The 72,089-nt window shown below is 42.4% G+C and overlaps 1 protein-coding gene across 2 annotated transcripts; it reads right to left on the bottom strand.

Moving 5' to 3' along the window:
• Positions 1-30,387: 30,387 nt before the first annotated feature.
• On the bottom strand, positions 30,388-57,731 carry Bmp2 (bone morphogenetic protein 2). 2 transcript variants are annotated; one of them, XM_051144695.1, is made up of 3 exons: positions 57,580-57,731; positions 37,179-37,531; positions 30,388-31,248 (listed from the first exon to the last, which is right to left on the bottom strand). In XM_051144695.1, exons 2-3 carry the CDS (start codon positions 37,522-37,524, stop codon positions 30,407-30,409), a joined length of 1,188 nt encoding a protein of 395 aa, XP_051000652.1. In that variant the 5' UTR covers positions 37,525-37,531; positions 57,580-57,731; the 3' UTR covers positions 30,388-30,406. The 2 variants fall into 2 exon arrangements, with proteins under 2 accessions (XP_051000652.1, XP_051000651.1); XM_051144694.1 differs by lacking the exon at positions 57,580-57,731 and adding an exon at positions 38,605-39,680.
• Between the last annotated feature and the right edge of the window lie 14,358 nt (positions 57,732-72,089).

The following is a 72,089-nucleotide window of genomic DNA, read 5'->3' as shown; positions in this document are numbered from 1 at the left end:
TATATATATATATATATATATATATATATATATATATATGGAATTGATGTTACGTGTATACATATTGACAAGTATAATATCTTCATGATAATGGGCTGTTTTACATAATAAAATACCCTTCCTTCTCTGTCTCTCCCTTTGTTTTACCTCTTTTGTTTCTTTGTTCTCCTTAACTATTTCCTTTTATTGTCATGGTACTCTGGTATATTATGTTAAATTCTTTAAATATATATATATATTTTTTTTTAAATGGCCAATTCCAGACTTCCAATATAAATCTTAATTTATACTCTATCTCACATTAGTATTAGATCTTATAAAATGCAGGCACTAATTCTAATACAGTTCATTTGTTTCTTTTTAACTCTCATTTTCATATGCATGAAGTTTTTACAGGTGATAAGAATACTCATGCAATTATATGTGCTGGCCACATATAATTGTTGTGACAAACATATAAGAAGAACACTTAAAACGAGGACATATTTGGGCTGGAGAGATGGCTCAGTGGTTAAGAGCACTAGCTCCCCCTCCAGAAGTCCTGAGTTGAATTCCCGGCAACCATGGTGGCTTATAAACATTTGTGATTCTGTCTTCTGGTGTGCATGAAAACAGAGCATGCCTATAGATAAAACAAATAAATTTTTTTTAAAAAAAAATGAAGACTGACTTATTTTGGCTCATTGTCTCAGAAGCCTCAGTCTGGCTGGGTCCATTGCCAGAGTGATGGCAGCAACAAGTGAGAGAGGAAGCTGTTAACTCATCCTAACCTAGAACAGAGAGAAGGCAGTGAGAGGCCAGAGATAATGTACAGCCTTCTTGTTTTGGTTAGACTACGTAAATCTTCCCTACAAGCCTATGATTTGAGTATTTGGTTCACAGATGGTGATGCTATTTGGGGAGACTCTAAAATAAATGATAACTGGAAGAGAGGAGAGAGGTCCTTGGGCTGCATTATCTCTGGGCTGCTTTCTATCCCATGCTCTACTCAGCTTTTAGGTGAACAGTTTCCCTCTACCACTTAAGTGCATGAGACCAAGTGATTATTTAAAACAAACCTGATGCCCCTTAAGTTGTTTCCGCCATGTACTTTGTCATAGTGATAAGAAAAGACAGTGGGCACTTCAAGGACATAAGCCCAATAGCCTGGGTCAGTAAGAATTCAATGGGTTAGATCATAGAGGAATGTAGCACTTTCGTGATACAACCACCACCTTGGAGGATCACCAGTAGACCAACATGTGGACCAAATTTTGGGATGATTTTCTATCTAAACTACGTAATTAGTTATAAATCTTTGTGAGCATACATTTTAAAGAAAAGGAAAAATATTCACTCAGTTTTATGTCTTTGTCTGCATATTGATCTTCTTCCAGGTTGTCGGTTTCTTTCTGCAACTTCTAGTTACTATTTTGTATAATTACTTGTATAATTATTTGTATTTTCTTTAAGACAGTTTGGATAGCAACAAATACACCTATTCTTTGATTATTTGGTAATGCCTTTCCTTTACCTTCAGGTTTCATTGGTGGTTGTAATAGATTTTACATTCTGATGCACAGTCGTTTTATCAAAGTGCAACATGCCATCCCAGTGCTTTCTTTTTCTTCTTAATTTACTCAGATTACATCTCAATTGTTATCCCATCCCTTGTATCTTCCCATTTCTCCCTCCTTCCCACTTTCACCCTATTCCCCTCCCCTATGTCTAAATACCGAGGGGGACCTCCTACCCCACTATATGGCCATAGGCTATCAAGTCTCATCTTGGTAGCCTGCTTATTCTTTCTTTGAGTGCCACCAGGCCTCCCCACCAAGGGGAAGTGCTCAAATATGGGGCACCAGAGTTCATGTCAGAGTCAGTCCCTGTTCTCCACATAACTGTGGAAAATGTCCGGTCCATTGGCTAGATCAGAGGAGGGGTTCGATGTTTACTATTTGTTTTGTCCTTGGTTAGTGCAGCAGTTTGAGCAGACCCTCTGATATGCTTTGTTTTCAATGAGTACCATATTTTTCAGACTATAAGACACACCTAGTTTTTAGAGTACTAAAACAAGAAAAACAGTAAAAACAGCAATCGGACCATAAGGCACATCCTAATTTCCCCCTGACCTTTGGGGAGGAAATGCGTCTTATGGTCAAAAAAATACGGTAGTCAGCTGTTAATCCTGGTCTTGTTCCTTGGGCATGATGAGTCAATGTTTGTTGTTCTTTTCATGATATTCTTTGTCTTTGGTTTCAGTAGTATGACAATAGCATGGCTAGCTTTGGTTGTATGTGCGTCTATGCTAAGTGCAATTGTTGGCTTTGTAGAATCTGTGGGTTCATTTCTTGGTGAAATTTTGGTTTGGCCATTGCTTCTTTTTTTTCCCCCTTAATGTTTTATCACACTTCTCTCCTTCTGATAATTCAATATGCTTTTGTGTATGATTAATGGTAACTAAGTGACATAATTGATAACCTGTGATCGGCAGACCATATCTTGAGAGTTCTAAAGAGGGTCTTTGAGATCTTTTATCATTTAAAGATAGCTTTCAGTTTTAATAATTTCAATTGCAATAGTTGCAGTGTTTTGATGCTTTCTTTTATGCACTCACATCTGCTATAGTAATTCTTCATCTTAGGTAGTTTATTTTCAAGTGTCAAATTTTTACTTGGTTGTTTTATATAAATTATAACCCCTGAGTAAGATTATTTGATTAGTTTTTAATTCCTTAAAAGCTGCATTGTTTTTTATTTTCAACAGCTACTAGGAAAACCAGGAGTCTATCAAGCTGCTCTTACAAATAGTAGGGCTAAGCTTCCTTTAAATGTTGGTAACATTTTCTCTTTGTTTATCTTGCCCTTTATTGTTGAGAATTAGAAATGTTAGATAACATGTTATAGCAACTCTGAAGTTTCTATTTTATTTAGGGGTTGTTGTCAACACACTATTGTTCCTTTCTTTGTCTGGTAATATCCCTGACCTAATTTTGTGGAGTCTGTTTTCCCCTAAGTAGATGGTTTACTGCTATCTGTGCTAGATCTCTGTTGTTACTGTTTTTGAACCCTATTTGTTGACTGACCTCCTGGGGGTAGTTGTGAGTCAGCACAGCTCCTTGGAAACTCTGTGATTGGCAGAGGTCAGTCTAAACCCTTTAAGCTAGTAATGCTTCTGTCATTTGATAATGCTGGTGTGGGGATTGGGAAGTGCATTTTGAATTCAAGTGGTTTACTGAGATTGCTCTAGTTTTTGCCACCTTTGTATGCAAAACCTTGCGGGGAGACCCAGTGAGCATCTAGCTGAGCACTTTTTCAGTCTCTCCAGATGACCACAGGTACCTTAATGTTTAGCAAGGCTCACCACATTCACTGGAACCCTTGTTTTCCCTGTTGAATTTCTTTTTTCTAGCCACAGTTCAAAGTCACTTGTGGTGCTGCTCCCCCCTGCACCCCAACCCTGTTTGTTTGCCTGAGATGATATTGTCTTAAGGGACAATGAGGATGGGTTGTTTTCCTAAACTCTGCTCTAAAACAAATCCTCGGGTCTGGAGTACACCCCTTGCTCCTTGTCTCTGCTTACCACACCCTAGGGGGGACAATGCCCACCCTATCACTGCAATGGCTTTCTGGATGGGGTGAATGGGCACACCAGGTCAAGAGCCATCGATTTTTCACAGTGTTAGGCAAAGCTCACTACAAGGCTCTGTTTTGTTTAAACAGCATCTCTTTTAAGGATTGCCATTGCTTTGTGTGGGGCTGTGAGACAGACATCCTACCTCTAAATTAAGACTGTATGTCTTGTGAGTACTAGCAAAGGGTCTCTTCAGGGGCAAGAAATCTAGATAATATCACCTAACTCTAAAGTAAAAATCAACAAATAATTTGGAATTTGGAAAGTCTGACCAAATAGCAGGTGCGAGCTGTAGTCACATGCCCTGCGTGCACACTTCTCTTCATATATAATATTTTAGTGTGGGACTAGGGTAACCCGGTTCTGACTTTGATGTTTTGACCCCACAAACTTCCAGTCCTAACATTCTGCTTTTCCTGGCTGAACCTTGCCTTCCTCGACTGTCAGAAAACAGATATAACTTAAATTTCCAAAATATCTGTACAGTAATATTTATACTTTGGGCTAAAATGGCAGAATAGCACTGAGCCATGCTCCAAGTGTCCCGACAACAGGAAAAGCATAAACAAGTCTGCTTGGAGCTAATGTTTGATTATAAAACTTGCTGGTAAACACGGCCTTGGCTTAGTCCACACTCAGTGAGGGGACACAAATATGCCCTGTACCCAACCGAGGACCCATAGCGTTGCGGTGTACTCTTACATGCATCCTTAGCAACATGACTTGCTTGTTTTGATGGCTAGATAACTGAGACCATGACACATCAGATGAATACTAGGACGTAGTATTTCCTCATCTAAGGACAAAGGGGCAGACTTTTCCTCCCTACTCAGTAAGAATGGCAAATAGCCTTAGCCATTCTAGACCTGAAGTTTCTCATTGGAAAAATGGATAGGGAATGGTTTAGTCCATGGATAGCTAGGAGGATGAAGATGATGTGATGTTTCAGGTCACTGGGAGGGAGCCAGTGCTTGTTATCAGACTTATCATCAATATGGTGTTCCGTGGTGACAGTGAAGATAGTTCCTGCATAAAGGTGGGAAGCCACACCAGACTTTTATCTCTTTTCTTTTGTCATGTAAGATGTTTTTTTGGGGTGTGGTGGCTCGCGCCTGTGATCCCAGCACTCAGGGAGGCAGAGGCAGGAGGAGATCACTGTGAGTTTGAGACTAGCTTGGCCTACAAAGAATGTCTAGGACAGCCAAGACTACACACAGAAACCCTATCTGGGGGGCTGGGGTATGGTTAAGAGCTAAGGACCTGCCTCACATGTGTAAGAGCTCAGTCTTTATCACCCCTCTCCCCAAAGAGAAATAACACTTCCTACAACCCTATTATATTATGTAGAATTGTGACAATTCTACGTAACTGAAGAACTGGGAGGGGAGGGGAAATAGGATCGATGAAGAAAGCCAAAGCACTGATCCGAAGGCCACTGCACCGCTTCGCCTGGCGCCCATAGAATAAGCAAGGCTAGAGCAAAAGAGAAGCGCAGGTCTGCAGCAAAGCAGACTGGCGTGGCCTGGAATGCCATGCACAGGTTCCGTGGCAAGGATCCAAGGGCTTCCCTTGCCTTACCAGCATCAGTACAGCAGATCTATACCACCCCTTTCTCTTCTTCCCCAGTGAAACACACTGTTAAACTCCTCCATCTTGCATCTTACGTTAGTTAGTCCAGAGCCCAGAGTGTTCTAGAACTGTAGTCGGCCTATCCTGCTTGGCAGACAGAACCAAGAGTTGTTCCCAGGATGACCTCTTGCTTCAACTGGCCACAGGTACCTGCTCTGATCCACTCTTCCTCTCGATGGGAGACATGGAGACAGACCATTCAAATGCATCAGCACGGGCTAGAATGTTAGAGCACATGTTGCCCCCGTATCGGGCAAGGCTTGGCCGTAGAGTAGCATCAAATGTGGCTCTGTCAGGCTTGTCCGATGTGTTCCTGTGAGCGCTAGCCCTTGCTCGCCATCAGAATCAGCCCAGAGCTGCATCCAGAACTGCTTACTTCCCGTCTTTAGAGATGAGAGAATCTCCTTGCCAAAGTTTCCTTGAAAAACAAACCTATTTCTGAGCCACTGTGCTCAGGGGATGCCAGGCACTGGTTAGCTAGAGCCTGGGTCCTGAAACTCACCTATGACAAACTCCTATTTTCATAGCTGGATGAAAAAAAGAAAAGAAAAGAAATGAAAAGGAAAGGTAAGGACATGACTGCTCCTAGGTATGGTAGAAGAGAGTTTATTATAGCAACGTGGGCGAACATAGGCAGAAGTGGACACATCTGGTATCCTTCTCTTTCTTATGATACAGCAGTACTCCTGAGTTCTACAGAGGCAGGACTTCCGCCTCTAAGTCCACATATTCATCTAGAAAGAGGCATCTAGGGAGAAAAGGACAATATAAAAAAGACACACAGTCTTGTGAGCCCTGGAATTTGCCCACCCGGATACCCCAGTGAAGTAGTCCTCCTGGAGCATGGGAGGATTGTGCTCACCGATCAGCAGCTGATGCTAAGATGAACATTTGCAGACTCCCTCCCTGCATCTCGCCTGCTGGGGATCAGGACCCTCTGCCAGTAAGAGGGCCCTTCAATGCCTGAGAGAAAAGTATTGCCAGGTTCCTACATCTCTCGGCACGTTCTCACCAAGAGGAAATGCATTTATAACTTCTACCTACTTCTTGGAGGTGTAATTAGCTTCCTGGCAGGGACAGTATACTAGACTGTAGATTTATAAGTACTTTCTTAAGGCTGTCCTGCCAAGCTCCAAGGGCTGAAGATTCTGCACTGGCCAGATAGATAGCTTATGTATGACTGGCTTTTTCACGGTGGAAGACTAGTTAGAGAAGAGGAAAGAAAGCTGAAATGAGAGCTTTCCCATCCTACCCAGAAGATGCCGGAGACAGAAGAAACACAGTCGAGCAAGGCTTTCATGGTCCCTGGTCCATGTAGGTCCCAGAGAACTGGGGCTTCACACAAGACAGCAGCGAGGAACCAGATCAGCAGCTGGGAGCGGGCCGCTCCCCACACCCCTCTGCAGTGCAGTGCCATGGGGCCTCAGCTGTTATTCCTGAGTGGGAAGACCCAGGTCAGCCTTAAAGACAGGGTGGCTCTAGAGTAGAGCCTCACCAGCGGGTAGCTGGGGTGGAACTTCAAATCCCTAGGTGAGTCCTGCCTGGCTGGAACTCTGACTCATCCTGAAAACAAAGCTCTTCTTTCATTCTGCTTCTACCAACTACCCTCTGCCATTCTCTGTGTTCTTTAAAAGAACTCCTGCTACTTTGCCCATCCTCCCTGCCTGCAGCTCATACCAGACTAGAATTCACTTAAGCGGGATGGAGCACAAATGGCACAGAAGGAAGCAACTAAGGGGCCAGTGCACTCATCCCTTAGAGGTCTTTGTCTCCCTGCACCATCTCTAGGTGTAGACAAGTGGCTTTGAAGAGTGATGCTAAACATTGAAAGTAAAACAGAGCAACAGGGCCTGGGGGCTTACCCACAAGTATTAATACAAATTTGCTTTTGGAATTTAATTCCCTGTGCTCTCGCTCATTGCATTTGAAACACAAAAGCCCTTAAGAACTTCCTATAAAGAGCTCTGAGGGAGTGTCTTCCTGTCCTTTTTGAAATGAAAGCCACTGAGACAGTGCCCTGGAGTGAATGTTTTCTGCTAGAGAAGACAGGCTGATGGTAACTTGTGACCTCATCCACATTTCCGTGAAAGTCCTTGTCAAAAGACTGACAGTGGTCACTATAAGTGAACCTTGCAACTTGGATTCGGCACACAATGTAAGTGATGCAGTCATTTATAAGATACTCTATAATTAAGAAATCATATAATTAATTTTTCTAAATTAACATTTCAATGTCCAGAGAACTCTTTAGTATTTGTTGACACTCCTTCCAAGTAACAAAGTGGTTATTTTAGCCTCCTCTGACTGTAACTACTCTTACCCTCCCCCACCACTCAGGTTTATTTTTTAAAAGAAAAGTAGAGGCGGGGAAATAGAAAGGAAAGGAGCGCCTACAATTTCCAAGGTTTTACTGGAGACCAAGGTTGCATTTCTAAGAAACTTTGATCAAGTAAATTGCCCCTAAGTGTGGCAAATTTTCCCTCTAGAAAACTGAAGTAATGAATTACTTTGATGTGAAGATTTGTCAGGGTGTTTAGAGACTGAATAAAACCCATCAGCTAGGAGTCTGGTTCCTAGGAAGAGGCAGTTGCTATATTTGCCCTTTTCAAGTACAACTAAAATCCCCGGCTAATAGGTAAATGACAAATTAGATAGATTAGATAGATAGATGAGAGGTAGGTAGATAGATAGATAGATAGATAGATAGATAGATAGATAGATAGATAGAGATAGATGATTGATAGAAAGATAGATAGATACATAGATGATAGATAGATAGATAGATAGATAGATAGATAGATAGATAGATATAGACAGACAGACAGACATAGAGATGATAAAGATGGGTAATAGAATTACTGAAAGGTGAACAGAAAGAGGAAAATTGTATAAGAACATTATGGTTATAGGTGACAGTTTTTTGTGCTGTTGTTTTTGTAGTTTCTCTTTGCTTCATATGTTCGTATAAGACGATGAAGAAGTGGTCACACAAATACACACTCAAATACACACACACACACACACACACACACAACTTTATCTAAACATTACCTATTATACAGGAATGAGCTCAAATTGGATCATAGATTTATTCTTATTTTCTTTTCTTTTTGTATTTTTTAACTAAATTATAGTATTTCTCCCTTCCCTTTACCACTCTAGCCCCACCTACATCCCCTCTTTTCAACTGCCCCTACACCCCTGCCCTGCATTCTCTCATTAATAGTCTTTCCATTGATTAATATTATTACATACATATGTGTATATATATGCATAAAAGTATAAATACAACCTGTTCCCATGTCCCCACACTGTCTCACTAATAGCCCTTTTCATTGATTAATAGTTATACATGCATATGTATGCATAAACGTATAAGCACAACTGTACAGCATAACTCCCTTTAAGCTACAAATGCGTTCCTAGACAGTGTGTATAGGCTGCCAACCAACAGTGAATGAGGGTTCCTCCTTTTCCATAACCTCACCAACATTGCTGTCAGTTGACTTGTTGATTAAGGTCATTCTGAGTGGGATTCAATCTCTGAGTTCCAATTTGCACTCCTCTAATTGCTAAGCATGATGCAGAGTTTTTGAGGCATTTCTTAGCCATTTCTAGTTCTTCCGGTTAAGAACTGAGTAGAGATTCCCTAGCCTATTTTTCACATGTTTCCTTGACTGTTTTTGTTGTTGTTGTTGTTTGTTTGTTTGTTTGTTTGTTTTGTTTTTGAGTTCTTTGTATGTTCTGGTTATTAGTTTTCTGTCAGATGTATAGCAGGCAAAAGTTCCTCTCCCATTCTGTCGGTTTCTTCGTCACTCAGCTGATTGTTTCCATAGCTCTACAGAAGCTTTTTAATTTTATAAAGTCCCACTTGCCGATTGTTGACCCAATTCCTGGACAAGTGGAGTCTTATTCACAAAATGTCTTTTCTACACCTAAATCTGCCAGGATATTGTCTATCTTCTAGTAATTTTAACATCTAGTTTTCCTAGCACTTGTCTTTTTTCCAGTGTAGGGTGTTTGCCTCTTCTCAAATATCAGATTGCTGTAGTTACAAGCACTCATGTTTAGATTTGGTTTTTACTCCGTTGGTCTGCATATCTGTTTGGTGCTAGTTACCACTCAGACACAATAAACTAAACTGAAGACTGAAACAGAAATTCCACCCAGCATTCTTCCTTTTGTTCAGGATTGCTTTGGCTATCAGGGGTCTTTTCTGCTTTCATATTAATTTTATGTCGTTTTTTTTCTGTTTCTGTGAAGAATATTTTGGTATTTGGATTCCATTTACTCTACAATCTGCTTACAGTAGGATGGTCATTTTTACAAAACTAGTTCTACCAATCCATGAACATGAGCTGTATTTCCATTATCTAGCGTCTTTCTCAATCAATTTCTTCACAGGTTTGAAGTTTTTATGTAAAGGTCTTTTACATTATTGGTTAGGTTTAATCCAAGATATTTTTATTGTCATTTATGCTATTGTAAATAGGAATGTGTCCATGATCTCTTTCTTGGTGTGCTTGTTTTTATTGTAGAGAAAGGCTACTTATTTTTCCCTGCCACTCTCATGAAATTGTTGGTCTTTCTAGAAATGCTCTGGTGGAATTTTGGGGCATCTCTTACCTACAATATTATGTCATCTGCAATTAGGAATAACTTCACTTCTTCTTAAATTATTTGTATCCTTTTATAATTTCCTTTTTAGCCCTATTGCTCTAGCACAGTGGTTCTCAACCTTCCTAGCACTACAACTCTTTAACACAGTTCCTTATGTTCCGGTGACTCCCAACCATAAAACTATCTTCTTGTCATTTCCTGACTGTCATTTTACTGCTCTTATGAATTTTAATGTAATTATCTGATATGCAACCCCCAAAGGGGTCATAAGCACAGGTTGAGAACTGCCGCTCTAGCTAGTGCTTCCAGAACCATGCAGAGAAAGAACAGGAATAATTGACAGCCCTGTCATGTTTCTGGTTTTAATGGGAATTCTTCAAGTTCTCCAGTTAGGATAATGTTGATTATAGGTCTGTCACAGACAGCTTCACTGTATGGAGGTATGCTCCCTCCAGCGCTACTTATTCTAGGACTCTTATCAGGAAAGTATGTTGGATTATTACCAAAGGCATTTATGTATATCTATTGGGACGGTTGTTATTTTTGTCTTTAAGCCTATTTATATGATTGATTGTATTTATTGATTTACATATGTTGAACCCTGCATTTCCGAGATAAAGTCAACTGAATTGTGCTGGATGATCTTCTTAATATGTTCTTTTATTTGATTTGCTAGTGTTTTAATGAGGATTTTTGCATCTTCAAGGATGTTGGCCTAAAGTTTTGTTTTTGGTATTTTTCGTTTTGGTTTGGTTTGGTTTGGTTTTTCAAGACAAAGGTTTCTCTGTGTAGCTGTGGCTATCTAAGAATTGCTTTGTAGAGCAGGCTGGCCTTGAACTCACAGAGATCCACCTGAAAGGCATGTGACACCACCACTTGGCTAACATTTTATGTTTTTATTGTTGTAGTATATCTACCTATCTTGGTTATGAGCGTCATGCTGGCTTCACATAATGAATTTGGAGTGATCTTTCTATTTATCTTTTTTTCTTTGAATAATTTGAAATATTGATTGTAGTTCTTTGAGAGTCTGATCAAATTCTGCTGTGAATCCGTCTGCCTCTGGATTATTTTCTTAGTTGGAAGGTTTGTTTGTTTGTTTTGTTTTGTTTTGTTCTACTGTTTTAATTTCTTCTCTCATGGGTCTGTTTAGGGTGTTGATATCCTAATTTAACTTTGGTAGTTTGGATAAATCAAGAAATTAATTTATTTGAATGAATAAATTAATGGATGGATGGATGGATGGATGGATGGATGGATGGATGGATGAAAACCTAGCCATGCAGTAGAGGTTAGCAACTGACCCTTCACTTATACCAGCTGAAAGAATTAAAATCCTCACTTCAGGACATGCCTCACGTTCAATAGTTGACCAATGTATAGCTGGACTCCACATTTTTTTTTCCCCTCTGTGCTTTTATGTGGTTACACTTTGGCTTTTTGTTTCTTTGTTTGTTTTTCTCTCCTCCTTCTCCTCCTCCTCTTCCCCCTTGGAACAGTTTTATCTTATTTTATGCCTTCTAAAAAATTTTGTTGTTGTATTAGGGTTTTCTTTCTTTTTTGGAAAAGAACTTAAAGTTGCAGGGGTGGACGGGGGGGAGACGATTTGAAGGGATTTGGAGGAGAGGAAGAATATGACCAAAATATATTTGAATTTGAAAATTATTTTAAATAATGAAAATATAATTTAAAAATTTGTTTCTTTTCGATTTTCCATCGTAATGGGGTATAGGTTTTTTAAGTATTACCTTATAATATTCTATATTTCTTTTGTGTCTGCAATAATGGTTTTTTCCTGTAATCTTCATTTCTGATTCTGTTAAATTGTGTCATCCCTTTCTTCTTTTGCTCGGTTGTGCCATGCTCTATTAATATTGTTTATCTTCACAAAAAGGATCAAACAAAGACATCCTCTCAGATGTATTGATTCTTTGTATTGTTTTATTTGTTAATTTCTGTTTTGATATTTATTGTTTCTTGCTTCTACTGGGTTCAGTTTTTTGCTTTTACAAATTCCTGAGTTGCATCATAAAGTCATTTATTTATATTCTTTCTGATGTTTTAGCATGGGCATGTTGGGCTATAAATTTCCCTCCTACAACTGCTTTTAATGTGTCCCAGAGGCTTTGTTGTTGTGTTTTTATTTTTAATTACGTCAAGAAATATTTTGATTTATTTTTTGAATCATTCATCGTTCAGTAATGGGTTGTTCAATCTCTATGAGCTTATATGTTTTCTAGAGTTTCATTTGCTGTCGACCTTAAATTTGATTGGCCAGTGGTCAGGTAGGGTACCTGGGATTATTTCAAGTTTCATTATTTGCTAAGTTTGTACTGTAGTTTTCCATGCGCTCTGTTTCAGAGAGACTTCCATGTACCAATGAGGAAAATGTGCGATCTTCGGCATTTGGGTGGAACCTTCTCTAAGTGTCTGCTAGATCTATGTGATATAAGATGCCATTTAATTCTGTGGTGTCTGTTTATGTTTTTGTCTAGATGACCTTCTATTAGAGAAAGTGGAGTGTTGAAAGAGCCTACTGCTATTGGGCTTGCATTCACCTGTGTCTCTAATTCCATTAGTATGTATTTAATGAACTTAGGTGCACCAGAGTTTGGTGCATATATGTATGTATATATATATATATATGTATATATATATATATATATATATACACACACTTATTTATTAGTGTAATATTTTCTTTGTTAGTTGATCCCTTGATTAGAATAAAGTGCCCTTTGTTGTTTCTTCTTATTAGTTTTAGTTTCAATCTTATTTTATTAAATAATATGATAGCAAGACCTGCTTGCTTCCTGCCCTCATTTTCTTAGAATACGTTTTACCATCTTTAAGGGGGTGCCTATCTTTGAAGTTAAGATGACTTTCTTTGTTTTTGTTTTTGTTTTTCAAGACAGGGTTTCTCTGTGTAGCCATGGCTATCCTGGACTCCCTTTTGTGGATCAGGCTAGCCTCGAACTCACGACGATCTGCCTGTCTCTGCCTCCCAAGTGCTGGGATTAAAGGAGTGCGCCACCACACCCAGTTAAGATGACTTTTCTTGTGGACAAGAGATAGATGGATTTTGTTTCTTTTTTATTTACCTATTTTTACTTTAGTCTGCAATTTCTCCTCCATTTTCTCCTCACAGTTTTTTGTTTCCACCTCCTTTCTGCACTGCTCTCCTTTCTCTTCAGAAATGAGCAGGCCTCCCAAGGAGCATATTAAGTTACAATGAGATCAGGCATCACTCACTACCAAGGCTGGATGAAGCAACCCAGTATGAGAAAAAGGGTCCCAAAAGTTAGCAAAAGAGACTCCTCAATTTTTTTTTAATCCATTAAACTAGTCTATGTCTTTTGATTGGAGAATTGAGGCCATTAACACATATAGTTATTATTGAAAAGTATGTAAAACTTGCAGTCATTTTATTATTTTTTTTTAATTTATTTTTTGCAGGTTTGTGTTCTTAATTCTGTTTTGTATTCTATTAAATTATATATTGTTTGTTTCCTTCCTAGAGTTTCTTGGCTGTTCTTATTCCTCTCTCTTCAGTTCATAGTATAGTTTCCAAAGTTCTGTTGTTGCTGCTATTGTTGAATATGATTTTTTTAGACTGCTTATATCATAAGGTTTTATTTCTCCTTTAACTATAGCAGACAGTTTTACTGGGTACAGTAGTCAAGGTTGGCAGTTGTGATGATCTTTTAGAACTTAGAATGCACTGCTCCAGGCTCTTCTGGTTTATGGATCATAGATTAAAATGTAAATTAGTAAATCTTTTAGAGGAAAACATAGGCAAAAATCTTCAAACCTGGAGTTTGGTGAAGAGGTGTTAACTTTGATAGTGGTCCACAAAAGAAAATCAAATATTTGTACTATGAAATAACCTGTTGTGAAGATTTTTTTTGAAGCAAACTACAACACAGAATAAGATTTTTGCAAACAATATACCTAACAGACTCATGACTAAAACTTACTAAAAAAAACCTCTTAGAATACATAGTTAAAAAGCAAACAAGCAATCTAAGTTTTAACATGGGTAATGCCCAGAGATGTGATTTATGGAAGAGAAAAGAAGAAAGAATAGAATAAGCGCTGGACATTAGTAAAATGAGCATTAAAAGTAGACCCCACCCTAAGTCCCTATGCCTAGAGAAGGCCACAGATGGCAGAAGAGAACCTCCTACTACTGCCGTTTTCCTAAATCAATATAATTCCAAGATGTGCTCTGAATACTTATCCTATACCCATAGATAAGATTATATCACAACTCTCAGCTAAAAAACTTCTTCTTATATGAGACAAGGACTACGACAGAAATCCCCAACTGGTAAAACAGTGGGAGTTCTAGTTCCGTCTGTGTACCTATGATGCAACCCATACACCTAAGACTCAAGGGACACTGTGGAAGAGAAGAGACGGAAAGAGTGTAAGAGCCACAGGACTGGAATACCTGTCGCTATTTAGTGTCCTTTTTGTATTACAGGAAAGTTACATAAAAATAAATAATTAAGAGGACCTTTCTAACTCTCAGTTTCAAAGAATAATACACAACCTTCAGTGCAGATAAAATAATTTTTCTTTTTTTTTAATTACATAGTTTTAAATTTTCACATATATATTTACATTATTACACATATATGCAATAAACTATCTACAGTAAGAAGAACCAGGAAACAATCAGGAATTCAGTGCAGCTAAAATTTAAAGAAATATTATAATACTAAATGCTGTGAAGAAGAAAGAGCGTATATATGTAGAGCAGCTCTGGAAAGGAGCGTGGTCCTTTCACAACAAAGCCAAAGAGAGATTATGGTCACACCATGTGATCCAGCATTTGTCCCAGAATGCACATTCATATCACATTCCAATGCTTCCTAGTAATATAGAACTATATTTTTATAGCACTTTAATTCACAATTGCCCAGTTGGAATTACTCAGACGAATGGCTAAACGATAACACAATTGCCTAATGGAGTACTACTTGACAACCAGCTCCTGCTAAATGCGCCTACCTCCTCCGAGGCACCAGGTGTTATGAGAAAAGGCAGTTTGAAAGGTTCAGGCAGCAGGGCTATAGCTGAAGGAGAAATAAAACCTGTGACTCCATCACTCGGGGAGGCAGAGGCAGGTGGATCTCTGTGAGTTTGAGGGCTAGCCTGGTCTACAAAGCGAGTCCAGGACAACCAAGGATGCATAGAGAAAGCCATGTCCCTCCCCTCTCCAAAAAGCCAGGAAGTCACCTACATGCACTAAAACCACATTCCAGGGTTTACAATTGTACTATGATGACCTAAGTCACAGCCATATGGGAAAGCCTTGGATACAAAGACACAAGTCTCTAATTATTTTATGTCCACATTCTGTTTACTTGGTTGGTTTGTTTTCTTTGGTTTGTTTGACAGGATTTCTCTGTGTAGTCTTAGCTGTCCTGGAACTTGCTCTTGAGACCAGCCTAGCCTTGAACTCATAGAGAGCCTTCTGCTTCTGCCTCCCACTGCTGGGATTAAAGGTGTGTGCACCATCACTGCCTAGTGTATGTCCACATTCTTGTTTCCTAGTTTTACCTAGAGAAATGCCAATGTTTCTCTTATGTATTATGGATCCAGCTCCACTAAATTTTCAGAGACATGGCTCTGTTTGAAATGCTTCCACTCCTTTGCTATTAATATTTTTTTCTGAACATATGTTCATGACTTAGTATCACATATTAAACAAACATGCATAAGTGTATACATATATACACATGAATACCCACAAACATAGATGGACACTTATATATACACATATACACACATTATATATGTATTTATATTCATATGGAGACATACACATATACACATTAATTCATATACACGATATCTATACCCATATGCATGCACACATTATATATATGTATACAATGTGTATACACGCATATTATAATTCATAATCTTTAATTTTCCTCTGAGTTCAAGTCCAATATAGCCGCTGCTCACCAATAATCTTCTTGGACATCCCTCTTATCTCAATTTTGACACATCCATACTTGCAGTGGTTTGAATAAAAGTGTCTGCCATGGGTTCTGTTATTTAAACATTTGGTCCCAAATTAGTTGAATTGCTTGCAGAGATGGCCTTGCTAGAGGAAGTATGTCATGGCCAGAAGGCCCTGAGATGAAAAATCCTTGCCTACTTCCAGTTAGCTTTTCCAGCTTCTTGGTTTTGGTTCAGGACATGAGCTCTCAGTGTCTCACTCCTGCTGTGACACCTGCTGCTTGCTGCTGCTCCTCCCTGCCACGATGGACTCTTTAGCCTTTGGAACCATAAGCCAAGTAAATTCTTCTTCTAGGAAGTCAGTTTTGGTCATGGTGGTTTATCACAGCGATAGAAGTGTAAGTAATTTAAGACTGGCCTTAGAAATCTGTTCTTCCTCCATACTTTGTAAACAAGTTGCAGCATGAGACACTAATTTGCTTGAATTAAAGCACTCTTTAAAAAAAACTATTTATTTATTTATTATGTATACATTACTCTGCCTGCGTGTACACTTGCATGCCAGAAGAGGGCATCAGATCACATTGTAGATGGTTGTGAGCCACCATGTGGTTGCTGGGAACTGAACTCGGGACCTCTGGAGGAATAGTCAGTTTCTTGAACCTCTGAGCCATATCTCCAGCCCCAAATTAAAGCACTCTTAAACAAGTAGTTTTACTTCTTCTTTCTCCTCCAACAACATTCATCCCACCAGCCCATAATGTCAAATATATTTATAAAACAAATCTCGACTTTGTTTATTGCTGCTCTCCATCTTCCTTACCTCAAATACCATGAATGGCTTAGTCCTTCATTGTCTATAGAATGACAACTCAAAGACATAAAGTAACACGAATTTATTACCTCATCGTTTTCCTGGTGTGGAAGTCCAGACCCAAGGGCCTGATCTACTAGTCAGGGGTTCATCAGGGTGTTCACTGTGACTGCAGCTTCACCTGAGGATCACCGTCCTTATTTGAACATATTGTCACCAACATTTATCTTCTCATGGGTTGAAGTCCCTGCTTTGCTGTCAGCGACTGGCCTGAGGTTGTTCAACCGATGCCTCTCCTAGCCACCTGGCCGCCTGCCATCAGGCTGCCCTTTGGTTTCTTCTCTAGCTGGGGGGGGGGGGAGGTGGGCTAGCATGGCTACCTACTTACACACAACCCACCTGCTCAGGTCATGTGACCCAGGAGACTCTCCTCTCGATCAGCTCAAACTCAAGCGATTTTCTTTCATCATATTTACAAGCCAACTGGCCTCCGATGGAAGGGCAAGATAGGTCTCTCAGTGAGCCCGCAGAATCATTCCTGATACAGACGCTCCGTTAGTCTTCATTTTCTCCTTCCTTCCCCAATGCATTTTTCATGCCATACTTTGGCACCTTAAAAACATTAACTAGTTCAAATGTGTTTAACCTCATCCCCCCCACTCCCTTTTAAAAGAAGCTTAAATAATTTTCCATCAGACTTAGACTGGCAGAGGGATATAATATGCCTCTGCTTGCTTCCCACCCTTACCTTACTTATATTTTCTATCTTACTTACATGTTTCTATTACAAGAGCCATCTTCATTACAGACACTAAACTACAGCACTCAGGACAACACACTGGACCTGTTTTTAGGTAGGTTTTAAGAAATAGTTTAATGGATGAATATTTATAGTGAACTCATATAAGAAGAATCTTACTTCAAAAGATAAATTAGCATCCAATTCCTAACACAGCATTCAATCCTGAATATTTCTTCGATATACAAACCATTCTATTAGTTTTGTTTGAGATTGAACATTTTAACACAGATGTTAACAGTCTATTGGTTTCTATTTCTCTTATCTTTACTCTCATTTAAAAAAAAAAAAAAGGCTAGCAGTCAGGAAGGCAGAGGTAAGTGGATCACTTTGAGTTCAAGGCCAGCCCAATCAATCTACACAGCAAGGCTAAGACAGCCAAGGCTACACAGAGAAACCCTATCTCAAAAAACAAAACACACACACCCACCACCACCACCACCACCACCACCACAACAACAAAAACAAGTTGTTGGTGTCCTTTCATTTATTTGTCCTTGAGTTATAGGGAGGGTTAATCATCCACACTTGTTTCCTGTTATCTGCAATAGAGGGCTGAGTGGTAGTCACTGAACCACATGCTTCTGTCTGGCAGTTGCCAAACTTGACATTCAACTGGCCAGCTATCTACAAGAAGCTCTGGGAGGTGTTCATCTACCTGCAAGAAAAGACAGAACCTATAGCATAGGTTTGCATGTCATAAAGACTTCCTGAGTCACTGTTTGCTAACTAGAAAGATTTCCTTGAGACCAAAGGGCTATGGTTAAGAAAGGCCAGGGACTTTAGGTTGTTAACAAAAATTCCCTACTTGTTATCCCAGAACAGCAGAGCAGGGAAATAGCAGGAACTCAGTGTGCATCCTTCGATGCACAGTGTGCATCCCTTTAAAGAGGGAACGGTTCCCTCTTTAAAAGGCCACAGGAACTACGACTGCCTCTCCTCTCCTTCCCCTTGAGACGGGGCAGGATTTTGTGACTTGCTCCTAATGAATGAAGCAAAGTAGAAACAACTGACACAGATGACACACAGACCATCCTCTTTGGCTTCCTCCTTGTTTTGTCATGCTGTGAAGACACCCAAGTAGCCATATGTGTAGAGCCAAGGAGGACAGAACAGATGGGAGTGAGCCATCTGAGAAGAGGTTCCTTCCAATGTAGACACCCCTTCAAACAGAGACTGGCTGACAGTTTGCCTGCTGTACCCTGAAAAACTGAGGCAATATTATCTGTCTAAGTCATTGCTGAATTCCCAGCCCACAGACACCATGCAAAATGATAAGGACTTATTATTATTTTTGTTTGTTTTGTTGAGACAGGGTTTCTCTGCGTAGCCTTGGCTGCTGTGGAGTCAATTTGTAGACCAGGCTGGCCTCGAACTCACAGTGATCAGCCTGCCTCTGCTTCCTGGGATTAAAGGCGTGAGCCACCACGCCCAGCTCTATAAGCCCTTCTTATTGTAAACCGCTGTTTACAGTAATATATTTTACAGTAATAGTTGCCTGAAGCAAAGTCCAGTTCTTCATTCGATGTTCACCTTTGTTTTGTTTGGTTTTTGTCAACTAGACACAAACCTAGACATAGCAGAGAAGATCTTGACTGAGGTAGTGCCTCCATCAGATTGCCCTTAGGCAAGTCTGCAGAGCATGCTCTTGCTTAATGATTGATGGGGGAGGGCTCAGTTTACTGTGGGTGGTACCACCCATGGACTGGTGGCCCTGGATTATCTAAGATAACAGGCTCATCAAGCCATGAGATGCAAGCCAGTAAGCAGCCAGCATTTCTTCATAGTCTCTGCTTCAGTTCCTGCTTTTAGGTTCCTGCCTTGAGTTCCTGCCCTGCCCTCCAACTTCTAGTTAGATTCTCAACTGAAGAAACAAACCTTTTCCTCCTCGAGTTGCTTTTGTTCATGGTCTCTTCCACAGCAACAGAAATTTAACTAATACAACCTTTGTCTTCATAAACAACCTACATTTGTGTTGTGTAATGGGGCATTCATATACACTATCTCGGGCTTTCAGTCATTGTAAAAATCCTATGGGCTAGGAAGAACTGGGATAATATCTGTTTTAAAGGAGAAGAGGGAAAGATTCTGATAGGCCACAACACTTTTTGAGAGGCACAGGGTTAGCTATCTGTAAAGCTGCAGGTACCAACCTGACTCTAAAAACTGACAGCTCCCTATGGCGTGAGAAATTCCATCAACATTGAAGGATTTTGTTTTGTTTTTTGTTTTTGTTGTTTGTTGTTGTTGTTGTTGTTGTTGGTTTTGGTTTTTCAAGACAAGGTTTCTTTGTGTTGTCACCCTGGCTGTCCTGGAATGAATTTAAGTAATGTGAATCAACTGTAATGTATTGTTCTAAACTAGCATTATCCAATTGAAATGTAAATTCTAGCAACATAAACATTTAACATTTTCTACTACATTAAAAAATAATGAAAGAAAAATTGAAATAATTTTTATTCAACCTTCATATATATATATGTCTAAGAAACATAGCAATTATTTATATTACTTTTTTCTTTCTTGTCCTTTTATTTCTTTCTTTTTTAAAACTAACCATGAAATCAAGAACATATTCAAAATTACAACACATTGCCATTTCAATTAGGCACACTACCGGGCTTTCATTGCCTCAATGGGTAGTGGCAGCTTTATTGGACAGTGTGTTTCTACTTACATCTTGCACAAAATCATATACTTTGTTTCAATGTTAAATGGTTAGAGGCACAATTCACAACTGATTTGCACATGTTGGTGAATATTGGACCCAGGGAATTGCCTCTAAGGCCTTTTTCTTTTCCACAGTGCCTTCTCCTGGAGGACAAAACTAGAAGAAGAAGAGATGATGGCAGGAAGGTACTATGTGCAGAAGCCTAGGATCGCCTTCCTCGACATAGCAATAAAAACAGGAATCAAAACATCATGAGAAAATAGCAGGACTGCTTCTGAACACTCCTTCAGTCATTAAAGGTACACATGCTGCCTGGAGTGATGGCCTTTAATCCAAGGACTCAGAGAGGCAGAGGCAGGCGGATTGCTGTGAGTCCTGTGCCACCAGCCTGGTCTACAACGAGAGCCCAGGACAGCAAAGGCTTCACAGAGAAACCCTGTCTCGAAAAACAAAACAAAACAAATAAAAACAAAGTTCATGTGCTAAGCTGATTTTAAAAACCCGTGACTTTCAAGAAAGTTACAAAGCATCAGTTCACTGCACTTATTCTATGGCTGTCAAAATTGTGAGAATGGAGCTGTGGGATGAATCTTGTATCTCACTAGTTCACTGTAGTTTTTCCCATAACAATCATCTATCATAAAAAAAAAAAAACAAACCAGCAATTCATAGCTGTAGAGCAAATTGATCATTGGCAATTTTACTTCATATTGGCATGTTAATAAAAATGTGTGTGTGTGTGTGTGTGTGTGTGTGTGTGTGTGTGTGTGTGTGTGTGCAACAGGGTCTGTTTTTAATCCTTGTGACAAGACATGTCTTTCTTCCCCGATTATTCAGAATTCCTACAGTGCCCTCTGTAAAGCCTGAGGTAAGATCAGGCTCATAATACAAACAGGAGAAGGATTAACCTGTTTAGCAATGTTACAACAAAGACCAGAGAAGGAAAATGACAGTGTTTACTGCTCAGTGCAAGATAAGAGGAAGCTTTAAGATAAAGCCAGCAGGCCAACAGGCAACACTAGGGACTTGGGGAATGTCACTGCTACAGAGGTGCGGGGGGGGGGGGGGGGGGGGGGAGGAGGTGGGGAGAAGCAGAACTCTGACTTGCTTCTGTGTTTTGCAATTTAATGAAGTGTTAGTGAATCTTCCTTTCCAAAGGAGAAACCTGTCTTCTACTTGGTGAGTGCATAAGTTCCTGAAAAGTAGAGAACAGTTTCAACCTTTTAATTTCACATTAAACTATCAGTGAGTCAGAAGAAAAAATGCTACCATCAAAATTAAAATGGAGCGAATCACTCCCTCTGGCTATGAAGCCAAAGCACTTGGCTCTGTGTACATTACGCTTTGTGAACGCGCTGATTTGTGCACACTCATTTTCTATGCACACTCACTGTGCTCTGGGCCAATTATAGTGTGTATCCATTAAGTTGGCTCTGTGCATGACTGTGCACATTCATTCTTTGTGCACACACACACACTACTGTGCACATTTACTATTCTCTGTGTAGTCTCATTTTTCTCTACAAATTCATTCTTAAGTACACACATTCTGGTCCATGTATAAACTGGTCTGTACACATTCTCCATCTGTTGCATGCATGCCCCTGACACACACACACACACACACACACACACACACACACACGCGCGCGCGCGCGAACTTAAATGGCTGCCAGTGCTTTCCATAAAAGCAGCTCTTCTCCTCAGCAATGCTAAGGTCCTGTTGCATAGATGGTAGGGAGGTAATTTCTCCTTCACTATGAGCATTTTCAGGGAGAAACTCAGTGGAGTTATTCCACCCCACAAACTCAGTCTCATCCAGTACTTCAACACACCCTTAATCTGTGATGACATGGAAAAATCTCCCTACCTGAATCCCAATGGGTTGGCTTCTTCAGCTCCTTATCTCTGTATATGGTCCTAGCATGCTGGTGGGGAGAACAAAAGAGAAAGAGGGAGAGAAGCATGGATGAAGGGAAAGGGGGGAATGGAGGGATGGAGGAGAGAGAAGAGAATTGAGATGCTGAAACAGAAAGTACAAACAGGAAGATTCACAATACAGTCTTGATTAAGGATCTGAAAAGAGAAGGCAAAATGATTCCAGAGAATAATTTCCATGCCTACTAAACAGAGGTCCCCCTGCATGGGAAGCCTTGTCTCTCTGCTGTGCAGATTTCTAGAGCACGGCATTGGCCCATAGATGCCATCGAGAAAGGTTATAATTTTGTCACCACTGGAATTAAAATACCACCTTGTGAATTTTCTAGGAACATTACATAATAACAGGACTGGACTCCAGCCCCTGCCCTGCGGAATGCCTTCATTCATTTTCCAGGATTAGTAACAGGGTTACACTTGTAATGTCTGACTGTCTATGGCTCTGGATATGGGAACGCCTTGCACACCATCTGCCATGCTGTGAGAATGTACCCAAATGTGTTGCGAGGTCATCCAGCAATACCTTCGAAGCTCCTCTGTCATTCCAAATTCTTTTTAAAAAGTACCTTCATGAACTTGCAAATCTATTAAAGACTGGGTGGTACAAAGGTACCAAGAGCATCCTTCTTCCATCATCCTGGCTTCAGTCTGATTGTATCTTATGAAAGTGATTGTTAAACATGAAGGGTACACCTAACAGACAAAAACAGAGTATTGGAGCTCACTCATGATCCAATAGGACAGCCTACTAATAATATATTTCTGCAAAATGTGAGAGGCCTGAAGCTTGTGTATCAGTCAAGAATATATCTTCCTTTTGAGTAGCTGTTTCTGGCAAGAGTAATCTAGACAACTTAAGCTTTTTTTGTGTGTTTGTTTTTGTTTTGTTTTGATTTTTGAGACAGAGCTTCCCTGTGTAGCCTTGGCTGCCATGAACATGCTTTGTACACCAGGCTGCCCTCAAACTCACAGAGATCTGCCTGCCTCTGCCTCCCAAATGCTGGCATTAAAGGTGTGTGCTACCATGTCCAACTTAAACAACTTAACCTTTAGTTCTTCCTTTCTTTCCTTTTCCCCTTTCATCATGCAGATTGTAATTAAGACTAATTAAGACTAAAGAAATGTCGAAGGTAAAAGCAGCTGTGAGAAGACCTAACACATTTGTAGGGGAAAAATAAGCTGGAGGAAGTAACACCAGGCCACAGGGTGAAATCAGTAGATGCATTCATGAGACAAACAAGGCTGGACAACTGAATCAACAGTAAACTGAAATGATCTGTGTCTACGATCTAATTTATGATAAAGACAGCAAAATTTGGTGAATAGTTTTTCTTACGTACGTGTACTCTTCTAAGAATCTTCATTCCAACATAATCCAAACGAGGCAACATGAGCACCATCATTAGAATAATTGGGGAAAATCATAACTATTAACCTACACCCATATTTTCAGTGTTGACCAGAAGTTTAAAAATCTTCATGTTAACTTAATTCCTTGAACAACTTTGTATTACTATAATTCAGCCATGTCAGACATGTTTGCATCTTAAATTTTACTGTGTTTCATCACAGTCTTTTTTGATGGAGAGCTGTACTTTATCTGAAGTTTAACAAAGAGGAAATTCTTGGAAGTAACTTCTGAGACCTTCTCTACACAGGAAAAACAGGATGTCACTAGCGTCACAAAGGTAGTTCTACACTGTGACACTCTTTAGAATGGTTTCACCCTGGAAATGTGCATGAATCCATGAATATGTAAATACATGTGTAATATATTTGAAGTATATGTACATATATATCTTAATATTTAAACCAAAAAGGTTGCTTAATTTAGACAATCCTTCCTATTTCTTACTGTTTCTCCTGACTGGATTTGATGAAATTAGGAAATGTTGGATATTGGGAGTTTTCCCCTAAGATGTGTGTATGTATATATGTGTGTGTGTGTGTATGTATGTGTGTGTGTGTGTATATATATATATATAAAATTTATTGTTCCCCTATGGATTGCTATTGTTTGCTTCCCAGTTCATCTCGGGGCCTTGGTGCTTAAACATGCTTATTTTTCATACTGTTATGCCTTAGAGAGCTGCAGGCTTATTGGAGAAAGTCTGATGGTGAGGTTTCTCTATCAGAGACTGGTTTGTCAAATTTCTCTGTACAGGCCAGATGGGCTTCAAACGATTCTAATTTCCAAGCCAGTCTGTGATGAACCACCCTCAGCCCTTCCTCCTTGATCCCTGTGCCAGGAAATCCTGCCTGTAAATGAATCAGGAAAGTGGTTAAAGTTTTCCATGGATTTGACTGCATTCCAGCCCAGGGAACCCCACAAAGAGAGGAGCCAGAGCAGCAGCAGCGGCATGTCAGCCGGTAGAGAAGGGAGAGAGATTTCAGCGTGGAGCCCAGCAGCTGCCAACTGTGTGCGCATGTGAGTGAACTTGTGAACACAAGTCCAACTTGGCTGGTCTATAAAGATCCCGGTTTTACAACATGCTCCTGGAGCACGGTACAGAAATCAGAAAATGACTTTGATTTAAAATTAGGCACTCATGATGAAGGTTTTAGAAAACATCTTCAATATATCTCCCAGAAAAAAAAAACTGGGGAAGCTTCTTGGAGACAGTGTGCTCCACACCCAGGTTCGACACCCCTGAACCTTACCTCAGGAGGATTTTCCCTTTACTTCGAGACAATTGGAGGAGCTTGGAGCTGTGGCTCAGCTTTTGCCAGTGAAGTAAAACACACCCTTGGAAACCAAGTTAGCTTCCAGGTGGGAAGCAAGTTCCAGCAAATGGGAAACACAGTTAGGAAAGCTCTCTGATGGACAATCCTGTAAGAGCCAGACTTCAGGAAACTCTTCTGGGTTAGGGAGAGAGATGGCTCAGTCAATAAAGTGCTCTCTGCACAAGAGTCAGCAAGTGAGTTCAGATCTTCAGCACCCACATTAAAAAACAGCTGGGCATGGTGGGCCATATGTCTCTAACCCCGGTGCTGGGGGTGCACATGGGTGTAGGCAGGAGGATCCCTGGGGCTCGCTGGCAGATAGCCTAGCTTAATTGATGAGAACCAGGCTCAGTGAGAGGTCTCTTCTCAGAAAACCAGGGCCCAGAGTTAGTGAAAGGAATACTGAATCCCCAGGCCTCTACGGGGATGTGCACACATGTGCATGTGCACTCGTGTATACACATGTGCAAACACATGGACACACATGCGTGCACACACACACACACACACACACACACACACACACACACACACACACACACACAACCCCTTCTACCAGTCAGCCATCTAGCCAACAAAAGACAAGGGGATCTTCATAAGAAACAGTACCTTCCACATAAAGACAGAGATAGAAACAGCTCAGCCGCCCGAATTTGGCATCTTTAAAAAATGCCTTTTGAATCGCTAAATTTTGTCTGCTCGGTTGTCTAGCAACCAAGTGCTGAACAGAAACTCCACCCAAACACAGTGAGGCAACACATTCAGCTCATGAGGCTATGCGCATGCGTGAGCATGGGCAGTGTCATCAATGTATAAGATAGAAACTTGCCTGCATATGAAGCAGAGAAAGTCTTGATTGAAGATGGCAGGAAAGGATGTGGGGAGCAAGGAAAAAGCTACGAGAAAATGTGCAATGTGGGATGAGGGTATAGTTTCCACACACTGGGCTAAAGCAAGGTTTACACTCTTAAGCAATAAAAACAAACCATTAAGCGAGGCCCAGCACCATCAGGAAGTGTAAAACAGTTCTTGAAGCTTTGCAGTCACTATTCAAACGCTTTTCATAAACTCTGTTTCCTGATCTTCATTAAATGTTAACATCAAGTTGCCATGGGGCAATTAGCTTGCCTCCTGAAATCAATAAAAAATCAACAATTTGGAAATAGTTGTACAGTAAAATAGTTCAATAATTATTCTCTCATAGTGTTGTGGCCAAGCGGTTCCAGGGTAAATTTGGTCCAGATGAGTCCCTGCTCCTTATGAGGAGAGCTGTGAGCAGATCGGGGCTTTGCTGGGAGGCCTCCTCATCAGAATGGACTGCAGGAGTAATGGACTCCCGGCAATGCCCTGGCGTGGGGCCCACCACACAGACAAACATGGGCTTTTAAGTGCTGTTAAAGGCAGGGTCTGGTCTAGCACCTCAGAGGGACACGAGTCAAAGTTTAGAGACCTAAACAAAATGATAAACCCATGAGGGCAAAAAAATAGCTGCTCTATTCTCAGCATTCAGACTCTAGACAGCAGCAAATGAAAATGCCCTCAGTGATATGCGTGCATGCGGTGTGTGTGTGTGTGTACGTGCACATGTGTTTGTGCATGTATATGTGCACATGCACACGTGTGTGCATGGAGTTGTGTGCGTTTGTGACTTACACAACAATAGATTGGTTGAGATTAAGAATTTATTATTCCCAACGTTGCTTCAACAGATACTCAAACCTGAGTTGCCTTTAAGAGTCTTCTGAGAGTTGGGTAAGGCGCTCCACACACCACCCTCAAACCCCTCCCCCACCAAAGGGCATTCTGCTAACAAGAGGTGTCAACATCAAGCAGAGGCAGGAAGTTATTTCTGTGCTGACCCTCTTTGTAGGGGGAAAACCATTCCTTTTTTCCCCCTTAGCTTAAACCTATCCACACAAACCCTTTTTTTCCAAGCCAACTGCAGCCTAGAAAACTCTAACTTCCACTAGATCAGACCTCAACTATCAGCTTTGGAGTCTTACACCACCCTTTAGGCTCAGTGAAGTTATACAGCATACTGTCTTATAACTTACACACACACACACACACACACACACACAAAGCAAGCATCATTTTAGTATAAACAAATGCTTCAACCGAATGACATCTACTCGCTGCCTTCAAAGAGAAAACTTCAACTCAGATGCTTGGCGCTAACATCACAAGGCCTCAACACAGTGCACTGACTTAAGTGTTAAAGTTTTTTAAAGAACATTTTTTAGGGCTTGCACCTGCTCCCCCATACATATAGATGTACTGACACGTATTTGACTAAACTGACTACAGCATGCCCAAGCAAGCAAGCAGAGCAGATTTTACAAGATAAGCAACCAAGTGTTTTCATGTCTAAGAGTGGCTGGAACATAAGATTGCCAGTCATCTCATAGGGGAAAAGAATGTCTTTGAAAAAAAAAATCTGCAGGGCACTGTTTCAGATGCCAGGCTGCACAGCTCTGTGTTCTGTTTCTTTTCGTTTACACACAGCTGTCTATCGAAGGGCCTGCGCTTGTGCCAGCTCCTGTAGATGGAAAGAACAGCCAACAGGAATCTTGCTACTCACTCTGTCAGAGGTTCACCTAGGGAGCTCATTAGAAATTCAGGACCTGGGGAGGGGGGAGCTGCCCAGACCACTGGGGTAGCCTGACCCCATCATGAGGATTGTATACACATCAAGGTTTTACTTTTCCTCAAGGCATTACTGATGATTGAGGTGCATGCTGAAGTCTAAGAAGTTTTATTTAGAACTTTGGCCCCTCAAGTTAGGTAGATGTTCACTTTGAAGTTTGTAGGGCAAGGAGCTGGTCTAGGGAGTATCGTATGGCTCTAATTTATGTCAGCAGGGTGAAGGAAGAAGGAAATACCATTTACCTGAATAGATGTGTGCGCCTCCCCCTAATCTTTACCTGTCCCTTCCCCTGAAAGACGTAAAACAGAGACGGAATAGTGCTGGATGTTCCGACTTCCTCAGGCTGCCAATCTGTGACAGCCTATACTCCTCCACATTTTTTTTTCTTTTTCACATTAACCATTCTTTACTGTAAAGCTCTGTTCCTTTGCCCTGTCAATCAAAAAATCGGGGGGAGGGGTAGTATCTTAACAGCAAGCCAATTGAATAGAAATTTGGTAAGTCTTTTGGTGCATTTTTAATTGTACGGATGAATTTCCTCCATCCTAAAACACACACACACACACACACACACACACACACACACACACACACATACACACACACACACACACACACACACACACACACACGGAAACCCTGAACCACTCAGGATGTCTGAGAATGCCATGGCTCCAGTGATTGCGAAACCTCTGAACCTAAACGGAAACTGAAAATGCTGCCATCTACACATGCAACATATACAATCTTCACATACATGTATAAATTAGAACATACACACACTCTATTCATTACACACACACATACACACACACACACACATCTTACATGGGACCTGCTGTTCTACAAGTAATTTAGCCAAGAACATCTGAACCAAGGAAACAGACAACAGGCAGAGGATGGACCTGCCAGGAGATGGAATCCTTGTTTTGAATACTCCCACTCCCATCTGAAGAATTTGGAGATGAAAAAAACCAAAAAACATGGTTTATTCTTTTTGAAGAAGCTAAGACTGTAGTCTGTTACAAGCACCCATGGCAAGAGACAGTAAAGAATGACAGAAGGACAAGGGCCGACCGGAGTTGGATCTAATGGTTTCTACCTGTACAAAAGCCATAGCAAAAGGAATAAGACAGAAAGCTTTAAAAGACAGTCAGAATACTCATTTAAAACAAGGTCTTCAGAACCTCAAAGCTTCCAAAGGTCAGTGTGCTCACGGGCATGCCGTGGTGGTACCTGCTTTCTGATTCAGTTCTCAGGCGGGTTGGGAAAGGAGGTAAGAACTTAGGCCTCAGCATGACAGAAGACTGCAGGGGACACACGTTCTGGAAACTGACAGTAACTAGCACTGTGGATGGCCTGGTCTGCAAACATAGCCATAGACCCCAGCCTAGGTTTCCAAACTGAGCACGCGGCCATTGCTGAGGGTTCTCACTCCAGAGCCTCATTTGACTTTGCTCTGGTCGGGCAGCTGGCCAGTTGGCAGATGTGTTGCAGAAGCTGATCACAGACACTCTCTCTTTCTAATTTTTGGCACTGTGGCCTCTGGTGCATATCATCCCTGGAACTCCACCTCGCCCTCTGCAAGCTTTGCTTCGTTCTAGGCACCGGCTTCCCCCCTCACTTTTTCCCCCTGCTCCCAGGAAAACTACTGACTCGCTGGTAAGTCCTTTGGGGGTTGCTTGGAATTCTCCAGTCATTTAAGACATGTCCCCCAACCTTGAAATCATTCACCTCAGAAACGAAGATGCAAACACAGGGAGACATTGGGAACACGCAAACATGCACCATTTGCTCTTACGGGTTAGAGCTCAGAGGATGAAATGCCAGGATTTTGATATTTCTTATCTAAAACAGGCTTAACACTTGGAGAAATGTGTTCAAACACATAGCCCTGGAAAGAAAAGCAAGCTGATAGGTCAGAGAACAGAATATGTGCAGAAATCATGGTGTGCTCAATTTTCCTGAGTGTTGGGCAAACGTAGAAAACTGGGTGCTTCAGAGAATTAAGAGCTTGCCAACGAGGTAAACGCAAAATACAAATCAATGTCCACTTCTTTATGAAGGCCACAAGACAATCAATTGTGCATATATATATGACCACAATGTTAATAAAGAAGAAATATTATACTTTATTTCGTACTTTGGCCAGATCAGCCCCCTGGAAGGGATCATAGGTTTAAGAAAGAACAAGGCGCTATTATCACGTCCCGACATGGTCACAGTTTTCCTAATTATTACCACTGGTCCTGCTTTGTTCTTTCTGCTACGAGGGCGGCGAGAGCTTTTCTATCAGATCTGTAAATGTCTGGTTCTTATCCAAATAGCCCCACTAATAAGAATGAAGTTCTCACGGATTGGACAACCACTCTGCAACATTCCTGAGAATTGAATAATATAATAATCTTGAAAGTCAGCAGAGTGGATTATCCATTTTTTTTTTTTTTTGGACTTGAACTTGTGAACTTTAACAGTAGTGCTGCAAAAAACAAAAAGCAAATGTGCAAGCACTTTGCCCAGTAACCTTCCATGTAGACGACTTCGCATCTTAAATACACACACTGAAAAACAACTACAATTTTTTTTTTTGGAAAATTATATACAAACCCGATATTTCTTTTGATTACATATAAATACAAATTAACTATTTCTTCCTACAAAGTGGTTATAATAGTAAATAAATACAAAATAACTCTGACCATCATACTTCATGTGCTGGAGTTGAACCCACATAAAATGTACAACTAAATACATTTTAAATCTTTAAGGAATAATTCTCTGATTAAAACATTTGTTTTCCCAACTTCTTTTCGTAGATATAAATATATTTTCAAAATAGCTGTGTTTCTTTTCCATTCCATCCCATAAATAAAGTCTTCATTGGGAAATAGTAAAGTGTCAGCTGGTTTTTTTTGGGGGGGGGGGAGAAGGGAGCAGGATGTTTCTTTTTCTAAATATATATATCTTTATGCTGTGCTAACGACACCCACAACCCTCCACAACCATGTCCTGATAGTTTTTCAGCACAACCTTTTCATTTTCATCTAGATACAGCATGGAGATTGCGCTGAGTTCAGTGGGGACACAGCACGCCTTCGGGATTTTGGAATTCACAGAGTTCACCAGCGTCTGTACGATGGCGTGGTTCGTGGAGTTCAGGTGGTCCGCCAGGGGAAAAGGACATTCCCCGTGGCAGTAGAAGGCTTGATAGCCTGGAGGGGCCACGATCCAGTCATTCCACCCCACATCGCTGAAGTCCACATACAAAGGGTGCCTCTTACAGCTGGACTTGAGGCGCTTCCGCTGTTTGTGTTTGGCTTGGCGTTTTTCTCTTTTGTGGAGTGGATGTCCCTTGCCATCGTGGCCGAAAGTCACTAGCAACGGCCTTATCTGTGACCAGCTGTGTTCATCTTGGTGCAAAGACCTGCTAATCCTCACGTGTCTCTTGGAGACGCCTGGCTTGTCCTCTAAATGAGCCACTTCCACCACAAAACCATGGTTGGTGTGCCCCTGGGCAGTCCACCGCATCACAGCCGGGGTGACGTCAAAGCTCTCCCACTGACTCGTGTTCTGATTCACTAACCTGGTGTCCAACAGTCTAGTCACAGGAAACTTCAAGTTGGCGGCTGCAGGCTTTATAATCTCATAAATATTAATTCGGTGCTGGAAACTGTTGTTTCCCAAAGCTTCCTGCATCTGTTCCCGAAAAATCTGCAGTTCTGCAGATGTGAGAAACTCGTCAGCGGGGACAGAACTTAAATTGAAGAAGAAGAGGCGGGCCGTTTTCCCACTCATTTCTGGTAGTTCCTCAATGGCTTCTAGTGTGATCAAAGTGGAGAGAAAAAGAAAAGCATTCGATAAGGGAGCCAATGGTAACTTAATTCCTTATGAGCACTTTAAAACTTCAATGCAGTTTGAGTTAAACTACATAAAAGTTTGCAACCAGAAATTTAAAATGTCAGGGCTAGAGGTACAGTGTCTGCCTTCTGTCCAAGGCCCTTGGTTTACTGCTTAGCACTATAAAAAAATTAAAATGAAAATGGAGTCTCTTTTCCCTTTTCTATACGGTCACATTAACTTGTAATTGCTATGCCTTTAATCCAATATATGAATATAGCTTCTAGGTAGCTATAATAATGGAGGAAATAGTGAAACACCTCTTTGGAATTCAGAGACTTTAAGGGGAAAAAAGTCAGCACTATAGTTAGTTGAGGCAAATGACTGAGGAGTTGAGGAAATTATTACATTTCTTAACTAAGAAAACGAGCTTTAATGTCAATCCCTTAAGCGGCATTTGAAAACATTACTCTACAATTTAGACGATTTACAAATCTCAATATACAGATTTCAGTCTCTTAATTAAAGACTCTGAAACTCAACATCAGTGATGACATTTTGCAAAGCACACCCTACCATTTTACTTGGAATTCTAGAGACAAAGACATTCGCAGGATATACCTCCTTAGAAAGGTATGGGTGGTGCAGGGATACTGTAGTAATTAACGATAAAGAACTCTCTAATGCTCATCTCCCACCTCACTCTCACTTAAAATAACCTCTGTGTTGTTCTTAGACTTTAGCCTGCACATCAGTTGGTCTGGGAAAGGCCCTGTGGTCCTGTATTGCCATTAAGCCCTTAGGCAAGGGATGCTGGAAGTTTATGGGCCACACTTCAGTGTCATGGTTTAAAAAGATGCTTCTCGTATTCAACGGTATATTGGCAAAGGAGCAGATTTGTAAAGCACCTTTTATAGAAGAGGCCTTAGTGTTGGCTAATGAATAAGGATCCAGGCTATGGTAAGCCAGGCAGGGACTCAAACAAGGGAGTCTTCTACAGCTCTTCTACTTGACAAGAAGACACTACTAGGCCAAGACAGGCATCATTCATAGTCCCCCTACACCTGCCCAAACGTTCTTGGTGATATCTTTGGGGACCCAATTATGTTTTGAACTCTACTATCAGCAAATGTGATAGCTTTTAGGGGCATTCTGAAGGACTGTATTTAGCTTTATATAGCCTTTTGGATGCCATTCTGGGTATCCTTAATGTTTCTGTCTAATGCACTTCTTCAGTAGAAGATATAAAACAGTAGCAACATCCCTCATACCCTAATCACAGCAAATCACACTGGCATCTCCTGACATTGGTACAGTGATGTGCCCATTATTTCCTGTAAAGACAGAGTATAAAGGCCAATTACCCAGAACCTTCTGCAAATTGCTACATCAGTCAACAACAGTGCTCAGAAAAGTCACTATGGCAACACCAACAACAAAAATATCTCCTAATCCCAACCCATAAACAAAAAGGAAAAAGCGAGACTCCTAAGGACATACACATGCATACAGACACCTCTATGACTAGAGGACAAAAGTGAATGGACAATACCCAAGATAAATATGGAAGACAGGTCATTGAGGTAACATAGTGTCTGTCCAAGAAATTAAGACAAGATTGGACCACATGGAATCGTCATCTTTCAACTGGAAACATAGAAACAGCCCTTCCTGTAGTTTGTCACTCTGGAGGTTAAGAAGTATCTGCAAGGCAGAATAAGTGGCCCTCACAAAGGAGAACAGTGCACTACCCAATACTAATGACAAGAGAAAGGTATCTACTGTGAGCATTCATTGAAGTCATGCACAGAAGTCAAGAATTTACAGAAACTCTCAACACAGGAAGCCAGCTACCCAGAGTCAGGACACACAACAACCTTTCTCCATCAAGGGACAAGTTTCAACCTCTTCTTGAGGGTGGGAAATTGAAAAATCTCTTTTAAATAAAGTAAATTATAGGAAAAGACCTCTACAAATTATCACAGCAAGCCTGGGATTCTGAAAATACAGAGTAGGTAATGTACACTTTTTGGAGGCTGGGATAGCTGTTAATGCTCTGTAAATATCCCTTGTTGAATCAGCTGAACTTGCTAAGTGATTTCAGGATTCTGACCTGTCTCCAACCTGAGTATCAGCCTCCTGTTCTCAAGCAAGTGGAAAGAATGAGGAATGCAAGAATGCATAAAGAGGAAGAAAAGTGAGGCAGCAAAGCCATTCCACCATGTTCTGGACACAAAGCCCAGACTAAATGTTCTGCACTATGGTCCTTTACCTCAGAGCGATCCAAAAGTCAACATAAAACATTAGCTACTGTTCCTCCCTCTCTACCTCCTTTCCTTCCTTTTCTTTCTCTTTTCTATTTATCAATATATCTACCTATCCATCTCTACTTAGCTATTTATTTGCGCCAAATATGGTACTCTGAACCATCTTGCAACAAGCATATTAAGAGGGGAACCAGGATTATCCTCATTTTCTGAGCCTCTTTCAGGTCACAGAACTGTTAACCTAAGTTTAGGGCAATGCCCAAGTTCTGGCCATTGGAAGGCTTTATTTAATGCAGGAGAGAAATAAAACCCTAAGCAACAGACCATATCTTTAGGAATTGGTACCTGATACCATGGTAACTGCAGAGTGAATTTGGCCTGGAGGATCAAAACATATTTCCCAGCACCCTTTGCACATGCAGGCAGAGCTAAAGGAACAGAAAAGTGAAGGACCACAGCCAAATGGGACACCAGAGTTTGTTTGGAACCTGCTCTCTGTAGCTACTTGTTTGCCCTAAAGTAGGGTGAGTTTTATTTCAAAAGTTATCATTAAGCTTGGAGGATTTTGCAACACTTTTGGGACAGAAAACATTGTTCCATCTAAACACTAACAAAGCCTGAGGCTGTTCCAGATCAGCAGCTGCCTCTCACCCCTGCAACAAGATGTAAGGGGTTTTGGGCGGCACATGATTGTCTACAGGATGAAGGAAGTGACACACCAAATAGGGTAGAAAAGTTAAAATACACAGAATTAAGCTTGATTTTTAAGGCAGCAAAGGAAGTGCTGGGAAAGGAAAGCAGAAGCTGGTGGTTGCCACTAACCAGACTTTATCCCTGTTCCCCTGAGCACAGACAGCCCCTTCAGGGAGACCTGAAGGTCCAGGAGAGATACTCTGAAAGACTAAGTGAAATACCCCAAGGCACATCTACAGGGGACAAAAGCAGTCTGAAGAAAATGAGTCAGAAGAGGATGCAAAGGTCCCTGAGACAAACAAATATCAGTGACAAGGAACATCTGCAAACTGAGCAACTGTTTCCCCCGACTGGGCCTCTGTAGTCACACCGCAACAACTAGAGGTAGCTAGGAGCATTGCTGGATGTCTATGTCCAAACCCATACTGGAATTTTAGGTCATGCTTTCATCATCACAAGGCAAGTCGTACTTTGAAATATCCTAGCCTGCGGGTATTTTCTGGGCAGTTAACACTTCTGTCAATAGTATTACTCCCTCTTTGAAAACTTGAAGTCACAGGGCATGTAGTTGATTTATTTCATACAGAAAACAAGACTGGGTCTCGGTGGTCAGAAGAGCAAGTAGGAGATGCTTCTGTATATGATCTGCCATGAAAGCAGAAATCTCTGTAGGGTCAACACAGCCACGCACTTTTAAACTGTTTGCGCTGGTAGCCAGTGGGGGAAGGTCTTTAGTGGCCTTAGGGTGGGGGTGGGCAATTCAGCAAAACCTGTGCTCTTCAAGATAAAATTCCATGGTAGAACGGACTTCATGTTCAACAGAAGATTTTGTCTAGAAGCATCTGCTACTGGCTGAAAGGCTACCATGGTAAATCTCATCTCACATTACCACTAAATCACCTTCTAGCATTATGAAGAAGCCTACCAGGCAATTCTATAATAAGGTCCTCAAGGATTCTTCTTTTTCTTTTCTTTTCTTTTCTTTTTAATAATAAATGTATGTGTTTAATGTGTATGAATTCAATATTTCAATTCTGATCTTGAATACATAATTCCAAACTGATCTTGAGCCAGCAGCCCTACCACGTGCCTTACTAAGGTTTTGTGTTTTGTTTTAGTGGCACAAGGATGCTTATAAAAGTCAGACTCTCAGTTACTCAACACTGGTGAACAGTCTTCCAAGATGCCATGTGCACCTGATGATGACAGGAAAGACATGGTTTTCCTGGAACTTATAAGCAAGTTAGTGACCTCCACACATCTTTACACCTGGAAAATCACTTTTAAAGATATAAATTATATTATGAACTGAAGCACATTAAGTTAAAATAAGACACACAGGCACTGCTTTGCCTATGCTTTTATCAAGCCACTTCCGAGGGAAGAGTGCAAATATGCAGACCTTATTAATGAACCTTTAATTCAAGTGGTTTTTTTGAGCTTTAATTGCCTTAAATGATTCTTTTAGATTGGTTAAAAGAAAGAGAAAGTACCTTCCTTGGTTTTTACAAATAAAGAATGATTCTCACACTAGAAAAGTCTAATAAACAATAGATAAATAAAGAGTCTCTGTTGCCGCATCTCCAGAGGCAGCAGGGAAAACAGCTGTGCTGGTTGGTTTTTAATTTACACAAACTTCCCAATCAGGCACTATCATCTGGGAGAGATTAGCTTAGGCCAGAATCACCTCAGGGTGGTGGGGACAAAGGGAACACACCCGAGGCTAAGAATTGGGGTCTCACAATCTTTCAAAACTGAGTTTTGCTCCCAGAAAACCTTAGAAACCAACTGGAAAGAGATGGGTATAGAGTGCCCTTCACAAGCAATGGCTGCCTCAAGGAAGATGCACCTCTTGCTATGTGACCTGCCTGTGGGACTTTTCTCCATTATCAACCAGACTTCTCAAAGTTTAAGCCATCCCTCACGTGTGGGGGTGGGGGCTGGGGGTGGGGGAGCTACCATTTCAGAGCATAGATTTTTACTTGAAACTTACGTCTCAGCAAATCAAAGCAAAAAATTTTAAAAAGGGAACTTTTCTCCTCGCTCCCTACTGTTCTATAAATTGCAGCTCACTGACAGACAACTCTGCATTCTTCTAGAATTTGAAGGAACTGATATTCTACTTAGAATGCATTCCAGCAAAAGAACACTTAAAGTGACAGACACAGAATTGCACAGGGACTAACTGCTCTAAAACTTTGGTACAAGAAGACTTCAGTAGGCCTCCATGACATTTCAAACCCATTAAATGTCTTTCTGGTGGAATAAACAGAATTATCCTACGTTGGGAAGCCATATTCATACCATAGGAGAAAAAAAAAAATCCCATTGCCTTGCATAGGAAGGTAGTAGACAGTGGCAGAAAAAGCTTTTATCTGAAGGCTTGCCCTGACTCCACTTAAAGACTAAGATTTAAGCACAAGAAGGGGAGGTCATTGTGGAAACAATAAGATAGATTGTAGAAATGGTTTCCCACAGGGATTAGATAGGGATTCAAAATCTTTCAAACTAGGCCCAAATCAACAGTAAATTTGAATGCCATGCAAGCCTGGTTTTCATGTGTTAATACTATCTCTGAACATTCTACCCTTGGCTCTGTCTAGCCTAAGACTCCACCATGAAATGAAATCACAGATTTGAACTTCCAAACAGACTTAAGGAACCCCAATCTGTGGAGCTGACAAGGGACTAGCCAGCCTTTTATCCTCTTCCGTATCACTCCATTTCCCTCCAGTTCTTGGGGAGAGGGGGAGCGGGGGGAGGAGTCTGTCTTTTGGCCACGGGCCAGGAAAGGCTGAGGACTCACCAGTGGGGAATCCCTGGCTCGGGGCCACCGAGGGGACGGTACGGAAGCCTAAGGGCCGTCCCCTGTGCTAGCGGAGGCCCGGGCTGCCCGCCGAGTCTCCGCCCGCCGTCCCCGCCCCACCACTCGCCGTCCACCGGCGGCTCACCTTCGTGGTGGAAGCTGCGCACCGTGTTGGCGCGGCTGGCTGCCCTCTCCAACCGGTGGTCCGGGGCGGGCGCTCCTGGCTGGCCCGAGTGCCGGCGGTACAAATCCAGCATATAGGGGGGCACCACGGCGTCCTTGCTGGGGGTGGGTCTCTGCTTCAGACCAAACATGCTGAGCAGCCTCAACTCAAACTCGCTGAGGACGTCGTCCGAAGGCCGGGACAAGGGGCGGCCGGATGCCCCGGCGGCGAACTTCTTGCGGCCCAGCTCCGGTATGAGGCCGGCCGCGCCGCCCAGGAGGGCCTGGGGAAGCAGCAACACTAGAAGACAGCGGGTCCCGGCCACCATGGTCGACCTGCGGACAGGGCCGACGTGAGTCACCCACGTTCCCCCGCCCAGTCCTCCGCCCGCTCCCGCCGCCCCGGCTCCCATAGGGCTCACTGGCCTTCTCCAGGATGCCTTCTTGGCATGCCGTGCTCGCGGGCTACGTACAGCCTAGATGATCAAGAGGACAGAGGAGCCCCTGCCCCCGTGCTGTTTCCTTCTCTTATCCCATTCGTCTTCACTCTCAATAAAATCAATGACCGTCTGTCACCTTTTCTTGTGACACTAGCTAGGAAGGCCTGTGTCAGAAGCTGGGAAGCCACTGGTTAGACTGACACAGGGCATCCCTTATAAAACTATATTGTGCAGCGCCCATTTGGACATAAACAGACACAAATGCACATGCGACTTCCTTAGAGACACTGTGCCGAACTTCCTGGTACACGAACATATCTGACTTGTAGATTCAGTAAGCGCTAAACTCAAAATTACTATTAATGACGCCACCTGCAAACTGTGGCTCACGCCCCTCTCCTCAGGATCGACCCCTCCCCTTCCCAAGACCCCTGCGCAGTCAAGAAATCCATGACCCCTCTTGCAATTACTTGTAAATATAGTTTCTATGAATGCACGTGTAAACTGTGACACATACAGTAAACACACTCGGAGAACCCCAAGTTCTAGTACCTTCCGAAATGGGACCAGTTCTTAAGACAGACTTCTGGATCTCAGGAAGTAACTTAAGGAGTAACTTAAGGATGGCCAAGGTGTCTCTAAGGCCTGGAGTACTGGTCGGCAACCGGCCGAACTCTAAATGGATTTTTGTACCTTTCCCCCCTTCTGTAAAGCCATTAAGTCCTTAACAGCCCTAATAATATAACGAAAATTGGGGAGGAGGACGGGCTGGAGGAAGAGGTTAGGCTAGGTGGGCATGGCAGAAGGGACTGAGGTTTGGGATGTCTGACCCCTCTAGGGATCCGCTGCACGTGCACCAGGAGAGGGTCTGTTTACGTCCACTCGTCCGGTCTTCCCAGGTGCCTAGCACCGTTGGGCGGGAACGCGGTGTCAGCCGCCAGCCCCGGGACCCGGGCCCAAGTCCTCTACCTTTAGGAGACCGCAGTCCGTCTAAGAAGCACTCGGGGGCACGTCCATTCAGAGAGTCTCCACATGGAAAAAGCTCTGTCCAAGGAGCTGAGCAGGGACGGGGCTTCTTTTGCCTTTCTTTGCCTCCTCCTTCTTCTCCGGGTGCTCTCCCGGCGAGGAACTGTGTCTTGGGGTGGACCCAGCGGGCCGAAGAACAGAGGAGACCCGGCTGGAGGCGGCAAGACTGGCTCCGCCGGGCAAAGACACCAGCGCGAAGTGGGGAGCCCGAGTCACTCTCCCGGCAAGTTCAAGAAGTCTCTAGCCAAATGCTGACACACAGCCTCAAGCAGGGGGAGGGAAGGGAAAAAGGCTGAGGCAAGGCTGCGGCTGTCGTCGTCCTCAGGGACCAGTGCTGTTGGGGCGCGGGGCCAGCTCCGCGACTCGCTGGGCGAGGGTCGGCCGCTCTGCGCTAGCTCGGCCGCGACCCATGGCTCGGGGCAGCCATCCTGGGCGACGCCGGGTCCCGGCAAGGGCGCAGCGAAGATCTGGGTGGCGGGCGGGCCGCCACTCCGCATCCCTCAGCCCGACTCTGGCGCACCCCCATCAGCGCTCGCCAGTGGAGCCCGCACGGCTGCGGAGCCCCGGCGTCCTGGGGCTCATTCTCTAGCAGTCAAACCGTGTCCCCGACCACCAAAGCGGGTGACCTCGCGCTCGGAGTCCTAGGGCCAAGTGTGTTTTGTGGCAGCCTGGGGTCCGCTTACTCCTCCGCCTGCACGCCGCGGGCGCTCACTCCCCGGTTGGAGTTGCGGGGCATTGCAGGCACAGCTTGTGTTCCTGACTCCCGGCTCTTTGCGTCAGTTCGCAACTCTGTCTTCTCCGGGGCAGCCGAGGCCACAGCGCCCAGCACACACAGTCAGGAGCTCCAACCCGCGGCATGCGGGTACCTCGAAATCCTGGGTGACTCTCGCGCCTCTCGCCCCGAAGGAGTCCGGTGTCTGGCAGCGGCTGGGGAGGAGATGTCCCGGGCAGGCTGTGGGAAGCGCAGCGACGGGCGCAGCGCGAGCAGGGCTCAGCGCGGCAGGGCGAGGACTCCGGCGGCGACGGCGGAGGCGCCGTGGCGCGGCGCTCGCGGCTTTTAAAGGGGACGCCGCCTGTCGGTTCCCTCCCGGCCGTGGCCGAACACCTCCCCCTCGGAGGCGCAGCGCGCCGGGGATCCCCAAGCGGGCGGGAGCAGCGCGCAGGGGTGTGGACGGCTCGCCCAGCGAGGCCGCCGTGGTGGGGCGGGGCGGGGCGAGCGCGCGGCAGCTAAGGGGTCGCGTCCCAGACCTGTGAAGCCAACCCTCGAGACCTGGATCTGCTCCCATATTTGCCCTAGTCCAGGACAAATCCAGGGTCTGATCGCCTCTGAGTTCCCTCACTGGGCCGTTATTCAACTTGAAAGTGAAGTTTTTAGGTGATAGCCCCTTAAACAGGAGAAAAGAATTATCAGACATCTTGGCAAAGATGTGGTCGAACAATTCTATGTTTTGAATGGTGAAAAGAAAATGTCGAGAAACAGCCAATACACATCTGAGTGCATTATTACATTTGTATAAATACATATGCATTTATATTTACATCCATGTGCACCATTTATCCATATTCAAATAAATGTACCTAATATAAAAAGACGCATACAATTTTATATGTATTTGTTTATGCAAATTATACAAATGAAGACACAGGTTTCTGTACATAGATATACACTTGTGAAGTGAAGTGGATGTCTCCTATGTTTTTGGCGTGTGTGTGTGTGTGTGTGTGTGTGTGTGTGTGTGTGTGTGACAATGGAAGTTGATAGACGTTGTTCTTTTTAATACAAGGAGTCACTTCTCTGCTTGGGTTATTTATCTGGCCTCCCACCCTCACTCCCACCCCCAGAGACAGGTAACAAGACAATTCCTGTTTAAGACCTTAGAATTTTCTGCCTGACACCAGGTCTCTAGAAGCAAGATTCTGGCAGTGGCCAAGCCACTTTCTTCCTCAGCTGGGCCCTCCCCAAAGCTGCTGAGCCAGGATTCTTTTTGAACTCTTTCCACTTCTCCCTGAATTTCAGGAACCTTCATGCATTCCACCACTTGGTTGCCCACATGACGCCCCTCCCCCCCCCCCCAAAGCTATGGGCAGAACATTTTTGTTGAAGACCAGATTGGTAATATCAGGTTCAGACATTTCAAGTTTATAAAGCAGAGACAGAGAAAAACCAGAAGCAGGGGCTTTAATAATCTGTTATCCGTGTGTATTAGCTTTTCAGTTGGGGAGCTAAAATAACTCTAGGTTCCACTCACCTAAATCGGATTAGCAACCCACAGAGGGAAATTAGGCCCTGGCTGTTTCTAGAGCTGGAAAGGTCAAATAAGGTATTTTGAAGGAAGACTGTCTACTAAGAAAATTAAAGGAGAGGAAGGGAAAGATTCAGTAATCTGCGATCTGCTACTGTATTCATTTAAAAAAAAAACGTGTTATAGAATTTGTCACTCTGTATCTTGAGACCCCAAACAAGGAGGCAATAAAACAATAAGTCAAAAGTGCTGATCGCTTCTGAAACCATTTCCTTCCTTATCAAGTTTAATTGAGAAGTTAACAATTGCTTCTGTCTGGCAGTGAGACGTGTAAGAAGCAAAGCAAAAACCCAAACCTATGTGAGATTTAAATCAGAATGTTGCCTTTCATGAGGAAGAGAAAGCTGTCAGCTGTTGGACCCATCCCCAAGAAAAGATGAAAATGAATCCTCTGGTGATGACATCAACAATTCCTTGCAGCTTTGGACCTTCAGAACTCCAGAAATGGGAATTTGGCTATTCATGATATCCTTAGGAAAAATAGATACTTCTGGACAGTTTTCCACCTTAGTGATACCTGGAGGCTGCTGCTTCTTCTTCTTCTTCTTCTTCTTCTTCTTCTTCTTCTTCTTCTTCTTCTTCTTGTTCTTGTTCTTCTTCTTCTTCTTCTTCTAACTCTTCTTCTCTTTTTTTTTTATAGAGCATGCAGTACGAGAGGTGCTGCTGAAAGCCTTTCCCAGGAACTTTACTGAAGTTTAGCCCAACTTCTCCTAAGAGCACAGACTGTTGTTTTTTAGAGATGGCTGCCCTCTTGTGGTTGAAATGAGTGCAAGCGAATGCTTACCAGAAGTGGATCCGATTTGAATGACTTCCCTAAAGAAGGTATATAGAGTGCAAAGTCGACAGTAACATTCAGTCCCTTTTCCATGGAGTAGAAGTAGTAGAGGAGACACACATACGGAGATGTACTGCTCTTTACGCTCTGTGCTGATGGCCACCTTCCACACACAACTAAAAATGTGCAGTCAATTAACACTTTTGAGGAAACAGTATCCATCGTCTACTTCTAGTCTTGCTTGATCTTACCATGAACAACGTTTTGTTTAGTATCTGTCAGCTCAGAAGGTGAGACTGTCTCTAAGTTGATCTTACTTAGTGCATCTGTCAGCAAACTAGTAACGGGCCAGAGCGAGCAGGGGCAGGGAGTATTGGGGCAAGAGAATTACAATCCAAAATTCTTCAGAAGGGCCAGACAAGTTATATCAAAACAGTCTACTGGCAAGGATTCTATGGAGGTTGCTGCTATTCTATCCTAGTCAGTTCTTGCCAGTTTTTCAAGAGATACCGGAAATCCTCATTTGATTGTTTGTGGACATGACCTGGGATGAAATTAAGTACTTAGGGAGTCATGCTTTGGCAACTTTTCCTTTAGCAGTTCAGCCCAGATAATGTTTAATTTTATTGCATCCTGCAGCTATTAGCATTCAGTATTGTTCCTAGGAGGCCTGACCATTATGCAAATTAACATTAAGATAATGATCCTCATGTATTGTAAAGGTCACAGCAGGCGTGACAGGATCCATCTACCTCATCATTGTCATTCCATTGAAACCTGTGGCAACTCCCCTGAGAAACCTTTCTGCCTGTGTCTCATTTGTTACTGCTGTGACACCCAACCCTGGCCGTACTTACCCCTCGTGTAGATTCTTTCCTATGAACCAGAAGCCACAGGCAAGAGAGGCATTTGATATACCAAGGGCTTACCTATTCAATGTTTGGTTAGACACAGTAGGAGTGATGGGTGGAGTGATGTGTATGTCAAACTAGGCCAGGTTGGCCAAGTCACATTGTTTTAGGCAGCCATCAAATCTTATTTAATTACCATATAGCAATATACTTGCATATGTGACCAATGGTGTTAAAATGTTTTGCTATTGTATTAGGGTTGTGAGGAGGGAGGGTTTGGAGGAAATGTAGAGGAGAGGAAAATGGTGTAGTTATAATCTCAAAAAATAAAGAGTCACCCACAGCATTGACCTTTTTACAGGTTAGCTATGAAGTGAGGGTTCTCGCCTAAAGCTTCTGCACTTAAGTATTCCCTAGTGTAAGTGTTCAGAGGTGTCATTTTGGGGGTGTGACTGGGTCACAAGGGCTTTGACTGTCTCAGTGGATTTATCCATCGACAAGTTCCACTTTGGATAGCTTTATTGGGAGGTGACCTAAGTGTTAGGGCGTGGGGACTGGTTGAAGGAAGTAGTCACTGGAAATAGGCTTTCAAAGTTCCTTCCTGTTGCTTCCTGGGTTCCCGCCTGTAGCCCCTTCCTGGTTGGCTTTTTTTTTTTTTTTTTTTTTTTTTCCCTGTTGCCTCTTCCTGGGTTCCTTTCTGTTGCGCTTCTTGCTTCCTAGCCACCATGAAGTAGAGGTCTTCTCCTCACGTGTCACTTCTGTCATACTTTTCTGCACTTTAGGTCCAGAAAAAAAGAAAAAAAAAAGAAAGAAAAAAATAGAGCTGATCAACCATAGACTGTAACTTCTGAAACCATTAACCACATGAGGCATAATAAATATGTCCTCTTCTCAAACCGCTTTAAGTATTTGTTTTAGAAGCAGAAGCAGCAGAATGACGAGTACAATCCAATCTAGAAATCTTTATTGAGGACCTGTGACCCCCATGGCACTGTGTTACTTGGATCCAGTGCCTACAGGACACATAATCTCTGCACATCATTTATTTAGGAGCCAGTGGAAGGAGTATGATCTGGTCAGAGGTCAACAAATACAAAGCATAGGAGGTGCAATACAGGCACTTTAAGAGAGCGAACAGTTGCTGAGGGACAGCGGGGTGAACTCAGTAAGTTCGTAGTAAAGACAGGATTATGGTTTGGACACGAAATGTCCCCTGAACTCTCTCATATTCGAACACGTGGTCCCCATCTGTTGGTGCTCTTCCAGAGTGTTGCATTATAGAAACATAGGAAGTAGAGCCTTGAGGAAGCAAATAGGCCGCTGAAGCAGTGGGCCTCAGGGTTTTACATACATATTCCTATCTGCTCTGTGCTTGCTGCTCTGCTGAGATGTGCTCCAAGCTTTGTTCCTGCTCTATCAGCATGCCTTCTCCGCTAAGGTAGACAGTTTTGCCTTCCATTTTGAGAGCCAAAATAGACCCTTAAGTTGATTCTTCTTGTCAGCTATTCGGTGACAGTATTAAGAAAAGTAACTATAAAATGGAAACGTTTCAGGGGGAATATTCAGCTGAAGACAAAGGCTGGCAGGGAGGGGGCGGGGCTGCAGTAGGTGACTTCATATACAGCACTGGCAGAGAAATTTCATCACATCAGAACTGTTAATTGCTAAATTTTAGATACTGTTTCCCATGTGTCATTTAATTCAAATTTTACCAAAAAAATATTTCTTGGTGGATGTTATTAACCATATTTTATAGGCGAGGAGGCAGCTTAGAGAGTTCAAGCACCTCCCCTAAAGTCTCACATCTGTCAAATATCTGAAACCTGGAGCCAAGACATCAGATGAGTGAACACAGAAAGTGGCACAAGGAGGAAGCTCCAGATTGGAGGTGGGTTGGAATAGGAATAAGTGAGAACTAGAAAGTGGATTTATCCTCAGGAAGGACAACAATGGCTCATTCTAGAGGGGAAGTTGAAGCCAGCTTAACAATGGAGTAATGTATACAGTTGTGGGCAGAGAAGGGAAACAGTACATGATAGTAAAGTCCCCTGTCCCTACTGGGTCAGAGGAGGGATAGTTGTAGCTGAAGGCCAGTCATTGGTAGCAGTGGAGCACTGGAAGCAGAGTAAACACTTCAACCTTTTTCTCCCCTCTCCCTCTCCTCAACATTTATGACTATCTCTTATTGATCTAATTTAACCACAAGGGTAAGTATATTAGCTATCTACTGCTGCGTAACAAAAGATCATAATCTTAATGGCTTAATGCGCATTTACTAGTGCACAGTTTCTGTAGGTCAGGCATCCAGGCACAGGTTAATTGGTTCTCTCAGGATCTCACAAGGCGGCAATCAGCGTTGCCCAGGGCTACGAGTGTCATTTGACACCCTAGATCCTGTTCCAAGTATGTGTGCTTATTGGCAGGATTCACTTTCTTACAGCTTTAGAACTCACCCTCGATCACTTCTTTCGACCAAGCCAGCAGAAGGACCATCATTTTAAATATTAGGCCTCTCTAGGATTATCTACATTTTGATTAGCTCACCATCAGTTGACGACAACTACGGAAATCCCTTCATTATTACCACATGATGCAACGCAACAATGAGAGTAACACTCTGCTATATTTATGGGTCCAGCTTACACTCACGGGTAAGGGCTTATGCAAAATCTACATACCAGACACTCAGAGCCCCGTTCTAACCTATAGCATTAAGTGTGTCAGGTAAAGAACAAGGTAAAGGCTGGATCTAGAGATATAAAAAGAGATTATCTGACATAGCTGCAAGGGAGGCAACTTTAGGACCTTGTAGCGCTTGGCTGCTAGTCTGTGGAGTGTGGATCAAGAGCAATGATCTGACCAGAGGGGTACCAAAGATGGAGATGCCTACTAATTAATGAAGATAAATCTAATATTTGGTAGTATGGAGAAGCAGAGGAATGGTAGGTAAAGGGCCCATGAATAGTTTTAGAAATGATATACACAAGCGCTGGTGTGTGTGTGTGTGTGTGTGTGTGTGTGTGTGTGTGTGTGTGTGTGTATGTGTGTGTATTGGGGGCAGAGAAGTCCACATGAAAGCTGTCATGTAGGTTGGCAGGGCAGGATATGGCATGCAGACTTGTGGTGGAGCTTTGTGAGAGAGAAGAGTAAGCAATACTTTCCAGGTTTGGATGCCGGATGACAGAAACAACAAACAAACAATAAGCAAATAAATGAATCAAATGGCACACAGATGAGAGACTCTGGTCTAAATAGCCTCATGGAAATCTAAAACAGTCATTAGACCCTAGCCTAAGTCTCAGGTTAGGCTCAGGCAACAGGAGTGTAGATTCCTCAGACAGAGCTTAATTGTCTGGAGGGGAAAGGATTGTTGTGAAGAGATAAAGATGTCCCTAAAAACGTATTCAGAGCAGGAAGATAGTGACAATGGTTGTTTGTCTTAGAACGCAAGTGGTTGCAAGGCTTTCAAGGGCTGATCTACTGTTCCAAACTCTGGGGAGGAGCGAGGACCAGGGGATCCAGTCACCAGCTCTTTACTGATGTTTCTAGATCACAGATCCCAAAGGAAGTGGGGAGGGGGGTCACATGGAGTGAGGTAGGAAGAGGTGGTGAGGAAACGGGAAAAAAAGAACAGGAATCTGGCCCTGGGGAATTGGAGGGAAGGGATGGAGGGATCTGGGAAACTTAGATGGGAATTTCACTGTTAACTAGAAAAATGCAGCCATTTAAGAGTATCAGTTTTCAACTGAACTACAAATTTGATCAAATTCTTCTCATATGATCTTTTAAATAGATCCAGCAAAGGCCCTCTCCACATTTCTTCAATATTATGAAGACAATTTTTTTCTTTTTTTGAGACAGGGTTTCTCTGTGTAGCTTTGGCTGTCCTTGACTTGCTTTGTAGACCAGGCTGGCTTCTCAGACTCACAGAGATCCACCTGCCTCTGCCTCCCTGAGTGCTAGGAATACAGGTGTGTGCCATCGTGCTCAGCTGTGGAGATAAATCTTTACCCTTAACGTTTGCTAAAAAAAAAATCAGCCCTTGAGCGTAAGTTCAAGTAATCTTATCATGTTCAATTCAACATAATCTTATTATCTTCAAATAAGATTAGTTTGGTAAAATATTGTCTTCTTTTCAGATTGTAAACATATTGTCATCTAAGGATGGAGGAAACCAGGACAATTTAAATAATAAATCTTTTTTGCAAATGAAAAAAAAATCAGCCCTTGTAGTAGAAACCCATTATTGACAATATATTTGCTCAGATGTAGAAACTAGAGGTATTTTTCACCTTAACAATTCATGTTTAAAATAACTTTCTACCTGGCATATCTCGTCAGCCTCTCGACCTTTCCATTCCTTAAAGGACAGACCTGCACAGATATGTGACGTTTTTATAAGTGAAGGCTGTGCCTAGGGAGAGTTAAGTAGCTTGCTTCTTCATCACACCTTGACAGTGGCTCTGAAAAAGCCCATCACTTTCAAGATAAATGTCAGATTCCCCAGAAAGTTCATTATTAAACAGAATTAGAGTAGTGCCCTAGTTCCTATGAAGACAAAGATTGTCTAAGGAGACACCACATATCTGAAATTTTTTTTGGTTCTGATTCACATTAAATATTATACTGTCTAGGTCCTTGAACTGAGAGGTGATTAAAAAAAATTAAGTCAAAAGAAGACATGCATTTGTTTTAGGGAGTAAGATTTTAAATTTAAGAGATGCGATTTTGTTTAGGTCTGAGATGGTCTTGAGAGACTCTCCAGTCCAGGGCCAGAGACCTTCACCTCAGGTGATTTCCCAAGGGACCTTTGGAGATATTAATGGACTTTTTGATGGTAAGCATCTGACTTTTGACTCTTGTACCTTCCTGTTTATTACCTTATTCTTATTGCCCTGGGGTCAGCTCAACTGTCAGCACAGATCAACCCTGGGATTCCGGTGTTTCTTTCAATTTCATTTTCTCAATAAGGACACAGGGCGATCTGTTCTTTAAATGGGTCCATGTTTTTGAGCCTGAGATGGCAATAAGCTAGTAGGATGGCGCAGGATGTGTAAACAAAGACTGCCCCAGCAGCCCAGGCATCTGCTTACTCCATCTGCTAATGTTTCTAGGTCCCAGCATATCCCTTTCTGTGATGCCTTAGCCAAGTCATTGTCCCTTTCACTTTATATGCACTATTTCTAGGCCAAATCAAGTGCTCTTGAGAGTCCCACCATTTATTTGTAATTTTCCTAACTTTATGAACTGTTAAAAAGTGTTAGTAACTCCCACCTGTCTGAGAACTTAGTTAAAGTCTTGAAAGAGTTTTTAGTTTATATTTATTTACCAGATATAACGATTCTATTATTTTCATATACATTTATTTGAAAAAATTAAGGACTATCAGGAAATTAAATATATCTAAACAGGTTCCTTCTTTGACTGTGAGCTGCTTACGGTCAGAATGGTTAGAAATTAATCAAAATAATTCTTCCGTGCCTGGCAAGTTATCTGCTTCTATCCCTAGGACCATCATGGACTGGACAGACTAAGAATCCTATTGATCTTGGTTACTCATTAATTCAATGAGAGAATTTTGCAAGGTAAATAAGAATTTAAGAGTGGTAGCTTTAAAATTCAGTTTAAAAACCACTTGGGATGAACAGTAGGAACATAAGAGAGTTACTTTGACCATTAAGCCTTTGTGGAAATACACCTTGGGGGGTTACAATTTTTGTTGAGTGAGACAGAAAAGGTCTTCTTCCCCAATTACTATATGGCTTTTTTCCCTGAGAAAATGGGGCAGGGTACATATAACCCACAAGATTTTGAGATGTATCTTTCTTTTGAGGGGAAAGCACTATTTTGCTATGTAGACCAGGTTGGCCTCAAATTCGTAACTCTTTTCTGTTGGCTCTCAGTGGTAAGATTTCAGACTTTGTCACCAGATCTAGTGAGAAATACAATATTTCACCTTATGGTGTTTGCTCTGCAATTGTGCAGGAAACCAGATGTAGCAGATGTGTCTTTTGACTGCAGCCCCCACCACCCTGACCATTCCAGTGTTTCTTTGTCTGCTAAGCTTTGCTCATTTGGTTCCATTGCTCTTCTCGTGTGTGTGTGTGTGTGTGTGTGTGTGTGTGTGTGTGTGTGTGTGTGTGCGCGCGCGCGCGTGCACGCGTGTGTGCTGCTGGCCAAGCCCTCAGCCAATGAGCAGTGAGCATTGCAGTAGCAATTCCACAGTAGCTGACGCCCAAAGCTCTCCCTGCTACAAGAAACATCTACATCTTTTGCAACCCAATTTTCCTCCTCCCTTTCTCTCTTTCTCCTAACTTTCTTTGTGTCACCGCCTCTAACATCCTTACACTCAAATTCTTGCCACTGAATCAGGAATTCTGGCCGTTCAAGTGGCATGAGACAATGTTTATCAAATTAGTATAAATGTAAGGCTGAGTTGTACTTTGAACGAAACAAAATAAAATCGAGGATTTTGAATTGCAGCTTGCTCGGCTCGAGTTGTGTGTTCATTCACCAACGTTCACTTTTCCAGGCTCTGCTAAGTTTCTGGAGTGACAAAGTCAAACATGTCAATTTAACAAATCAACCAAAGAGAAGTTTATACATGGTCCAGAAACTGAGCCAAGAATAGAGTTACCACCTTCACCTGAAGGTCAGAGAAGCTTTCCTGGGAGGACGCAACACTTGCATTGGATCATGAAAATTGAGCAGGTGTTAGGCAGATACACAGGGGTAGGGGAGGGAATTCCAGGCAGGAAGAACAGCAGGGGTAAAGGCAGAAAGGCATGAAACATCAAGATGCATTAAAGAAATGATCTGCAATTAAGTGTGACTGGATGGAAGAGGGGGAAGAGGGGAGAAAAGTGCCAGCATTTTGCTGGGCAAAGGAATTCGGTCTTTTCCCCATAGGATCTGCTTTGCACATGAGAAAAATCTTGTTGGTAGAAGTGGGCATGATGGCTTGGCATACAGCCAGATTACAGGCGAAGACAAATTAAAAGGTTGTAATCACTTAAGCATGAGATGGGGGAGTTTGCACTCAGCAGCTGCATAATATGAAAGGGAAGGCCAGAAGAAATTGAAAAGATAAAATTTGACGGAACTTACACAGCACACAGGGATAAGAAAGGAGTTGGAGCGACGTGGTGCAGAAAGTGCAGGACCATTGCCCTGCTAATAAAAGTACAAGGGAAATGCTTAGGAAAACCACATTGTGTTTCCAAATCCAAACCCTCAGTTTCCACAAGGGTCAATGATGAAGTTCTTTCAAAGGCATCATGGCAGTAAGTGCATATTCAAGGGCAACCAAATCCTTTCACTTAGCAGCTTCCACCTTAGGGAGCTTAAACAATTCATTAACTGAAGACCTATTTGCATGTATGAAATGCTAACAGATGGACAATATTTGTCTGGTCCGGAATGGAAACTGTCATAAGACCAATAAGAAAAACAGACATGACTTTATTACATATCATGAAAATTAATCTTAGCAATAGATTTACTTTCCAACAATTGTGTTTTTGCTGATTTGGCATTTATTCAGCAGATGGTTGTTTCCACATTTTTTTTTTTTTTGACAAACTACTAAATGCCCAGAAAACATGAGGACTCATGAACATTGATTACTTTGATATGCTGATGCGTGGATTATGATGGAATCTGCAATAATTTCAAGGTGAAAATAAAAATAAGTTTAAAATAGGGTTTCGTACAGATTACACACAGTTGTAAGAAAATGTCAGGGAAGAGGATTCAATCTATTTGGACAAAGTTGTCTGGGCTGCGGTTCCTGTTGTGAAAACGTGGGGCCATGTAGCACAAAGTTTGCCCCTTGAGCCAGCTGTGCATCTGGAAAAACCACAGAAGTTGTCTATTTGTCCCGAAGAACTACCAAGGAAAGCCAAAAAGGAAGTGAAGAAGGGGCGCGGCCAGAAGATAGATCACACTGTTTACTTCTCACAAGGGGATTGGAAAGGGGCCTCTGGAGATTCAAATGTCCCACTCCAAATTCAGACTGGCTTTGAGATTGCTCACCCAAAGCGTTAGGCCCACTCAGAAAGAAGCAAAACTCTGTGGCCACAAGAGGAACTGATGCTCATGGTCATCATCCCCTGCCTCTTTAGTTGCTGGTTATGCTTATTGCTGTATAGTGCTCCATAGCACATGCGCACCTGTGTTTTTTTCAACTGTGGTTTGGCTTTCCTTTTAAATAACTTGAGTAAGGCAGACTGGCTGTAAAGTACATGAGTGATTTAGTGAGCACCTTCAAGCCTGACTCTAAATCACTTCTCCTCGGGTGCTTCAAGCTGTGTGTGTGGACAGGATGGTCTCACCCCCATCTCTACCTTAATCAGAAGACATCAGTGCACCCCTGTTTTACTGATTTATATTAAAACAATGTAATCAGCATATAAAGACAGAATCTATTCAAGATATGCATGTTATTTCATATACACATATGTGGTGTAAATTCATTGACTCACAACCCCACAACCACATTAAATCCATAGATCTTGTCCACCCTATAACAGGCACTTTGTACCTTTGACCTCAAATCTCCTATCACTCACTCTCACACCCAGGTAAACACCATTTTCTTTGTATCTGTGAGCATACTATTTCTTGATTCTTTATGCGTGTGAAATCAGTATTTGTCTATCTGGTTTATTTCATTTAGCACAATGTCTTACTTCATCCATGTTTTTGTGGGTTTCCTCGTAAAGCTAGCTAGTATGCCACTGTACATGGGCACTACAGATTCTGCCTGCATGCATTTGTAGGGGAACAAACATTTGCATATGTACGTGTTCATGTGGAGCCCAGAGGACAACTGTTGACCTTGTACAAATGCTGACCTTGTATTTTGAGGCCTAACCCCTTGCATGTACCTGGTGCTCACAGCAAGGTTGGCTGGCCAGCAAAGCCCAGGGATCTTGCTGTCCCTGCATCCCTAGTAACTGGGCTTACAAACGGACACCAGCGTGCTCAGCTTTCTGTATGAGCGCTGGGGTTCATACAGGCCTACACGTGGTGGGCCTACCACTTTATCAGCAGAGCCATCATCTTTCCAACCTTCACAAATTCTGATCTATCCCCTTATCAAAAGACACTTAGGTTACTTCTCTATCTTGACTATTGTAACTAATGCTGTACAAACTTAATCAAGGTTACGAAAGATGGGAACATACAACAATGAGGAAAATAAGAAATATTAGAATAAATGGAAGACTTCTTGTGCATATGGATTAAAAAAGCTATTATTATGAAAAAAATCCACTCTACTTAAAGTGGTCCACATGTTCAGTAGAGCGCTAATTAAAATTCCAATTCTTTTTTTTTTTTTTCAAAAAAAATAGGAAGAATATCTTAAAATTTGGTATAACTATAGAAGAGCTCAAATAGCCAAAATATTTTTAAATAAAAACCATAGACATCACACTCTGATTTTGAACTATATTACAAAGCTAGAATACTTGCATAAAAACAGATCATTGTAACAAATGGTCAAGAAATTATCCCCCCCAACACACACATTCTGTTAGTTAATATTTGACAGTGTCACCAAAAGTATACTGAGTCTGCTGGTCCTAAGGCTATAACAAAATATTGAGTAATTTTATAATGAGTAGACATGTGGGGTGGGAATTATTAATCAGTAGGAGCACTTGCCTATTATACGAAAGGCCTCAGGATTTATCCTCAGCTCCACAAACAAACAAACCAAAAAAATACCACAGGCTTATCAGAGTCACAGTTCGAGGGGTTGAAATCTATGTCAGACAGTCGCGTGTACTGAGAGCCTAGTGTCTTGTCATCACACAGTAGGGCAGCAGCTGGAGGGTGGGAGGCCATGGTGGAGGTCCAGACAAAAGGAGCGGTCTTGATTTATAAGGATTTGTTCCTGTATTAATAAATGCAGGCCCATGACAACAATATTAAATCTATTCATGAGGGTGTTGCCCCCATGACCTAAGATTCCACCACATTCCAATATTGCAATATTGGAATCTAACTTTCTACACCTAAATTCTTTGGGATGTACAGAAATGTGGGAGGGAAGAACCCCTCGATAGGTAATGCTGGCGAAATGACACTCACATGCAAAACAATGACCTCTGACCATGCCTGACGTCACGCAAATTATTAAGAATTTGTTAAAGATTTAGAAATGCCATAAGAGAAAACCTAAAAGGATAGTTCCTAGACATTGGCCCTGGCAACGCTTTTGTTGTTGTTGTTGTTGTTGTTGTTATGATGTCAAAAAGTAGGCAACAAAAGCAAAAACAAACAAGTAGAAATATACCAGGATAAGTGTTTTTGTGCAGCAAAGGGAGAAACCCAAGGAAAGGTGAGCCACAGGTTGGGAGATATATCTGTAGACAGACCTGTAACTGAAGGGACTCCTGTTTAGAAGCAGAAGGTCCAGGGCCTGAGAGGTAGGGCAGGGGAAACAGACCTGGCTCTCCCATGTAGACCAGGTAACATTAGAATGCACTTTCATTCTGTTCACACAATACGTGGAAAATACTGGAGTTGCCTTTAAAACACCTCACATGTAGAAAATCAGATTATTGCTTGGACTTTACAAACTATCAGAACATTTCAGGGAATTTGTTTTCTGTGTTAATAGAGAAATTCATAAATTAGGAAAACTTGCATAGTAAGCATTTTGTTGTGAACAATATTTTAAAAGTGTTTTCTTAGAGAAAAGTAAAAAAGTAACTATGGCTATCCAGGGTTCTGGGCTGGATAACGTAAAAATAGTAATAGATACATATGTTAGGATATTTAAGCACCGTAAAAATGTGCAATGTGAAAATAACAATCTTCTTTTCATCTTGAGTGACCTTCCCTAAAGGTTGCCAGGTTAACAAGCCCATATATAAGCTTATTGAAATCAAGATATGATATGTTTGCGTACTTAGATATTTGTATTTCATTGTTTTCTTATAGACATCTGGCATCACTGGCACTAATTCATATCTTACATTTTTGCCTTTTAAATTATGCTTCATTTTAATTTGCATTTCTTATTGTGAATGCAGTTGGAAAAGTCCTACAGTTAGTACTGTTTTCCTTTCCTTGGTAACGTAAAAGGCACACACACACAATACAATGTCGCTATCATACCTACTTTTTCTTTTTTTAGTAATTTTTACAGGTTATTGTACATTAAAGATACATATGTCTTCATATAGTGTTTAAATATTTATGTAATTGAGTATACTACTCTTTTGTGTTTCCCATGCTTTCTGTCTGTGTGTATGTGTGTGTATGTTCATGTATGTGAATGCAGCTTCTTGTGTTCTATGGCCTATATATGGAAGCCAAAGGACAGCCCTAGCCATCAGTCCTCACTTTTCGCTCTGGTGGAGGCATGTCTTGCTCACTGCTGTCTACCCTAGGCTAGCTGGCCCAAGAGCATCTGAGGACTGCCTCGTTTCTGCCTCCTATCTTGCTGCCAGAACATAGGAATTATAGATTCTAGCTATTGCATCTATCTTCTGTGAGGAGTGGGGATTTGAACTCGGGTCTTCATGTTTGTGTGGTAATCACTTTACCTACTGAGCCATATACCCAGCTTCCTAGGACTTTTTTTCCTACTGTTTATAAATTCACTAGTGTCTTTTTATAATATTTCAATGGATTCATTATTTATCTTTAAATTTTCACTCATCTGAAATTTATTTTGATTCACCAGTTTCTCATCACATTTTTGAGTTATCTTTTAGTTATTATTGGCTTGAAATGGTATCTTTAGAATATAATTTCCATTTGTATTTGGGATGGTTTAGCTGACCCATTTTCTGCTTACCTAACCGCATTTGCTGGTCTTTTTTCACTAGAATATAATGTAGGAGGGAGTGTAAACAACTTAAAACAGGAATATATATATATATATATATATATATATATATATATATATATGCCACTCAAGTGCTATATGAGTAGATAATAGCAGATTTCCTTTAACTACACTCTATCTAGTCTCCATACAAAAGCGTGGAAAGTTACACATGGACATATCTTCCCAGCTTTGTCTCCACTCTCCCAATATTTTATTGCTCTCTTATTTTTACATTTTAAAGGCTGAGAATAGAAATTGGGCATAGTGATGTGTTCCTATAACCTCACTTCAGAAGTTCAAGGTCATCCTTAGCTAGCTAGTGAGTTCAAGGCCAATATGGGATGCTTGAGATATCCCCCTCAGCAAAGGAATGAGAAAGGGAATTTCTTGCCATTTGTATCCTCACATCGTGTTAATCTTAGTTCCCTGTGTGTGAGTCCATTGTATGCACTTCAGTCTTCTGTGTGTGAGCCCAGTTACTCACTTCAGCTTTCTGTACATGAGCCCTGTACACATACCACAGGACCCTATCCTTTCAACAATATTGAAAAAATGGTCATTTATAGAGGGTAAATCAAAAAGCCCAGAGTGGCAAAGTAGCATACCACCAGCCACTCAGGTCCAAGTTGCAGGGATGGGATTTGAATCCTAGTGCCCACGTCTAGTTCTCTTACCTAAGATAGACCAAAGTCATATTGTGTTCTTTGTAAACCACACGGGCACTTTGAAAAGAAGGCAGAGGCAGCTTGCTGTTGAGCTCAGCTTTGCCAGCCCCGGCCAGACACACCATGCACAGGGAGCCCACTGATCAGGTTTATGCACGGTCTTGCTACCCTGATTGGATCTGATTTCCTATCGGCCCATCTTTAAGTAGCAGAAGCTTTGTGGATGGCTCCTTTAATAGTTGTCTGCACATTCAGAGGAGGAACAGCACAGCAGGAAGAGGTGAGCTGTCACTTTGCACGGCCGTCTTTTGCCTGGGTGTGTGTTGGTGTGCAGAAAGGGCAAGCCTGGCAGCCAGCCACATAGTTAAGATTAACCCTGGCTGGGATGGTGGAATGAATGTATCAGCCAATCTCGCTGTGCTGTATGTGTGTGCAATTTCTATCGAAGGCCAATGCAGAAGGAAATGCCTCATCTTTTGAAGTTTTTCTTTAGGTATCAAACAAATAGTTCCCTTGGGAATATATCATAAAGAAACATCATTGGATTCTCTAATTGTGGTAGTCACCAAAGTTATTATTATTTTTTTTTTACAACAGTAACATTAGTCACAAATTCAGATTTTAATCAAAACCAGAATTCTGGTGAATGAAATTATTTCCCAATATCTTTCAGCTGAGCTTTTTTTTGTCAGTCACCAGGATCATAAATTGAATTTTTACTTTAAAGATTTCAACAATATTAGTTCAGTGGTTTACATTTCTCTTTGAAGACAATTCACACACACACACCACACACACACACACACACACACACACACACACACACCAATACAATCTTACCAAAATACTTTACATATTCTATGCTGCGTATTTCTCAAAAGTGTCTGTAAGTTTAAGGTCTAAACTTGGCAACTGGATAATGTTCCCAAGGGAGAACCTCTAGAGGAATTTAAAGAAAATGAGCTTAGCAATGTGTTTTGAATACAGGTAACAGAACATGTTCTGTGTTGGTAAACTTGAGTCAAAGGAAGTCTGGTCAGATGCCATTTAGAGTTAGAGTTAAAGGAGGTGTCAACACACCAGTTGGAGCAGAGCATTGCCTGAGAAAGAGTATTTCCTGTTGTATACAAATGAAGACCAAATACAGGAAGTCATAAGGTCATTTCAACAAATAAAACCAATCCACCCTACTGGCTATCATATATTGTACTTATTGGTGCTCGTATTTTGCTCACTGTGAGGGAATCAAAGCCCGCATTCAAATTCCTTGACACTTTAACCACCCCTCCCACATGTGAGTAGGCTTGTCACTGCTGTGACTGAGAGATTAAAGCAGAAGTTACACTCAGTGACTTCTGAGGCCACATCATCAAAGGCCAGGCAGGTTCTTCTGCCTTGTTTGCTGAACGCTTGCTCGTGGGGTTCTGCATGCCGTGCCATAGTGCTCACCGCCTTTCGGCTGCCATATTGGAGAGGCAGGACAGAACAATGCAGGTGCCAGAACTAGATTGCTTGGGCTCTGACCGTCCACTGCTTCATGGCACATCTTCAGGACTCTACTGTCAACTCTCCATGCTTCATTTTCCTCACCTGTTTAATTGAGAGAAGTGATATTTATATGCCCATCAACTTGTCTTCACAGCTGGTCCCTTTCACAACTGCTTAAAGAGTCAACGTTACAGTACTTGTTAAATACTTTGAATAATAAAGCTTTGGCCACTAGCCTATGAAAGCATTCATGCCCTTGCAGATGTGGCCCCCTCATACGCGGAAGCAGATCCCACTAAAGATGGTTCAGAATCAAATCACTTCTGCTTTGGATTGCGGGGAACAAGAGTTTCCTTGGCAGTCATTGAAGAGCTTGTAAAAAATGCTGATGACCTTGAATGGTTCAGACCAAAGGGACTCGCATGCAGGGAAGTTTCCAAAACACTTCTTTTGCTAACATTTCCTTTCCCACATCTCTGATGTTTTCAGTGTTTCCATCACAAAGCCATGTATTTCCCTACTCATGTCCTAACACTAACCTATTTGAACTTATAAAATTTACAAGTCTAAAATAGTTACCAGTGTGTACTCTCCCACCTCCCGCCCCCAGCTTGCCTCACCCTCTGAGGGATTAGGTTATAAAAATGAATGAAGTCATCACTCCTGTTTACTGGATACTCCGAATGCTGAAATTCAAAAGGAGACTAGAGAAGGGACCGCAAAAAAAAAAAAAAAAAAAAAAAGGGGACGATTGGGACAGAGACCATACTAGCTATCTCACAGGTGAATAAGTGGCAAACACATAGAAAGCCTCATGGGCTATAATTGTCTTTCAATCAAGTTTAAGTGAAACTTCTTTTAAATGGTGTTAGAACCTTCTGGTCAAAGTCCACTGAAGAGCTGGTTCAATGAGCTAGTGTAAATACAGAGGTACGTAGGCTCTGAGATGCTGGACGGATGTCCAGTGTTCTGATGGAGTCCAGCTTACCTTGGCCTGGTAGGTTCATCCAAAGGGAGGTTCTGTGGGAACACTGGGGCGGTAAGAAGCTATATCATTTCCCCACCTCTGTTCTCCAGGTCTTTGGCAATGGAGGCTCCTCTGTGATTCATTTTCTCTTGAAGATATTGCCTAAAGTTGACTCCTTCGAGTGTTCACACCAGATTCTGGCCCTGGTAAAAAACATTTTCAGTTAAGCTTAGATTTCTAATCTCTGGTTGCTTCATTGTTCCCTCTTGTGGCTCCTTCACTCCAGCCCCCCACCCCAAGTCCCTTTCTTCAATGCTTTCTGTCTGAAAGATTAGAAGATCTTTATTTTCCTAACTAGACCCTCACAGATACCCACCAGAAGTTCTTTCTTATTTCAGACCCAAAATAGAAATAAACAGTATTGTTCAGCTGACCTCACAGTCACATATAAGATATGCAGTTTACCTAAATTAAGGAGGCTACAACAGGCACATCCGTTTTGCTTTTTCCTACCAGATAACAAGCTCTTGATAAAGAAGGAGTGTGTCCAATTGCTCATTTAAGTATTCTCACGTGAGAGCGGAGTCAGCCGCTTAGATGAAGCCATGTTACTTTTTAATTTTTTTCTAGGACTCTTAACTGTCTTGTTTTCTATCACTGTTTCAACAACTGTGCAGCATGCTAAATACACATAGCACACATGGGACAAAACGTCACTGCTCAGTTGAAGAGGTGACTTTCGCTAGAGGAGTAGCTAATGCATTTGTTTTTACACTGATGATTCTCTTCTTCCGATAGGCTTGGTACTGGAGCTCAGGCCCCCCAAGCACCGCACAGCCATCAGTCCCTGCCACATATTTTATTTGCTTGCACACATCACTTTGGGTACTGGATTTAGAAGGGGCCTGTGCCCACAGGGACCTGCTTCTCAGCGGAGAAGATAGGACCCAGCAGTCAGAGAGCGCTTGTTTGTGCGGTGGCTTTATTGCAGCTGCAGACTTAGCACATATGAAAAGGGTTTCTGTGCTCTGTCTCTGGATAAAGCACATTGCATCATGAGGAATTCCTGTCCTCTAACACATAGTGACCAACACGCCTTAATAAGCATTTGCCTTTTTATTTTCAGGTCAGTAACGTAATGCTGCTTTCTGTTTATTATAAAACCAGTTTTTAAATTTTTTTTCAGTCCAAGCAGAAGGAAATACATAATATAACAACTCCAACCCTCTGAATCTGATATATCCTTCATACATTTACCAAGTTGGCTGGACTTAGTATACATATCGGGGCGATGTGTGCCTGAATACAAGGCCGAGTTTCCCAGGCACAACATCTGGCAGCCGAGCTTGTTGTCAAGGGAAGGAACTTGTGTGTCTTTCCGTGAGGTAGATGCTCTTGGAGAGGGCAGGAAACTGGCCCCACGCAAAGTCAAGGACAGCATCCTCTTAGTAACAGAAGGGTCAAGAGCCAAAAGTTCAAACTTATCATCCTTTGGTTTAAAAAACACTAACATCAGGAGCTGAAAGGCACAGACATAGCAAACAGGATGGAGCCCATCTCAGAAGCCAGGTCTGTGTCCAACCTGCAGACCATAGCAGAACCATTCGGCCCCATTAAATGTTGTAGAGAAAGAGGCTGGGAAAGTCGAGGAAGTTTTGGGCCATAAGCTATAGGTGTATTGAGCAGACGGATCTATCTAGCCCCAGGGCTGCCTTGAAGGAGTTGCTCCTTCCTGTACATTTTTCCTAATTTCAGAATTATATTATGTCTTTAAAGTTCTTAGATATCACAGGCCATGAAAAGTCCCTTCCAGGAGCAGTAGCCCCAGGGATACCCCGAAATGCCATAAGGTAAAGCAGGATATTTTAGCAATCAAGTCTCCATACAGATGGAGAGGCCTTTAGCCACACAAGGACAAGCAATAATGCAGATGGGTTTTCTCCAGGGAACAAGGAACTGCCCAATATGAAAGACATTCCCTAGGATTTAGAAAATATTGTGTTACTCTCATTGGGGGTCTAGGGGAGAACTTAGAAATCTGCTTACGCAGTAGTAAGGAGGCATCTCCAGATGCGTTCCAACCCATAGATCATGTGACCCAGATCATGTGTGATACAGGCTCTCAGTATTCTTATCCAACTTTGACTTCGAAGCCATAAATTTCAGGTTAGTGCCATAGTAACATCATTATGGAGATACCTCCATAGTCCAATAGCAAAGTGCACCAGAGAGGAGCTAGGCTATCTGTACACAGACTGAGTGTCAAGGAAAGGCCTGATGGCGTAAGCAAGCAGGAAGAAGGTGTGAGAGTGGTTTGAGCATGCCTATTCTCTATGCTTGAGAAAGAAGGGACTGTGAAGCACAGGTAAAGGTGTTCAGGACTTAGGACTGGACTGATCCCAAAGCCACCTTCTTGTTAGCTTCTGCCAGGGACCCTGCATGCAAGCTGTGGAACAGCTGGAACTGCTGGCCAAGGAGTGGCATGTGGCTTTAAGAGGATCAGATTTGACCTACGAAATGCTTTTCAACTTTGTTGGGAATTTGGCCAGGTTCACATAAAAACTCAAAACTGAGAGAGAGAGAGAGAGAGGGGGGGGGGGACAGGGACAGAGACAGAGACAGAGAGACAGAGAGACAGAGAGAGGCAGAGAGAGAGACAGACAGAGACAGAGACAGAGACAGAGGGAGAGAACACCAAGGCAATGGGGCATCCCTCCTGGTTGCACAGAACCTATTGTTCTCTGTTGCATTCCTGACCTTGATTGCCATTGTTATCACACTCATAATTTGTTTTGTTAATAGAGAATAAGATAAGCAATATGCATTGTGCCAACAGTGGTGCTGGGTATAGGAAGCAGATGAAATATGTACCATCCACACAGTCTGAAACTAATGTTTTTATACCTGAGTCATTCATGCGGCTATCACCTTCATGGCTGTTACAAACATTGAATTTTGTGTCTGAGTTAAAGTTATTTATAATAGAAGGGTGTGAGCGACACTGAGTTTGACTGTGACAATCTATAATATAAATGTGATTACTTTGGGGAGCATCATTATAACCCCCTTTATTCTGTGAACAGCCCTGTTGACATAGACTTCAAAGACATAGCAATTGGCCCAGTTCAAGAACTCCCTGATCAAATCATTTGGGTTTACTTGACCTGTCCAATTGTATTTTTGTAAGAAACACTTTCTGGAAATAGCTTCTAAAGGCTGAATGACACTATGCTTACCAATGTTGTATATTGTTACAAAATTTTGTATAAATGTTGATATTGGAGAAATAATCAATGACCCCTTAGAACCTGGCAGGTTCAGGCAGTGGTCAGCTATCACTGTGGTCACTACCGTTTCCTTCCATTGTGCCTTCATATCTTGGGTAAGTCACAGTTCCTCGCTGCTGATAGATGCTGGGGTCTCAGCATCTTTCATCAGTTCTCCCAGCTGTCTAGCTAGTCTCCCTCAGCTGCACATGGTTTGGACATTAAACTCCCTATAGTCAAGACCTTTGTTTAGGCTACATAGCTTCTGGAATTATGATAAAAGTCAGTACTAGTTGAAGTTAATTAATATTAAGTCCTCCTTTACAGAGCAGGATGTGTACTTTTCATCATCTCTTTAGGACTTTCACATCAACTCTGAAATAAGGAGTAGCTTTTTTGGGGGGAGTGTTTCTTTTAAAAAATTATTTACTTTTATTTTTATGTGCATTGGTGTTTTGCCCCCATGCATGTCTGTGTGAGGGTGTTGGATCTTGAAGTTTCAGACAGCTGTGAGCCGCCATGTTGGTGCTGGGAATTGAACCCGAGTCCTCCGGAAGAACAGCCAGTGCAGCACTCTTAACCACTGAGCCATCTCTCCAGCCCTGAGGAGTTGCTTTTTATCATCTGTACTTTGATTAGGGAAGTTAAAGCTTAGAGAGATGAAACAGTGTTTCTGAAGTTAGGCTGTTTATAAGGGACCAACTTACGGCTCAAACTCCTCTTTGAGGAGTTCCTACAAGTTTTGTTCTGGAATTTTTGAGGGGCTTACATGAAGGAGGATTTTGGTTTTTTCTGTGAGCCTTACAGAGCAGAATCACTGCAACAAGGTACTGAAGCACTGTGCTCACAAGTTTTCGCAGTTGGCTGTCAATGCAGTAAGAGGCGAGTGGCCATGGAACTTCTGATCTATAGCTTCTGGCAATTTCTGCAGTGAGAACACACCCATCACAGCTCATGCCAAGCTATGAAATCTGCACTACTGGGCATGGAGTTGGGAGGACCAATGCACAATCAGCCAGCAAACTGGCCTGAGCACATGTAGACTTTGTTTAAATAAAAAGAAGAGTGGTTCGAATGACTGAATCATTATTGAAGTACTGGAGAGTCAGAAAGAAGGCTTGGGCCTTGTAGAAAGAATTCCTGGCCTTGACAGGGGCAACCTTGGCACTGAATGATTTGGGTCCAGGTTACATGAAGACTATGTAAGAGGGAAAGAGACAATTGTTATGAAGTTCTAAATCATAGTTAAATGGTAAAGCCCCAGAAAAGCCATAAAATGCGTTTTCCACAATTATTCTACCTCACACTTACACCCAGGACACGGACACAGAGTCTATGTGGGAATCATTTTGTAAACGTACCCTTATCAAGTTAACATCTAAATTTCCTATTTTATGGTTTGAGCCATGGTATTAAAAATGTGTATAATACATTGAACTGTATTACAACATGGTTCCATTGCAATTGGCAGGAAATTAAAGCAAAGAGGAAAGGAAGTCTAATAGACTCTTGACCACTAAGTCTAGCTGAAGGCCAGGAAACCATTCAGAGATACTCACATTAGAAGCTGAGCCAGCTGGAATTGTTTGGTAACCCTGCCTCCAGCTCAGCGCTATCAGAGGAAACAAGCCAGTGACCTGCCAAATTGCTTTTGGACGAACCAACCTAGGCTGGCATCATGCAGCAATACTCAAGAGGAACAAAGTTTGAGTCTTCCTTTCTAAGCGTCGTGTCATTTTAAGGGTCAGAGTCAGCATGTGGTTTGCCAGCTTCCCCTAGCCTCTGTAAATCATGTACAAATCTTCCAGGAAAGAGCATGAAAGCCCCTCCACCACAGATCCCTTGCTTTGTTCACCTTTTCCAGTGCCCATCCCTTCATGAAGCAGAGCTGTCTGGGCCTTAATGGCATCCGTGGCGGCAGAGAGTCACCTGCCTCAGCTACACCTTCGGTGTCTTTCTTCACTTAGTATGATGAACAGATGGGATGCTGGAGATTATACAGAATGCTACCTGCCAACCTTGCTTAAGAGTTTCACTACAAGGAGCTCTAATTCGACTGCAGGGAGGACCTTCTCTTCAATTTTAGTTTTTAAAGTTTGTTTTTGCATAAATAAATAAATAAATAAATTTCACTGTGTCACTACCCAATGTAAGATATTGCTAGATTCTAGAGAAACAGACAAGGAAAGACAGGTCATTAATTGCTATACCAGAATAGAGGTCGACAAAGCATTCTCAATTTACAGACTGAGAGACTAAGGTCTCTCCAAAAAACATTGAGAAAGAAACCGACCTTTGCTTTCGTTCATTTCTCCCCTGTCTGTTTCATCTGTGCTCTCCTGTTGGATCTTTACTATGGCACGTCTTCCCTCTTTTTATTAATGTAAAAAATGGAGATTCAGAGTCACTGAGAGACCTTTCAGATTACCAAGGATTGATACATGCTTCTAATCTTTGGCTCTATGAAGTTCCCAGTAGGCTCATGGCTTGAATGTCCAGTCCACTGCTGTTTAGTGACATTATGAAGACTTCGACAGGTCCAGCCTGGGTAGAGCATGTGGAACACCGGGGAGGGGTGGGGCTGGATGTTTATACACAGAATCCTACCACTGCCTCAGTTTCCTGGTAAGCAAGCATCCACCAGACACCTCATCACCTCAAAGTCATCTACTACTATACCTTCCCTATGAGAGACTAATCCCTTCAGGCCAAAATCCCTCCCGCCTCCTTCTACTGCCTCTTGTCAAGCATTTGGTCAGGATGGTGAGTAACTTAATTAACACAGGTATGAAACTGAAGAATAGCCCTAACCTTAAGACCTTTTTTTTATTGAAACCACATCACTCAACATCCTATCCTATTTAACTTCTTGAGGGGTTTTAATCAATACTAAGTATCTATACTAAAACTCCTAGGCATCAGAATGACTGGACAAAAACTACAAAGACCAGAGCAGTGGGAGCCAGCAGACTGGCCCACTCTCCTCTGAAGTCAGATCAGTGGGTTTGTGTGTACAAGAAGAGCCCGAGGAGCCATCCTAGGAGGACTCCACCTCTGGTTGCAAAGAAGAGCAGAGCAGAAACAGAACAGATCTCTACCTAGCAGCTTCCCAGGTACAGACGAGGTAGCTCCATGGGTGACCTGCACAAAACTGGGTCCCTGCAGGAGGGTGGAGGAAATGTTGTGGAAAGAGCAGTAGAGAAAAAATGTCTTCCTACAAGGAAGACATGATGAGCAGCTTGCCCTGGTTAGTTTAAGGGATCAATGGAGATTGCACAAAAATGAAGACAAGTAGGTACGGGGCATGCGCAGTAAATGCACAGAGCAATTTCACTCAGGAACACAGCTAGGTACTGACAATAGCAAGGAAAGGCTCAGACAAGGGTCTGCTCGGACTCTCAGACATTGCCTGAATTTGCTATGAAAGTTTCCAGAATGTGACCAGGAGCATAAGTATGTATAGCTCTGGGCACACTGTGCAAAGAAAGAATGACACAAAAACAGGAAGATCCCAAACAGGATGTTCCAAGTTAAAGAAGCCTGGTACAGGAGTGCATTCTATAGTTAAATGCATGGCATTCGAATTAGGTGGTATATGTTTAAAACATGTTAGTCTATGATGCTAGAATTTAGGCCACACTAGAGTTTGAATAGTTACTGGAAGAGGATGTTAAGGGGGCTCCTGGGATGTTTGGATATTCTCTTTTGAAGGCTGGCACTTGCCACACAGGAGTGCTCAATTTTGGAGAAATCCATGGGAAGCTAAAACAGGAGAATTTTGAGGTTGAACTCAATCTGCACTAGAAAAATAAGCCGACACCACTCTTGGCTATCTAATAAGACCCTGTCTGGAGTAAAGCATGGATGTGTTTACCTGTGCCTCTCTTGCTCTCTCTTTCTCCTTCTCCCTCCATCTCCCCTCTCTCCCCTCTGTCTGCTCCCCACCCAGGCACTTCTCTCTCTTTCTTATGAGAAGAGGAGCTGGCCATCTTTTTCTCTGTCTCTAATGCCCTGTGTCTTGATGTTTGTGCTGTGTTACTGAAAATCTAGCAATGGCTCTAGGGAAATGCATCGGGGGCGGAGCATAACTTCCTCTTCTAAGCTCCCTGCCCTCTTTCCTTTTCAACCCTGTCTCCTCCTGCTAAAAGGTCAGTTAGCCACCCTTTTCATACACACCTGCCTAATATATTCCTATCTGACAACGGTTAGGTTTGCATCTGGGTTCTAAGTAGAAACTATAGTAGCCAGCTTTTATGTTTGCGCATAGCTTCATTTTCTTGGTCAAAAATGAAATGAAGAAACATTAAAACTAAGGAAAAAAAACCCAATCATAACTGATGAACTAGTCTATTTGACCACAGTTTCTTTAGCAATCAATGTATTTGATATGTTGCCTATTAATGAGATTAACGCAACTGGATCTGAATGACACAGATGATTTGAATTAGAGAATCAGAGTCAAATAATTACCATTCAGAATGAACAGAAACATTTTTTTTTTTTTTTTGAAAGAGGGAACTGGTGAATGGGGATTGAAAAAAATAACAAATAAACTCTGAAGCAAAGCTCACATAAGACTTAAGCTGCAGTGCTCTTAAAAAGGAGCCTTTTTTGGGAGAGAGGAAGGGGGAGGAGGAGAAGGAGAGGGAGGAGAGGCAAGGGAGAGGAGAGGAGGGGGGAGGAGGGAGAGAGAGGAGAGGAGGGGGGAGGAAGGAGAGAGAGGAGAGGAGGGGGGATGCATTTGAGCAGTAGGAGTGGTTTTCCCAAGCTGACTTTTCTTACAGGGGTGACCCAGCCTGGGTTGGAATGCTATCATGTGATCAGTTAGGACCTCAGCAGCGACACAGTCTCAGCACAGAAGTTCAGACTTTCTGCAGCATCATTAAAATAATTGGAAGAGAAAAAAAAAAAAAAAAAAAAAGCTAAGCTCCACAAGCTTGAATCACAAGCCTCTTGGAAAGGTTAATAAGCTTTCTGCTGTGTGCTCTCTCCCCACTCTTTCATGCCCTGCCACCCCCATCCGTTCAGCTTTCAATGACAGACTGGTTGTCAGTCACTAGAAAGGAAGATTCAAGATAAAGCCTTTTTTTTATTCCAACAGGGAGTAGCTCCTGTCCCTCTGTGGATGTCAAGGAAACTCCTGATTACGGTGATGGTTGTGGAGCTCCCAGAGAGGGTCTGCTTTCCCTCTCATGGCTGGGAGCTACCAAACCTGATTCATGGACTTTAAAAGAAGACAGCCCAGCTGTGTAAAGGTGTGTCTGGCAGAACAAAGGAGAAAATGCCTGGGGGGGGGGGCGGCGGTGGGGGCGGCGGTGAGATAGAAGCCATGTGGGATTGAACTCTGCTAATAAGAGGCAAACAGTATAGACTCAAGGAGATGCAGGAGCCTACTCTAACCTGAGAATCAGAAGCAACTTTGGTGTGGCCCAGAGAGTGCCTGAGCAGGAGTCCTTACACTACCAGCTACCATGGATCCTGTGCCAGCTGGGCTGAAGATTCTTTTGTGTTCAGAGCTAAGTAGGGCAGAGAAGGGAAGAAGATGGGAGGAGAAGGGAGGGGTGGGAAGGGGAGGGGGAGGAAGAGGAGGGAGAGGGGAACGGAGGGGGGAAGAAGAGAGGGAGAGAGCAAAAGGGAGAGAGACTGAGCAGAAGAGTGAAAACTATTGGGCACAGGAGTGAGATTTCCTCTTTCTCACCCCTCCTTGGCCTTGGACTAGTCTATAGAGGAAGAAGGATGCCCTTTAGCAGAGATGTTTGCACAGGTACCATCATTCTTCCCACCCCAGAAAGCCTTGGCTTGAAACTGGGCCAAAGGCATGGTTAATGATTATCCTTATCGGAGACATATTCTACTTACTTAGGTAGGTATGGCTGGTGCAAGAGATCTATAATGCTTTCAGTTCTGTGAAAACATTGACTTGAGAGAGCAGAATCCCTAAGAGGGGAGAGGGACTCACTCCATGGGAAAGACACTCAGAAACAGTGAGCAGAGCAACAACAGGCATCCAAACCGACTCCTCACATTCCTTGGCTCAAACAAGGCCTCTGGTGGGTACAGGAGGAAATGTGGACAAGAATGTAGATGTGGCAGTCAAATGTCACAAATGCCTAGTCCTTGGCAATGCCCAGCCATGGGCTGAGTGTGCTGCAGTGAGCCCCTCTGTGGGTATCATGGCAGGTCTCTTCTGTTGAAAGCCGATGGGTTGAGCAGGCTTTTTCACTTCACTTATTTCACATCTAGCCCCAGTGACTACCAGACTGTCTGCTTTTGCTCTGGCACGGTGAGCTAGCCATGGATATCCCAAAGATAGCCTTTAATAACTGTGGTATCAAGCAGCCATGAAGGTTAACTTTTAAATGTTTATCGATTGCTTATAAGAAGCCATCCACATGATCTGCGGTGACCCAGACTCTTCCCAACTTATGGCAGCCCCCCCCACCTTTGGGTGGGGAGATAAATTATAGAAAAAGTATTAGCTTCACAGTGGGCTGTTTGGGAGGGATGCATTTCAGCTCTACCCATGTGCTACTGTGATGCGCTGTGTAATGCTATGTATACCTAGTCTTTATTTTCAACCTATTTTGATCTAGGATGGAATAAGAGACGTACCTATGGGCCAATCTGTTGAAGGTATTTTCTGGAAGAATTAGATAAATATGGAAGACTCCCTCCAATAGTGCGCAGTGGCTTCTGGTGGTGGCCCAGATATAAAGTGGTCTGGAGGAGCCACAGTGCTGCTTTGCCTACCTGCTTTCACTCTTTGCATGTGAATGCATCTACTCTATTGCTGACACTCCTGTCCCTGGGACTCAGCTTCCTCAGACTTCTCACATGGAATAAAGACCAGTGGCTACCTAGGAATGTTCTAGGCCTTCAGCATCAGATTGGGACTGCTAAGGCATCCAGCTTTGTAGCTGAGTAGCTGTTGAGTTCTCAGTCTCTCCGACATGCCGACAGCCACTGTTGAACTATCTGATGCACATCAGCTAAGCCACTTCAGTGACAACCAGAAAAGCACCTGGATATAGCAACAAACTCAGAGGACTGAGCACAAAAAAGTGATATGGAACACTTTTCAAAGATGCTGAGATCTCAGAGCCCAGCTCGTCAGTTCTCAGCTTGAAGCAGTGGCCTAGCTCATCTGCCTAGGGGCTTTAAAACATAAATTCTTGTTCATTATTCCTAAATATTGGGATGGTTTGTTGTATGGTTTGACTGTAGCAAAGGCTGCTGAATAGAAATGTTTACTATTTAGCACAACTAAGAACACGCACGTGCTTTTTAAGCTACTCTGTTACATCGTTTATCCTGGGCACACCCTACCATCTGTCATTTCTAATTTGTAAAGGCACTTTTCGTTTGTTGGTTTGTTTTAAGACATTTATTTTTACTTGATGTACATGAATGTTTTGCCTGCATGTATGTCTATGTGCAATGTGGGTCCCTGGCGTCCTTGAAGGTTATGTAAAGCCACATTTAAAATAAAAGTCCATGTAACCTTAAAACGATCACACCCACAAATTATAATACTCTGAATAGATTTTATTTATTATTGCACTTGTGACCCTCTACAGATAGTGATGAGCACAATGAGAACAGGCCTAGAGAGAGTCAACATTGGGAGAACCAAGAAGAGTGTCAGGATACAAAGCATTTCACTGATCTGGTGGGGTGGGGACACCCTAAGAATCAGATGTGTTAATTGCAGACTCACAGAAAGCAGCATAAAGTCTTTAATTGCAGCAGAAATGATCTCCCTGGTTTAATTACACATTAGGAAAACAGGTCCAAAGGCAAGTGGCAAATTTTGTGTGGTAACTGTGTGAGGTTATTTATATTAGACACTGTATAGTTTTAGACAAACTGAGAATGTGTTAAAGAGAAAGCACATATTAGAGTAAGTGACTCAGTTATTTTCAGGTTAAATGAAACACACCAATCAGAAATGATCAGTGCAAGGCTCTCTCAGCTCCCCACCCCTGCCCGTGGCCAAGCACCCCCTCCAATGTTCCTTTTTCTCCTGTTCTGAATGCATCAGTGTCCCAGAAATTCTGGCAGCCCTCCTAGGCCAGCTGCTGCCTCTGACCTGGACATTCCCAGCCTTCTACAAGGTCACGGGACACGCTGTATCCTGGGATTCCTCTTGTGGAAGATGGGAAGGGCTTAAAACTTTATGTTCCTCCACTGTCCCCATGACTCCAGCAGTCCCTGGCCGATGGGTGCAGTTTACAAACACAGGCTTTGACTTCAAGCCTGTTGTCATTGCTCTGTGAACTTGGATTCAATGTAACCCCAAAGTTATGGATTAGCCCTTCAGCTGCAGGACTGATCAAACAGCTTATGGAATAAATATCAGCATTCTAATGAGACTCTCTGAATCACATTTAATGAATAAATTGGTTGATTCTTTTTTTTTTTAAGAGAAGGTTTTTCTCTATAACCTTGGCTGTCCTAGAACTCTATCTGTAGACCAGGCTGGCCTCGAACTCATAGCAATCTGCCTGCCTCTGCCTCCCAAGTGCTGGGATTGAAGGCGTGAGCCACCACCACCTGGCTAAATGCCCATACTCTTATACTGCAGAAGCTGAGAAGTAAGGAAGGAGCACATCTGTTTCTTAACTGTTAGAACTGTTCTCTCCAGTTTTCCTGACCCTAGAACCCTCTTTGTGCCCAGGATCCTAGTGTATCTGTGTTGTTTGGGTCCACTGGCCTTTTGGCCTCAGCGTCTTTTGAGGGAGTCTCCTATTCACTCCTAGAGATACCCTGGGCATCTCTAGAATGTCGGCACACAGTGAGTTTCTAGTCTCTTATTCTTGCTGTGCCTAACTGGGGCCTGATTACAGTTCTGTTTGGCACATGAGCTGTCTACAGAGATGATAGCAGTAGGAAACTCACACACCCTACCCATCACCTCTTCCTGTTCTTTACTTCTGTGAAGAAGAGACTGAAGCATATGCCCATGTAGTTAAATTGAAAGGAAACAAAACTAAAATAAATAAATAAATGGAGGGAGGAAGGGAGGGAGGGAGAGAGAGAGAGAGAGAGAGAGAGAGAGAGAGAGAGAGAGAGAGAGAGATTTTAAATTGTAAAAAAAAAAAAAGAGGAACTTGGTACTTCTGGCACAGACTCAAACCTGGAAACCCACAAAGGTTTGCCCATCACTAATGACCATATAATATGTCCCCAGGGGAGGGGCCGAGGGCAGCTATGAAAATACCACATCTCTGGTGCTCTACAGGAAAGGATCCTTCTGAGATCCCCGTGCCTTCTGCTTTCCCTTGGGAGTTAAAATTACAAAACGAGTGAAGATTGGATTTGCAAGGCAAAATGTTGGGGACCGCAGCTCAGGATCTTTCTTTTCCCAGGCCAGGGTTTGGAAATGCCATGTTGTAGATCTGAAACATGGTGACGGGCCAGCTTGTTAAGTGTGCTGGCTGGCTTGCTGAGTGACTGGCAGGGAGCCTCAGGCAACGGAAACGGAGTCATTTGTGGAGTATGAGGTGGCCAAAAAAGCCAGAACTATGCTTTTGTGATGTCCTCCATCAAAACAGCGCTTTCTAAAGGTGTTGGCAATGGACTCCTTCTAGGTAGATATGGCTCTCTGTTGGTGTGCTCAGGAGTCTTTTGACATTTTGACTGGTCCCTGTGGCAGATGAGGCACCCTAATTTGACCATGTCTTATAGACCGTTATAGAATAGATCAGTAAAAGGGTTTTTAAAGTAGTTTTATTAAGGTATAATTTATCACAAACAACTTGTTTACGTGAATAGTCCAGAGTCTGAAGTCAGAACAGGACATTTTGACTACCCCAAAGTAGTCCCTGTGTCCCTTTAAAATCAGGGTAGTCCTCAAACCCAGGAAACCATTGTTTTACATTTGTCCTGGATGATGGATTTCCACTTCTATGAGGCCAAACAAATGGAACCATAGCTTTTGATTCCACCATACCAGGCCTCTTTGGGTTACGACAATTTATTTCAATGTCATAAGCCTGGGTACTATTCAAGTAAACCAACGAACTCTAATGTATTTGCCCATTCACCTGATAAAAGATAACTGGGATTTTAATAGAAAAAAGATACAATCTTACAAGGAGGGGAGAATGCAAGGGTGATCCAAAGAAGAGACCATTAAGCTGTAAACATGTGCCACCCTCAGACTGATACTTTAATAGAACGGAACCCAAACATCCAACTGACACTGAAACAAGCTCTCACCATATGCTCACTGACAGGCTGGGAGAAAGCACTAGTAAGGCATAGTGTTGGCAAGCCTGGAGACCAAACACAGGCCTGTGCTTAATGTGAGCAACGCAAATTGATGACCCCAAATTAAAAGAAAAAAACCCCATTTGACAGTTGGTATAAAAACAGAATGTGTATAAACCTCATAACCTAGCAATTTACACTTATATTTTCATGCAATAGGAACAAGCGTGTAGGAACACGTGTGGACTTTAAGGGAGGTGCACTAGATTGTCACAGTAGCAGTATTCAAAATATTCCCCACAAACTGAAGAAATAATTCTGACTCCCTGGCTAAGAGCACCGGCTTCTCTTCCAGAGGATGTGGGTTTGATTCCCAGTATCTCCGTGGTGGCTCACAACTGCCTGGAAAGGCTGTTCCAGAAAATCCATTGCCCTTTTCCAACCTTCAGGGAAACCAGGTACTCATGTGATGGGTTATACATGCAGGCAAAAGACCCATACACTTAAAATTAAAAAAAAATGTTAGATTCCTATACTATCTATCTAAGCATGCATAAACAAGGTTGTTCATTAAAACTGTGATAAATTTGCATAGTGTACAGCAATGGAAAGGAATACTATACAACTACGTGCTACAGATCACAGCATAAACGGCACACTGGACCAAGGACGCTAGACATGGTCTATATCTATTGACTGATCCATTTGTATGTGTTTATACAAAGTTGGCTGTGGCTGCCTGCCATTGGCTTAGCGATTGGACTTGCGTTCACTGGAAACATATGTGGAGCTGGTAAAGTTCTGTTTCTTTGTCTGTTTACTTAAGCGGGCCCTTAGTAACTTGTTCACGTTTTCTTAGCGCATATTGTTATTAAATAAAAGAGTCCCAAAACATTTATAAAAAAAAAAGCTTCTCTGATAGGTTCAAGTCTCTACTCTCTCTCTCTCTCTCTCTCTCTCTCTCTCTCTCTCTCTCTCTCTCTCTCTCTCTCACACACACACACACACACCAAAGTAAATGTTAGGTGTGCTAACCTGTGTGCTGCTAATCTC

This window comes from Acomys russatus, chromosome 4 (assembly GCF_903995435.1).
Source record: "Acomys russatus chromosome 4, mAcoRus1.1, whole genome shotgun sequence".
Lineage (NCBI taxonomy): Eukaryota > Metazoa > Chordata > Mammalia > Rodentia > Muridae > Acomys > Acomys russatus.
Note: the sequence above shows the minus strand (reverse complement) of the source record. Positions and strands in the feature narration are given on the sequence as shown.

Bases quoted from the DNA above. Each gene is read 5' to 3' on its own strand.
- Bmp2 (XM_051144695.1), bottom strand. From the start codon at position 37,524: ATGGTGGCCGGGACCCGCTGTCTTCTAGTGTTGCTGCTTCCCCAGGCC. The intron at 31,249-37,178 runs GTGAGCCGCCGG...TGATCACACTAG, and splicing joins GCGCAGCTTCCACCACGAAG to AAGCCATTGAGGAACTACCA.